The sequence below is a fragment of the Nelumbo nucifera genome, chromosome 3 (assembly GCF_055504915.1).
Source record: "Nelumbo nucifera cultivar China Antique chromosome 3, China Antique-T2T, whole genome shotgun sequence".
Taxonomy (NCBI): domain Eukaryota; kingdom Viridiplantae; phylum Streptophyta; class Magnoliopsida; order Proteales; family Nelumbonaceae; genus Nelumbo; species Nelumbo nucifera.
The window spans coordinates 44,991,979-45,064,067 of record NC_142651.1 but is presented as its reverse complement, the minus strand read 5'-3'; the positions used below and the strand labels follow the sequence as shown (position 1 = coordinate 45,064,067).

At 35.0% G+C, this 72,089-nt stretch overlaps 2 protein-coding genes, 1 long non-coding RNA gene and 1 other non-coding gene across 4 annotated transcripts in view; all 4 read left to right on the top strand.

Moving 5' to 3' along the window:
* The first annotated feature begins 18,085 nt into the window (after positions 1–18,085).
* LOC104611416 (protein EXPORTIN 1A) lies at positions 18,086–56,292 on the top strand. The gene is made up of 32 exons (XM_010278433.3): positions 18,086–18,445; positions 19,198–19,314; positions 29,348–29,440; positions 29,578–29,649; positions 29,906–30,013; positions 30,103–30,185; positions 33,616–33,754; positions 34,099–34,167; positions 34,248–34,325; positions 34,509–34,571; positions 34,672–34,716; positions 34,843–34,950; positions 35,046–35,144; positions 37,588–37,791; positions 38,958–39,017; positions 41,339–41,449; positions 41,958–42,055; positions 42,175–42,283; positions 43,813–43,878; positions 44,194–44,292; positions 44,382–44,462; positions 46,592–46,681; positions 51,091–51,176; positions 51,273–51,353; positions 51,493–51,675; positions 53,701–53,767; positions 53,860–53,970; positions 54,329–54,436; positions 54,516–54,653; positions 54,731–54,868; positions 54,944–55,048; positions 55,637–56,292. Exons 1-32 carry the CDS (start codon positions 18,347–18,349, stop codon positions 55,757–55,759), a joined length of 3,231 nt encoding a protein of 1,076 aa, XP_010276735.1. The 5' UTR covers positions 18,086–18,346; the 3' UTR covers positions 55,760–56,292.
* Positions 56,293–57,180: 888 nt separating this feature from the next.
* On the top strand, positions 57,181–59,311 carry LOC148801183 (uncharacterized). Its single transcript, XR_016083959.1, has 3 exons — positions 57,181–57,319; positions 57,506–57,600; positions 59,173–59,311. It is a non-coding gene; the product is annotated as an uncharacterized LOC148801183 (long non-coding RNA).
* Positions 59,312–61,580: 2,269 nt separating this feature from the next.
* Positions 61,581–61,651, top strand: TRNAG-GCC (transfer RNA glycine (anticodon GCC)). Its single transcript has one exon. It is a non-coding gene; the product is annotated as a tRNA-Gly (tRNA).
* Positions 61,652–71,917: 10,266 nt separating this feature from the next.
* Positions 71,918–72,089, top strand: part of LOC104611414 (small ribosomal subunit protein eS4z) — a 4,531-nt gene continuing 4,359 nt past the window's right edge. The window contains exon 1 of the mRNA XM_010278432.3: positions 71,918–72,036. Coding sequence (XP_010276734.1) covers positions 72,034–72,036 — 3 coding nt within the window. The 5' untranslated portion in view covers positions 71,918–72,033. The remainder of the gene's footprint in view (positions 72,037–72,089) is intronic.

The window sequence follows — 72,089 nt, the reverse complement described above, 5'->3', positions numbered from 1 at the left end:
TGCCATTGCGTTTTTTTGGTTGATCAATACAATTTTGTGAGAAATATGTATTTCCACATCATATATAATTGTTATTTCTACTATAAAACATTTAAAGTAAAAAATTTCATTTTTTATCGATAACTCATGACTTTCATTAAGAAAAAATAAATAATGAAAGAGGGAGATATGAAAACCATGTGATTGTCTACTTTAACCAAGAAACCGATGAACCACTCTCAATTCCATGAAACCCCTTGGGTCACTAAATAATTGAAAATCTAAAACATTAAGTGTAACAAGACTTGAACCCAGGACTTATTGTTTTCATATATTGTTTAATTACCATCAATCCACCTATTTACTTATGTTTAATAACTCTTTATTGTATATACTTTACTATACACATATTTTAAAGACAATGTATATTAAGAGACTTGAACATTGGTCATTTGCTTTAAAAATTAAAGAATTTACCATCCATTCACCATATTTAAGTACTAGCAAAACACTCGTGCTATGCACGAGAATATACATACCAAATAAATATAAAAAATATGTTGTTCCGTCTCAATATCATCATATTATTTCTTAAAATATATTAATATCTTTTATACATGACATACATACAAAGTAAAAAAAATGAAAATATATTAAAGTTAAAACTTGAATCAATGAAATGATAAATGTTCATTTAAACAATTATAATATTATTACAAAAAGAAATACAATTTTTTGAAAACTTAATTAGTTATATATTAATTAAAGGACAATTTAGTTGTTTAAGGTTATAAAATATTTTGATTTATTTAAAAAAACTAAAATAATAAAATCATGTTATTGATCAAACACATGAATAAGAAGTAATCACGGATATACAGTTAAGGTTTTCAAACTCCTTACAAATGAGTCATACTTCTTTTCACCTTCGGTACTTGCATGGTTTGTCAAAGGAGCATGGAACATCTACTATGACTAACACATAGGTATAAGTTTAATGATGTAAATTCAAAGAATTTCCTAACTCCTTCAAACTCTTTGGTGGATTAGTTTCTCAATCTGTGTATATAAGACTTCAATTATCTTGAAATTTCAATGAATATATTACCAACTTTGTGAAATAACAAACAAATTTTACGAACACAAATTTTTTAGATAATTCGCATACCTGAGTCTTATAGCCTTACACTTACATTGGTAGGGAAACTTTATGAATTTGCCCAAAGATGTAATAGAATGATGTTAAGTTTCTTAAAAAACCAATTATATGTTTGTAAGCTCTAAAAAGCCCATGCTATTATTTGCATAGTTTCAAAATATTTTAGGCACATGACTTACCCAAAACATACTATTCTCTCATGCCTCCATATCCAAAACAATAATAGGAACCACCACAACACTAAAAACCATTAAAAATGACAATGGCGCGGGGCGGGTACGAGGATCTTCTCCCCATCCCCGTCCTCGTCCTCGCTAATGGGGACAAGGTTATCCCCATCCCACGGGGATCCCCATTCCCCGTAATTTTTATAATGTTAACCATTTTGTTTTTATTTTTGTTTTTGTTTTTGTTTTATTTAAAAATAAAAATGAAATAATTAAAATTTACAATCCTATTAGAAAAGTTTCAAACATATTAAACCATATTTTAAAAATTATTAATATAAGACATATGTATACATATATACATATATATTAGTGGGGATCCCACGGGGCGGGGAGTGCTCTCCCCGTCCCCACCCCATCCCTGCTAACGGGGATGAAAATTTCCCCATCCCTGTCCCCACGAGCAGAAAATCAACCCCATCCCCGCCCCATTCAGGGCAGATCCCCATAGGGACTAGGGAAATGGGGAAAATTGCCATCCCTAAAAACCATATAGGATCGCACAACCACCCAAAGCATTCATTTCATCGCAATATGCTCATAATCACTAAAGATATAGGTCCAAAAACATGGAACTATGTAAGAGGATTAATCGATTTCAAGAAGAAACCTCACAACCCAACATAGATATATACTTTTAATAGAACTTAGAAGCTAGCACAATAGATAATTATTGCAATTGGCGACACGAGCCACCTCAAAGACCTTAAGGCTCCTGTTTATTTTTCGGTAAGTTACTCATCCAGGTAAATGAAATTACCTGGGTAAGCTTTTCTTGGAAAACGCTTACCCAGATAAGTGCATTTACCCATGTTCTTTTATTTCCCATGCAAATAAGGTAATGACCATTTTAGCCATAAAAATCCATTATTAAAAAGAACATTTATGTTATTAAAAAGGACATTTATGTCCCACTCAAGTGTTAGCAACTTTCCCCCCTATGTGGGAAAGCTATTTACCCACTTAGAAGATGGGTATCACTTACTCAAGTAAATGATGCCCAAGAAAATAAACTTTCCTTGATCCCCACATAAATGCACTCTACATATTTGTGTTTGTACTCCTTCCAAACTGAGCCCAAGGGAATCAAACTTATCTATAGAGGGCATATAACTCACACACTGAGGCAATAAAGTGTCATTTGTTTAAGATGAATCAAATATAGATGGAAAATTTCTACTTGAAACCAATTCCGTTTGCAAAATATAAAAACAAAAAATAAGAAAATAAAGAAAACAAACTTAAAAGGATGTCATAACAAAATGTAAATAAAAACCTACAAATATATATCTAATACAACCTTAATCTACTAATTCACAAATGCAACTACAAGAGTATAACATAGCAAGGGGGAAAATGAATATTAAACAACCCTTTTTAAGAGTAAATTAGGATCCCAAAAACAAAATATATAATTTCATGGATGATAAAAACAATATATATATATATATATATATATATATATATATATATATATATATTTACAAATATGAGAACAACATATGATATCAGTAGAAGCAGAATATTAGATCTCACCTTAGAGTATATCCTTTAGGCATATATTGGGTAATGCAACCAAAAGGGTCGTCTTTGTATCTAGGAAAAATGGGGCTGAATATTGTCATGGGAATTATCCATTGGAAAATCAACGATTGCCCAAGTCCCCTCGTCCATATTTTGTTGGCAATAGTGAAGAACCTATACATTTGCACTAATGGAGATTGAAATTGCAACTCAACATACATCTACGTACATAAAAGAAGAAAGTAGAGAAAAGGTTGAGATCATTATTTAAATAGAAGAAAAAATTTCGTAGAAGAATAAACATGGGGTCCTTACCAAATTAAAGTAACCGTCTGCATGGCCAATAAAACACAAAAAATTATAATCTGAATAGTTATTGCTTTTGATATAGCAAAGGGAAACAATTACATCCATTTATTATACAAAATAAGATCAGAGGGGATCATGTTTAGATAATGGGAGAGAGAGAGAGAGAGAGAGACGTGGTGATCAAAGGTGGTGCAGCTACAAAAAATATTTACATATGCATAAACAAAACCAATACTACCAAAGTTAACTGAAATTTGCTTGAAAAGAAAGAAAATAGATGAAGAAAAATATATAAATAAAAGAAAAAATTACATGATTCCAATATCTTTCTTTGCCTTCCCTATTTCTCATAAACTTAAAAGCATGATTTTGAAGAAGCTTCAAAGTAGAGATCACTTAAAGACCAATTAACAGGTTTTATCATGTAAAAATACAATAGATAATTTGATAATAAAAGCATTTAAAGAAGAAAACGATGAAATAGCTTTTAACTAGCTGAGGGAAGAATTGGTGGGGAACTAAATCCTATTTTAAGCATTCACCTCAATAAGGACAGTAAAAGATGAAAATAACATCTATATAAGTTATAACGCCTGTATAAATTAACTGACCTTATTTAATAAGGGTGTTTTTGTACATTTAAAAAGTATTGATGAAAAATGGTCATTTTACTCAACAGATATTAAAAAGTAGAGATTGCTCTTATCATTTAACTAAAATGGCTCACACGTGTGAAAAATGAGAGGCCAAAGAGTATAATGTGAAGTTTGTGGTGAGAGACCCTTAAAATTTTGCACATCCTTATCATTTACCATTGAAATAATTTGATTTAATTACCTAGATATGTTGTTGGGCGTCTCATTCCATTTAACATGCATGGCATCAAACTCTTTAGTTCAAATTAATGGATTTATAAACTAAAAATAAAGGGTAAAGCTGTAAGTTGATTACTTACATGAAACTTTGCATCTTATAGGATTCCAACATATCTATGAAAGGGATTACAATACTTTTTTGAAAGGTAAAATGAATTATTTATTTTTTACAATATTGCATATTTCCATAAACATAGTGCAAATCAGCCATAGAGCTGATTTAACCCCATTAAGCATATTTGTTTTTAATAATTTATTATCAAAATGGAGAAAATAATTCCTTGAAGCATTGCAGTGAAATATGATTAGGATCTCTTATTTCATCATAAGATCATCAAAATCTTAGATTTTATTAAGGATCAAGCTTGTTGAGCCTCAAATATGAACATCAAAATGATTAGTCAAGCCTAACCTACAAAGTGGATAAATGAATCCCTAATCTAGGCCAGTAGACTCCAAACCCACCCAAATGCTTCTAATTACATATAAGTAATAAATGTTTTCATAGTGTAAATTTTGGTGTCAACATATTATGATCATAAGGAAAAACTGATAGGGATTATAGAATAATTTTTCGGTGTACTTAAACCGAGTGTTATTTTCTTTTCTACCATAAGATGCCAATTAGGTAAATAACAGGGAAATTTTGTTCTCAGGTCTTTACATTAAGTAAGCACACCATACATGGATACCAATGAAAAACCCATAAATGAATATGACACACATTCAAAGGCAGTTGGGGCACAAATCCCTAAATATGCAAACATGATATCATATTAAAACTAGTAACTTCAGGTGTTCCAAAATTTGGTATTTCTAAATATCTTGGATGAAAATAATTGCATGCAAAAGACAAGATTTTGTCAAGTAAATATAATCAAAAGAGAATTACTAAAATCTTACCTACATGTACCAAGAAAATTAATAATGGGAAAATAACGTCATAGATAAAACCAACAAATTGACCACAGATGCTTATACTATAGAATGAACAACAGAGAAGCAATAATTTCTTTATATTAGTTCACCCACTCAGTTTGTAAGAACATGTTGATTTTTGATGTCTCATGGTTCCTTTCAACTTCGAAACACATCTAGAAAACCACTTTGATTGGTTGTGGGGACCAAAATAGAAGGGCTTTGGTTCGAAGTTTAGAAAACAATTTAAGATGCTAAAATTGAGTTTAAAAAAGTATAGATGCATACAAAATGCTTTTCTCAACACGTATTCAAAGAAAATGCTAAAAATACCACTTCAAAAGTACATATGCACACAAAAACCGAGTGTGAAAAAAGATCTATAAAAGTTTTAAATGGAGTTTAGAAAAGTATTTGGAATTATTGGTTTACTCTTTAATCAGGGTAGATGACACTTCTTGAGTAAATTCCAAGAAACATAAACCCAACAACCTACAAGTAATACCAGCTATTTAAGCGAATTAGAAATGTGCTGGTAGAAATTAGTAAGAAGGTGTTTACCAAAAAATATAAAAAAGATGTTGACAAAGGCCCAAAAAATATAAAAGCCTACAAGTAATGGGAAATTTTGATTCTCATAAAAAACTCAAAAAATTAAACATGCATTGAAAAAAACCCATAAACGTAAAATTAAAAATATACCTAAGTTGAGCAAATGACCTTATCTCCTGGTTCCAAGAAACGTAAACCTAATCTGAAAAAAAAAAAAAAAAAAAAAAAAAAAAACAGAAAAGTAGAAATGCGTTGGGAGAAGCCCATAAATACTTTAAGAGAAAAATATACCTTAGTTTAGCGAATGACCTTAGCTCCATAGATGGCTTGAGGGAATGATCTGATGTTAATAATTAAACTAAGTTCCATAACAGTGAATGTAAAGAGGCGTATATGTAGGCAACCATTAACTTCAAATTAACTTAGAGTTTTTAAAACTCAGTAAGAGCATAATGAAATAAAAAAAATGGCATCTTAAAGATTAAAACTCAGTATTCTACCCTTACTAATAGGAGGTGGAATCAATATTTTAGAGATTTCCTAAAGTTACTATGGAACTGTTGGTAATACGAATCGTACCCTGCATTAAAATTGGAAAACTGACCTCAAGAAAAAAGGGCAAAAAAGAAGAGCCTATACCAAAAACGAAAAAGGCGCAAAAGGAAGTGGAATAAATGTGAAAACTTATCAATTAAAGCATTTAAAACCGCGCACGTGCAAGTACTGAGAATGAAGAAGCCTACGTATAAGGCCTACGATGAGAGGGCCCTCACCTTCCCCTCTTTTATCTTTATAATATAGATATTAATACTAATTATATAACCCATAATATATATACATATATGCCACGTTATCACAATTTGACCTCTTGTTCGACCCCAGTTAAATCCCTAACCCATGCCATTCTCCGATTATATAATAAGTCTGGTTCTTTGAACAACGACCCGCCCTTAGACAAATAGAAAACAAAGAGATAAAAATTACAAGTGAGCCTGAAACATAATCCCTAGTCACCCCTTGTTTGGCTAACCCATCAACAAAAGCGTTAATACTTCCTTTTACCCAATTCAATTTCACCTCAATATCCTTATTTATCCACTTGAATTTCCTCTTCTCATTGTTGTAGTTCTAAAAGCTAGCATTATCGTTTTTTAACCATCCCACTACTAGTTCCTCTATAACCAGATTGGTGATGTTCAACTCATTAGCCCTTCGAATTCCTTCTAAGACACCCAAGGAGCATCATCTGTTCCAATTTGTATTGATAACCCAAATGCAACAATTTGGGTTATCAATGGATTGGGTCTAGATAGAACTAGAACCAACCTGACAAGAACTAATAAGGACCTAGAACCGAACTAGACCCAATAGGGTCAGTAATTTTAGACAAAGAATCGAATTGGCTGATTCTCAAGACAATCAATGCGTGTACCTGATGGACCTAGTTATAACAAATCTATTGAAAATATTATATATAATATTAGTTTATTTAACATATTATACTTTGGATTGGGTCTAAATCAGTTCGGGGTTGGGTGAAACGATTCTGACCCAATGAGAATTAAGACAATATACTAGGAATTGGAACCGATGGGTTGGTTCTGGTTCCTATAATTGAAATCGACCCAATCTGTTCTGGTTCGTCGGGTCCAACCCAACCTATTGATAGCCCTACCAATAACAACACAACTCCATTGTACCAAATAGTTCCCAAAGTTGAAATTTTAGGTAGAAATAACAATTTGTATTGATCAACCAAAACATTTTAGTTTTTTTTTCTCATATAATTTTGTATTGATCAACCCACAACACTATAGCAACCAAATAGGTAGCTTTCAATAGTGTTTATGAATCAATAGAGAGAAATAGATAAAAAAAAACTTATTAGTTAATATTGTTGGCCTTAAAATTGATTTCATTGCCTCAAGGTGCAAAGGAAATAAACGGTTGGGCTCCATGACACATCAACTCTCAACTTAAGTGATGTTTGTAATCACAATTTGGAACAACAAACCAATTGTTGTGTATGCGTAAATAGTTAAACCATAGAAGAAACAAAGTTCATAATATTTAAGTGTGATATTTTCCCTAGTTCATTCAATTCCATACTTAGTAAATAAACATATTATCACAATTATTAAAACCTAAAACCCTGTATGTATTTTATGAGTAGGTGATGTGAAAATATATATGTATCATAAAATATGCACCAATGTGTTGTGATACCTTGAATCATGAGATGAATTGAAGAATGTGATGGATGTTCATGTAAAACTCAAAAGATTATGAGTTTAATCAAACTTGATCCAGCTTGGTCCAGCTTGATTGCAGATAGGATTGCAATTGAATTGAGCTTTAATCGAAATTCGATTATGCCCGGTTCAAGTTCGATGCTAACCGAGTTCGAGTCGAGTTCAAATCTCAAAGTAGGCTCAATTAATTACTCGAACTTGAATTTGACTAATGAAATATTTGGCTCAAAGGCTCGCAAGCTAGGATCAATTATTATAAATTATAAAATCTATAACTATACTGACTAGTCGACTACTCTAACCCAAAACTCAAACACAAAACAATAAAACCAAACCTTCATTGTTCCTGTGAGAGGCAACCATTTGTATGTTGCATAAGAGCACCTTTGTATTCACGGTTTAGGCAAGAGGCAACCATTTGTATTTTGCAGCAGAGCACCTTTGTATTCATTGTTCAGGCAAAAGGTGACCATCTATGTTTTGTAGCAAAACTCCTTTTTATTCTATAGTCCTAGGAGTATTGGAGAGACATACGACCATACCATATGTGCTATGTATCACTATGTATCAATAAGTCTCTCTTTAATTATATTTATTTTGAGATACAAATGGTCGAATACCGCAAGCCTTGTCCAACCATTAATTGCCTTTTCTTCTTCAGTATTAAGTTGTTGATGTTACTTATATAATCATTTCCATATCTCCATACGTTATTTAAAATTTTTTTAGGCGCCACATATTATACCACTATTTCACTTAACTTTTACACAACATTTGAAACCAAATTGTAGTTGCAGAAACGGAATGGTTTCAAGTTGTCTTGAAACACAAAAATGATGTGATTGTTACAAAATATTTAGATTGTGACTCATACAATGTGATTGTTACTAAACGGTGCTTTTTTTATTTATAGAAATTTCGATGTTTAATTATTATTTAATTTACGTTGGTTTTGTTGTGAGAAATTTGTTAAGGAATTTGATGTTTAAATTTGATGCTTTATTGTGAAAAAAACTTGGTTGATATGTTAAATATAGGCTCAAATTCAAGATTGCTAGTTTGAAATTGCAAGCTCGTTTAGTTTTTCAAACTTTCAGGTTGAACTTGAACCTATCGAAAACTTAATCGAATCGAACTCGAACAAGAAAAATAGAGTTCAAATTCAAATCAAACTCGAATTTGAACATATGACTATATTTGTTGACAAAGCCAATACATGTCAAAGTTCGGCTCGACTTGATTCCATTGCAGCTCTTATTGCACACCTAATTGAGATATCCATGGTGAAGACAATAAAAAAACTGAAAAAGGAAAAAAAAACATTAAAAATAAAATATGGCAAAGGAGCATACATGACATAACATAGCAAACACAAAAGATGAACACAATAACACATGTGTGTTAACTCAGCCTAACACATGCGTTTCTTGTAGACTATTCTTTCTCTATATGTCCATAAATCATATAATAAGAAGAGACTCTAATAAAGAAGGTCAAAAAGAATTCCCTTCATTGAATCATGGTTCATGTGGGGTTTAGGTATTTTCTAACCCAAATACATTGTAATATGTGAAATGAATGTATTTGCCAAATTAAAAATGCTCTGGTATTTTTGACAACATTGAATTTTTTAGTACAAACAAGATAAGCACATCAAACAAATGCATGAAAAACAACAAAGATTAATTAATTAATTTGAATCACAAACTGACACACACACACAAATCAATAATGGTTAGATGAAAATGGTGAAAAAGAGGGAATAGCATTATAGTCCACGTCACATGCTTGCTCCAAACCCCCTTTCAAAATTTTCTGTTTTTTTTTTTATTTTTTAATTTTTAATTCCACATAATTACCCATTAAACCAATAAGGAAATCACATAGGCTTAACTATTTCTAACAATCATAAAGAAAGGGGGATTTACATTTCTAATGTTTCACCAAATGGCACCACTTTCTCCCACTTTTTCGTCAATTTTCTCTAATTCCTATTTATCTCATAAATTATCTCAAACTCCAACTTATCTCTTAAATTACCTCTAATTTTAGTACAGAGATTGTCTCCTAAACTATCTCTAATTCATATTTATCATTTCACCCACATTTTTATCTATGTCTATCTAAATAAAGTTTCAATTATAAAAATTCAGAATTATTTAAATATTATAACAAAATTATATACTAAGTTTAAAATATTTATTCAAAACACAAAAATTAATTATACTAAATTTAACAATATTCATATTATTGATAATTCTATATTTTTACAAAATTCATCATGAAATTATGTAGTAACGATATAAATTATAATTTTATGAGTTATTCAATTTAAATGTCATTCAAATAATAACAAATCAATAAAAATACAAATTAATATTTTAATTTTTCAATACCTAAATATCTCAAATAACAAGACATTAAAAATAGATAAATAATTATATAAAAATATTTAATATTAAGTAATAACATTAAAATAAATAAAATTCAAATAATGAAAATTTTACATATTATTTAAATATTTAAATGATGAATATTTAACATGACTAAATTTAAAATAGTTAAAATAACGGAATTATTTAATAAATTTAAGAAATTTCTTAAAAATAGAAAAATAATTATCATAGATTTCATAATATTAATATTAATAATAAATTAATATTTTACAAAATTAATAACGAATTATTTAATAATAGTACTAATTATAATTTTAGGGATTATTAAATTCAATAAAAAATGAGTATTAAAAAGATTTAAATAATGATATTATTTAAATAACTAATTTCACAGATATCAATAATAATTATAGAAAATAACTTTCAAAATAATTCAATGTTATTAATAATAATTTTAAAATCTTAATCGATATTTGTTATATATTTATATATATACTAAAATCAATATTTGTTGCATTTCAAGTAACTATTTATTATTTTTTGTGAAAATATATTTTCAATAATTATGTATAAATCTATTTTTGTTTTGTTATTTAACATAAATTTTTCAGTAATTATTAGAGATTAAACTATTATTTGAGATTACACTATTTATTGACTAATTTAATATATTTTTGTATTTATTGTATTTTATAATTATTATATTTTTATTGTATTTTTATTACCAATATGTTTTCAATTATTATTAGATATTAAACTATTTTTATTTATTAGAGATTAGACTATGAATTTAGCTGAAATTAGGAGTGTTCACGAGTTGGTTCAATTCGATTGTAGGCTGTTTGGCCAACCAAATCGAACTGGTTAGGCTCTTTGGCCAACATTAATGTAGAATTTTTCTCTTTTTTTTATTTTTTTTATTTTTTATTCTATGTCATTTTTAAACAACCAATGAGATTTTCTCATTCCTCACAAAAATTACCAAATCTCTCTCTTTCTCTCTCTCTCTCTCTCTCACTCTCTCCTCCATAGTTCCTTATAACCTAAATAATATCCTCTCCTAAAATTTTTCATAAACTACCTCCCCTACTTTCTCCTAAATTATCTTTAATTTACTACAGAGTTTCTCTCCTAAATTATCACAAATTCCTATTTATCATCTACCCCACTTTTCATCTATCTATCTATATATATATATATATATATATATATATATATATATATATATATATATATAAATATTATTTAAATATTTTAACGAAATTATATAATACCTTTAAAATATTTATTAAAAAAATAATTATAATAGTTTTAAAAATATTCATATTATTAATATTTTTACAAAATTCTTCAAGAAATTATGTACTAACAATATAAATTATGGCTTTACGGATTATTCAATTTAAATATTCAAATAATGAAAATTTAGCATTAAAAAATAAAATATTATTTAAAAATTTTCAGTAACTAAATATCTTAAATAAGAAAACATTAAAAATAGCTAAATAATTATATAACAAAATATTTAATATTATGCTAAAATAATGAAATTATGTAATAAATTTAAAAAATCTTAAAACTAGAAAAATAATTATAAAAAATATCAAAATGAATAATAATTTAATATTTTACAAAATGAATAACAAAAGTATGTAATAATAGTATAAATTAAAATTTTATGGATTATTAAACTCAATAAATAATTAATATTGTAAATTTCAAATAATGATATTATTTAAATAAATAAATAGTATTATAAATAACTAATTTCGGTTATATAAAATAATAATTATAGAAAATAACTTTCAAAAACACTAATATTTTTTAAGAATAATTTCAAAATCTTTATTTATATTTTTTATATATTTATATACACTAAAATTAAAATTTATTGAATTTTAATTAATTATTTATTACTTTTTATGAAAAAATAAATTTTTAATAATTATGTATAAATCTCGCTTTGTTTTCTTATTTAATATAAATTTTTCTATAATTATTGAAGATTAAACTACTGTTATTTAACTTTTAAATTTAATTTATTGTTCTTATTGTATTCATGTTGTAATTAATTGATTAAGTTTTATTAGAGAACAAACTTTTATTTGATATTACATTATTTATTGACTACTTTAATATATATTTTTTGTAATTATATTTTTATTAGATATTTATTGTATTTTCATTATCAATATATATTTCCATAATTGTGCATTTTTTATATAAATTTTCAATATTTATTGGAGATTAAACTATCATTATTTATTAGAGATTATACTTTTAATTTAGTTAAACTTAGGAGTATTCACGGGTTGGTTCAATTCGGTTGTATGCTGTTTGGCCAACTAAATCGACTTGGTCAGGGGAGTTGGTCACCCAAAACCAACTAACTATTAGTGAAAACTAGCCAACTTGGGTTGTATCGGTTTGGGTTGATTTTTTGTTTGGCTAGTGAGTTCAAAAGATTTAAACTTAAAAAAGTATAATTTAAAAAATTATATTGTCATTATTAAAAAATACGTTTAAAAAATTAAATTTATGATATACAATATTTTAGACTTAGAAATATTGGAATTTTTCCAATTTCACTTATTAAAAAACTTATATTAAAAATATAAAATATTATTATATCTATGGTCGGGTCATTCGGTTTTGGTCAATTTACAAATGGCCAAAGCTGATCTAACCTGATCAGATTGGAAAATTGTTGAAGTAAAGCAAATAGGAAATACTTGAAAACTTACCAAATTGGGTCAAGTTGGTCGGGTTAGTCAAATTCATCAATTTGATGAACAACCCTAATTGAAATTAATTATTGTTATTTTGTATTGTACAAATTTCTTAAAATAGTATATAAAATATAAAGGAATATCTATGATGTGGGAAAGATATGGTATCGGAAGAATTTTGACCAATCAAAATCCATTCATGAATTTTGATAAATAACACTTAATTGGCTACCACTTTATGATACTAGCTCATTGGTTAAAATTTTTTCAGATATCATATCGTTCCCATGTCATAGTCGAACCTAAAATAATTATTAATTATTTAAAAAGTTAAAAATACAAACACAATCTTATACTATTATGTGTTTCTATTGTTTGGTTTTAGCTTAACAAATATCATGCATTGTTTGGTTTTAGCCAAGTGGCACCACTTTCCCCCACATTCTCCTAAAGTGTCTCCAATTCCTATTTATCTCCTAAATTATCATTAACTCCTATTTATCTCTTAAATTATCTCTAATTGTCAATGATTATTAGAGATTAAACAACTATTATTTAACTTTTGAAATTTAATTTATCGTATTTATTGTATTATTGTTAAAAATTTATTTTTAGTGGTTATTTATTTATATAATTTATTGATTAATGTTTATTGGAGATTAAACTATTATTTGAGATTATACTATTTATTGATTTATTTAATATATTCTTAGTATTTATTGTATTTTTATAATTGCTGTAATTTTATTATAAATTTATTTTCAATAATTGTGTACTTTTGCTATAAATTTTCAATAATTATTAGAGATTAAACTATTAATTTAGATAAAATTATGAGTGTTCAATGATTGGTTCAGTTCAGTTGTAGGTTGTTTTGCCTACCAAATCGACTTGGTCAAGTTGGGAGTTTGTCACACAAAACTAACTAACCATTTGTGAAAACCCGCCAACTCGAATTCTATTGGATTGGTTCTATTTTCGGTTTGGTTGGTTTGTTCAAAAGATTTAAGATAAAAAATTAAATTTAAATTTTATAAATTATAATGGTATTATTACAAAATAAATTATAAAATAATTACATTTATGATATAAAATATTTTAGATTATGAAATATGGGAATTTTCCCACTTTCATATATTAAAAAAATAATATTTAAAATATAAAATATTAATATTAATATATATGGTCGGGTCAGTTCAGTTTTGGTTAGTTTACAAATGGCGAAACCAAAATTGACCTAACTTGATCGAGTTGGATAATTGTTGAACCCAATGCCAATCAGAAATATTAGAACACCGACCAACTCCGGTGTTCTATCAAATTGGTTATTAAAAAGTTAAAATATAAAACAACTATATAGTATATGTTTGGTTTTGTGTATGTTTATTGAAAATACACCAACACATTAGCGCTACGTATGAATTGGTGTTTATTGCATATGAAACCACTAGTTGGTTTCATTGTTTATCAAATAAACACTAATAAATTGAAACATTTTGATTGTATGTGTATGGTGCATTTGGGGAAACGTCAAATTCATATTTCCCCCGATGCATGGGCATTTCTTGAAATGAAATGTTGTTTTGACAAACTTTATTTGAGGTGGAAAGCAATTTTATGGAGTGTTACTTGAAACACCCATAAAACGTCAAACCAAACAAAAAAAAAGCAAAAAACATTTTAAGTAATGTTATTTAGATAAACATTTATCTTAAAAAGCGCCTATCAAAAACTCCCACAAAACCAAACATACACATACTCTTATATAGTTCTTGATGAGGGCGGATTTGGCCCTCCGATGACATTGTGACACATGGCACCTCAAAACAACTAGGTGACACCCGGAACCACTCAGGCAACAACTTGCCAAGTTGATGGTGTCCAACCTGGCGGCCTAGCCCAACACGACCTAGCGGCATGGCCCGGGCGTAGTCTGGCCCAGGCGCCAACCTGGTGACCTGCGAAACGTGCTCGCCGACAAATTCAGCATGCATACCCCACGATCCTTGGAGGTTGGCCCTCGTTCCGGAATATGGTCAACGTGCATGACAGTTACCTCCGAGGATCTCGGACCAGTTAGACACAACCTCCCGGAGGTCTCGGGGGCGGTACGTGAGCAAGGTCTATATAAAGGCACCAACCCTAATGACAGGGGGGCAAGTAAGCAAGTTTTAACTCTCAGATTTTGTGGTTTTTAGCTCACAGTCTACTATGAGAGTACTGGTTTAAGCATCGAAGTGACCTCACCGGGTTAGCCACCTTGGGTCATCTGACATTTGGTTCCTTGCAAGTCTCTAAAGAGCAACGAAGCTCATCATAGTCAGCTCGTCACCAGGCAGCTCGACACCTCACAGGCTGCCCTGCACGCAACACCTGGTCAATCTGGCGTTTCATAGGCTGCCCTGCACCTGGTTAGTCCAGTGCCTCACAGGCAGCTCGGCAACAAAAGTTCTCCACTTCGACTTTTGAGTCATCAACCACTTGGAAGCAAACCAAATGACGAGGTACTTAGCACAAAAAATTGGCCATCACCAAAAATTGGTCCATCAATTGGCGCCGTCTGTGGGAAATGCTACAAAAAACTAAGTTTTCATCATCTAAAAGGCTAAGTCCTCTTCTTATAGAAAGCTAAGTCCTTACTTTTTATAAACTAAAACTCTCGCTTTATACATTCCATTTTTTACGAACTCAAAGACTATGCAGGAAGTTGATAGTTAACAAACTAAAAAGTTCTACCAACTTTATTTCAACTCGAATAAAACCTCATTAGTCCTCTTCACGAGGTCCCCTTTACAAAGATGAGCTCTTCATTGTTTCCGCGGGAGTTGGCAGCCAACAGACTGCATGGACGCCCTTGCTGGTCGAGCTCCTAGTAGCTTCTTGTCGGAGTGGGTGAACGGCGTCACGAGGCTGATGTAGTGCAGCCATAGCACTAAAGTACCAAACTGGTGAAGACCTTGATACCACATAAGACCCAGTCGCCTCTTCAGCATGGGAAAAATCAAGGAGGGTGGACTACGAGTCGCTCCTAGAGCCTAAGGGCTAAAATACCACATAAGACCCAGTCGCCTCTTCAGCATTGGCAAGATCAATGAGAGTGGACTACGAGTCGCTCCCAGAGCCTAAGGGTCAAAATACCGAACTAACGAAAACCTCCTCACCATATAAGACCCAGTCGCCTCTTCGGCATGGGCAAAATCACGGAGCAGACTGCAAGTCGCTCCCAGAAGCCTAAGGAATTGAATTGACGCTTACAGCTCATCAAATTATTCATTGCGGGCCAAAAGGAGAAATATACTCCCTTCGTCGAGTTACTTTCAGCTCGGGAGTGGGGGGCAAATGATGAAGGCGGATTTGGCCCTCCAATGACATTGTGACACATGGCACCTCAGAACAACTAGGTGACACGCAAAACCACTCAGGCAACAACTTTCCATGTTGATGGTGTCCAACTTGGCGGCCTAGCACAGGCGCCAACCTGGCGACCTGCGAGACGTGCTCGCCAACAAATTCGGCATGCATACCCCACGATCCTTGGAGGTTGGCCCTCTTTCCGGAAGATGGTCAATGTTCATGGCAGTTACCTCCGAGGATTTCGGACCAGTTAGACACGACCTTCCGAAGATCTCGGGAGCGGTACGTGAGCAAGGCCTATATAAAGGCACCAACCCCAATGATAGGGGGGGCAAGTAAGTAAGTTTTAGATCTCAAACTTTGTGATTTTTAGCTCGCAGTCTACTGTGAGAGTATTGACTTAAGCATCAGAGCAACCTCTTTGGGTTAGCCACCCCGGGTCCTCTGACATTTGGTTCCTTGTAAGTCTCTAAAGAGCAACGAAACTCATCATAGTTAGCTCATCACCTCACATGCAGCCCTGTACCTGGTCAGCCCGGCGCCTCACAGGCAGCCCTGCACCTGGTCAGCTTGGCGCCTCACAGGTAGCTTGCCACCTGGTCAACCCAACACCTCACAGGCAGCTCGACACCTAGGTAGCTCGGCATCTCACAAGCAGCTCGACACCTCATAGTCAGCTCGCCACCTAGTTAACCCAACACCTCACAGGTAGCTCGACACCTAGGTAGCTCAGCATCTCACAGACAGCTTGACACCTCACAGGTAATTCAACACCTGGTTTGCCCAACTCGAATCAGCTCAGCTGCAAAAATTCTCCACTTCGGCATCTGAGTCATCAGCCATTTAGAAGCAGACCAAATGATGAGGTACTTAACACAAAAAATCGATCCATCGGTTATATTGTCTAACTTTAACTTAACAAAGCTTATGCATCACACGGGTTCCTACTAGTTCTTCAAATGTAGGAAAATCAATAAAGAGAAGTAGGAAATCTAATCTAATTCGGAGTTCCCACCATCCTCTTTCCATTGCCAAAAGCCCAAAAGGAAAAGCAACATATACCCTATCTTTTCCATTTAACTTTGCTCAAAGTCATATTGGTTTTTGTTATCTCTATTTTTTTTGTTACCTTTTAAGGAAAAATATTCATTCTCTTTGCCAACTGTAATATGACGTTATTCTTTCAGTCTATATTCTTCATATTGCGATTCTTTCGGTATCTACATCAGCCATTATCATCCACCACCTATGACCTCAATATTGCCTACCATTTGATAAGAGAGAATAGCCATGGGCCGATAATAGATGGTCTGGATGGTTCAACCATTCGGTTCGATTAAAAGGCAAATAAGAAATTAGGAATTGCCTTGACTCATGATTGGATCGGCTGCCCACAGAATACGATCCAGAGCCATCCCATCCGTGCACTGGGAACATTTATCGTGTTTGTCATGGAGAGATATTACCAATGCACGGAGGGGATGGGCTGGGGAGCACGTCCCACAGACTCCCCACAGTCCATCTCCCGTGCATTGTGGGGAGCCCATAACCCCACGAGGGTATCGAACGTTCAATCAGAATTTTTTTTTTTTCAACCAAGGGCATCACTATCAAACGACGAGCGTCACAACACAAAACATCCTGCGAATCCGCGATTCTCCTCCAAGGCTCCAAAGGAATTAAAGAAAGTATAATATTTCGTATTCATTTCCCCCCAAAAGTTTCTTCTAGAAATTCTCTGGCAATTCCGAAATTCCGCTACAAACCGGTGGCATTTTACTTCCGCGTAGCTTACTTTTCCCCTAATCTCATACATTCGAGGAGCCCAGGATTTCAACTAGGGACTGTGATTTTGGGAGACACCAAGGCAGAGTTTACTGGCTGAAAACATATAAAAGAGAAGGGGGGAAAACCCATTTCAAAGTCGTTTCTTCTCTCTGCTTCATTTTGAAGCTCGGTTCGGCCTTGACTCTTGAAGCCGAGGATTTAGGGTTTACGAGGGTTTCTAGGGTTTTTAAGCTCTATTCGGTTTTGTTCGGGACTGTGTTGGAGTTTGAGGTTCGTATTCAGTCATGGCCGCGGAGAAACTTAGGGATTTGAGCCAGCCGATCGATGTACCATTGTTGGACGCCACAGTTGCGGCGTTCTATGGGACGGGATCCGAGAAGGAGGTAAGCAGTCTAATTTGGCTCGGCGTTTTGATCGCTGTTTGATGGAGTTCGTTATTTCTATTCGTTTTTGTGATGTTAGTTTCGTGGTAATGACGAAGTGGAACGAGGAATTGTGTGCGTGTGTGTGTTTTAAATGTTTGTATTAGGGTGATTTTTGTCGCTTGGGTTCTACCGTTAGCTGGAAAAATTTAATTTTTACTCACTGAAAACATCTGGAATGTTTATTGTGTCGTCCCGTTCTTCGAGTTTCTGGAGTTTTTCCGGACCATCTATTACTTTGGGCTTTTTTTTTGAATTTTTGGTGGATTTGATTCTAGTTTGGAACGAAAGAATAAAGAAGAAAAGAAAATAGGTTCTTTAGTTGATGTTATGGGCATACATTTTCTACTATTTTCTTGTTATAGTTCTATTGCCTACACTAGAGTGAGTTAAAGTCATGGCATAATGCCAAAGTCTGTTACCATAAGCTCACGCATTTTTTCCCTGTTTAGTCATACAGGATTTGATTGGTATTAAATTTCCCCCTTTTAACTCATGGTCAATTTGGAGTGAGTTTCAGTTGTTGTATTAACCTTTCCACATCATTCCATTTCTCATTCTGTTCCCCTTGTTACGTGTTACTAGTGTTCCTAACTAGTGCCTAGCATGGAGGCGTCTTTGGTGGCATTTTCCCGCTTTCCCTCCAATGTGATTTTTTTTTCCATTTCCCTTACCATCTGCTTTTTATCTCACCCTCTTCTTTGGTGATGTAGAGAACGGCTGCGGATCAGATATTGCGGGATTTACAGAAGAACCCAGATATGTGGCTGCAAGTAGTTCACATTCTACAGAAGTCACAGAACTTGAACACCAAGTTCTTTGCTCTTCAGGTTAGTTTATTACGTCCAGTATTTGTTATATGGATTTTTTCATGTTTGAGACATCTGCTGGAACTGAAAAACTTCCATAGATTAAGGGGGAGTGATGGTGGTGGTATCTATGTAAAGGAATATTTTCTGAGTCCGAAGCACATTTTACTGGAACAATTTTTTTTTTTTGAAAAGTAAAATAAAAAATTCATTAAAAGGAAAAAGAGTATTCCACATTAACATCACCACACTAACATCAACAAGAACAAAAACTACCCAACTTTATCCACGTTACAAAATTGAAAACCCAACCCCTCCCATAAAACTTTCTGGAACTATGATAAGATATGCCCCTTCTAAAACATTGGAATTGGGTCAGTAAATTGTTTAGAGAAACATATTGCTTACTAGCACTGTCTGTTCTTAATTGGATGAGGAAATCTATTCTATCTTCCTTAGAATAATGCTTTATGTATTAGGATTGTGGTGAAATTTGGATGGCCTTTAGAGTATTCCATGCAAAATTAGATGATATCAGCATCATCATAAGTCTTATAATGAACATTCCGGAAAGATAAAAGAGTCATTGAATAAAGTTGTGTACCTCATCTTATATCTATGAATGAAGAACACATCTCCTTGATTGGCGATCTTTCCAAAAAAAAAGAACTCCTTGATTGACGAACATGATTTTGTTGGTTAAGTGTTGGTGGGCTTATTTTATCTTTTATGTTCAAGTTCTTTAGTCTGTTATGGGCCTTTAGTTATTGGCCCTAAACCTGTTTTATTTTATTTTATTATGCCTAGGTGTCCCATCACTAATCAGGGGCATTCTAGTATTTCCAGTAACATCTTATTGTGAATATATATTATAGCTTCTAGGGCCAGTTGAGAACACATTGCCACCCACTCTCAAGCTTCTTCTCTTCTTCTTCCTCTTCTACTGCTGTACTTCAGCAAACATGGTATCGGAGTCACTTTGACTAAGTGGTCTACTGTTCAATCCTCGTTACCCCCATTATAATTAATTAAGTTTCAGCACAAGGTATGGGTGGGCTTGTGCTTGTTCACGCTTCAAGCCCAATGGGCTTTTGTGTGAGGGGGTGTGTTAGAGAATATCAATCTATTTAAGGACCTCACCTAACAACTTAAGCTTTGTTCCCTTATTCTCTCCCTCATCTATCTTCTATTTTTTCTTTTTTCTTATCTCTGTTACCATGAAGAAGCCCTAGGACTGAACGTAGACAACAGAAAAGTCTGTGTCTAGGGTTCTCTTGGGTGTAGGGCCCTAGGAGAGGTTTTTCTTAGCAGTTTATGCCCTACTAGTGGTTATGCAGCAGTTAGTAGCCATTCTGTTACTAGACAAACATGAGTAGAGCAGATCTAGGAAGAAGGACTGAGTGGATAGTCCTAGTTGTTGTCTGGGAGTTAGGATAGATCGCAGGGGGTGGTCACAACCCAAGTTTGACATCCAGAAGTGGTGTTTTCTGACCATATAAGCTGCTCTCAACCCAGAACTAGTTACAAAGAGTGCTTTAGGCCAGTTACAGAGGGTGTTTTCAGCCTAGTAACAACTCTAGTAAGTCTGAAATCTTGTTCCTCTCGTTGAGATTACAGTTGTGGTTACTGTAAGAGGAAAAATATGTCTTCAATATCAGGAGAAGTGACCTTTAAGGACAATAGGACTGGTGGGAGGTCTTCGAACCTGGAAAACCCAAATCTGCGTAACTTGTAGATCACTAGTGTGTTAGATGAATACAATTTCAGAGAATGGTCTGTTTCAGCCAAGCTTTTCATTACTTCCCGGCGACATGGGTTATCTAGATGGACAAAAGCAGGAGCTTATGCAACTTTAGAAGGACTATGGGAAGAACTAGACCGCCACGTTGTACTTGATTGGGAAAATACAAGAGATAAGGAGAGGCATGATAAACAAATTGAAGAAGGCTGAGCTTTTAAGTTCTTGGCTGGCCTAGACCCGATGTATGAGAGCATAAGATCCCAAATTTTGGGAAGGGATGAACTACTAAATTTACATCATGTCTACTATCTTGTAAGGAATGAAGAGGTTAGAAGGAAAGAGGTGCAAGTTGACATCCAAGTATAGCTTGTTGAGCATCCAACCTTGATTTCCTCAACCCAAAAGGGGGGCAAACATTCAGACAAGAGGCATCTCAAGTGCTGTCATTGTGGAGGTGACAGGCATTTGAAAGAGATTTGCTGGATTCTTTATCCTCACATGAAATCGGATGCATTAAGGAAAGACAAGAATCCTCAGAAGAGTCAAAATGCTTGTGGAAATGTTGTCATAAGTAATAATGGTGAAAGCCCAAAGAACACACCTACAGTTGCATCTCTAATGGGACAGATCGCTAATTCCCACACATCAAGGTTTTTTGATTTCATTGTTGATGAGGTAGAAATCCTTAGCTGAGCCATGGTTCGTTTAAGGAACAATTCCTTTGCTTCCACCTCTCTTGCTAAATCAGGTATCGTCTTTTCTCATAGTGTGACTAGCCTTATAGTGTCTAATTCTTGAATTATTGATTCTGGTGCTATTGACCACATGGCACACATGACTCTGGAGGTCTCTATCATTTTGATGCAGACATCGGTTCAGCTTTACAATCATATGCTTTTAGTGGTCGAGATAATGAGGAGTTAGTAGCTAGGTTACATTTGTGGCATGCTAGACTAGGTCATTTACCTTTTTCTTCAATGCAAAGATTGTTTCCTGAGTTGTTCAAGTGTGTTTTGAGTCAGTTTTATTTGTGAAGTGTGTTAATTATCAAAACAATGTAGAACTCTTTATCCAATTTCTAGTAATGAATTTCAAGATCATTTTGATTTAGTTCATTTTGATGTATAGAACCCTTCACCTCTTATTTCTATAGATGGCTTTTGTTACTTCATTAGTTTTATTGATCACTATTCATGATACACATGGATCTGCTTGTTAAAAGGGCGTGATGAAGTACCACAGATAACCATGGCATTTTGTAAAATGATTGAAACTTAATTTGGTAAAAAATTAAGCAATTCCGTTTAGATAATGTTGCTGAATATTTTGAAAGCTCCTTGAATCTGTTCATGGAGGATGCAAGCATGTTACATCAGTCATCTTGTGCTAGTACCCCTCAACAGAATGGGGTTGCTTAGCGCAAAAATAGACATTTATTGGAGACAGTTTGAGCCTTACTATTTTAGCACATTGTTCCCAATCACTATTGGTCTCAAGCAGTTCTTACAACATCGTATCTGATAAATCGAATGCCATCTAGGGTGTTGGGTATGAGAGCTCATTTCTCTGTCCTTTGTCATAACCTTCCAGATTTCTCTCTTCCTTCTAGAGTCTTTGGCTACGTGTGTTTTGTTCATGTCAAGGATCCTAAGAAGACTAAGTTGGATCTTAGGGCTACAAAAGGGGTTTTTCTAGGGTATTCTCCCACACAAAAAGGTTATAAGTGCTATGATCCTGTTACCAAGAAAAAATGTCATCAAGGATTTGGTGTTTTTTGAGTCTCACTCCTATTTTTTGTTCTCCATGAATCCTCTTCAAGGGGAAACTAGTAGGATGGAAGATGATTCTTCTTCTCTCTCCTTTGTGCCTCTTTCAGCTTCGGGTCTTTCATCTTCTCATGACCCTCACAGTTTTAGCTGTTTGGGTGAATCTAGTGAGGCTCCTATTGAACTTGTTACTTCTCCTGATTGCGCAGGTGAATCCGGTGGGACTCCCATTGAACCTGTTACTGCTCCTGACTGCGCAGGTGAATCTAGTGGGACTCCCACTGAACCTGTTACTGCTTCTGATGTTGAGGGTGTGACTAATAACACTAATAGACAACAAAAAGATATGAGAATTCCCTATAGAAGAAGGAAAAAAGATCCTCCAACTTATGACAACAACCAATCGGACTCAGATCAATATGTTTCAATGGTTCCAGGCAATGTTTTAAAATGCGGAGGCGTGACGCGAGATGTTCCACTACCTAGAGGCGTGAGGTGTAGTTTAGAACGCAAGAGGCATAAGCCTCCCCAACACAAGGAGGCGTAAGTCTCCTTAAGAGGAGGGGGGTTAGGAGGAGGATGAAGAGGAAGGGGGATCTCATTTTTTCTTTATTTTTAATAAAAATCTTTTATATTAAGAATAACAAAAATACATAACATTAGTTGAAAGGGGGATGGAGGTGAAGATAAGGCATGATGTGAGTCCACCTAGACAATTTCGAATTGGTACACTTTAGGAAGTAATAAGAATCCCAGTAGCGGGATACTAGGAACTTTAAGTTCCTCTTAGGAACCAAAGCTTAATGATCTACAATAGAGAGGAATATTCCATGTAAGAAAATTATGGCTAAAATCCTGGCCACAAGATTAGGGAATGTTATGGACTCTCCTGTTTTGGTTTATCAAGGAGCTTTTGTCCACAATAAACACATTCAGAATCAGGATGGAGTTCTAATAGCCAATTAGCTCATTGATCCAAGGAGGAAAAGTGGAAGAAGTGGTCTGGTGCGCAAAATAGACCTAGAGAAAGCCTATGATCATGTCAATTGGGCTTTCCTAGATTATATGTTTGCAAGGATGCATTTTGGGTCTAAACGGAGAAACTGGACAAAGGTTTGTATCGCTACACCAAGATTCTTGATCCTAATAAATGGGCGTGCTAGAGGCAACTTCAAGAGTCCTAGAGGTTTATGGCAAGGTGGCCTTTGTCACCTTTGCCTTTTTCTCTTAGTTTTGGAGGGGCTAAGCAAGCTGATAGAAAGAGCTTGTGATCTGGGTTTTCTGGAAGGTTTTGAAGTCAGCAGCAATGACACTAAAATTCCAATCTTGCAATATGCAGATGACACTTTTTTTTGATGAGTAGCAGATGATACTCTGTTCTTCTACAATGCTTTTTCGAATCAGGTACTTAAAATATCCTCTTTTTTGTTTGAAATAGTTTCTGGATTGAAAGTCAATCTCTCCAAAAGCGAAATGATGGCATTTGGGGAGGTAAGTAATACTCATGAGTGGGCTGATTTTCCGGGATGCAAAGTTGGCAGCCTTATTTTGAAGCATTTGGGTCTGCCCCTTGGTGCAAAATGTACTTCAAAAGCCATATGGGACCCAATACTAGAGAGGATGGATAAGAAGTTGGCAGCTTGGAAAGCCAAGTACCTTTCAAAAGGGGGAAAAGTGACACTTATCAAAAGTGTATTGGCAACCCTCTTTGCGTATTCCATGTCTATGTACCATATCCCAGCAGAAGTAGTGGGAAGAGTAGAAAAGAAGATGAGAGATTTTTTATTGCTTGGGTGGAAAGATTTTTCAAACTACTTGGTAAATTGGGATCAGGTTTGTAAGCCTCTATCGCATGGGGAACTTGGAATATGAATAGTAAGATTTTAATGCTGCCCTTATGGGTAGGTGGTGTTCGAGGTTTTCAGAGGAGCCCGACAACTTATGGAGGAAGGTTATAGGCTTATAGCACAGAGCAGTACGAGGTCAGAAGCAACAGTTGGGATGCAGAAGCTTCCATTTTGTCATATGACTGTGGGGTGTGGAGGGGAATTTCCAAAATCTTCACTCAGTTCTGTAAAGGTCTAAGATACAAGTTGGGAGATGGTAGATGGATGCAGTTCTGGATCGATCCCTGGTGTGGTGACAGAACTCAGACTCATTTTTTAGCCCTATTTAGTTTGGCAGAAAATAAAGACGTGGTGATGGCTGGGTCCTTTGTGGTGGATGACTGGATGGTAATAGTTTCTACTGGTGTCCTTTCAGAGGAGTTTGACTGGGAACTTGAAGTGGTTTTAGATTTGCTGGCCTGGCTTCAGAACCAACACCCAAATCTGGAGTCTCATAATTCAATAGTCTGGAGTTTGAACTCATCAGGTGTTTTCACTGTTAGGTCCTTCTGTTTGACCTGGTGTCTGAACCCTAGGAGTTTTTTCCTATCCAAGCAATTTGAGGGTCTGCCGCTTCATCAAAAGTTTTTTGCTTAGGACCTTGGGTAACATCCTTGAAAAAGTGCCTTGCTAAAGATATGCTTTGGAAGAAGGGTTTCAACATTACAGACCTTTTGTGTTCTTTTTGTAATTGAGAGGTATAAACCTCTAACCATCTTTTCTTGTACTGTAACTTCAGTGGAGCTGTGTCAAGGCAGTAGATCTGAATTGGTGCTTTCCCAAATCAGTGAAATCAGTTTTTGAAGAATGGCATGTTGCTGGTATGACAAAGAAAGGGAGTTTTCTGGTCGACCATTCCCTCACCAATCTTTTGGGCTATTTGGTATGAGAGAAATTGCAGATTTTTTGAGCAGAAAGCTTCAACGGAAGCAGTAGTCATTAACATGGCTGTTGGACTTCGTAGAGATTGGCTGTCTATTCGTAATCAATGTTTTGAAAATTGTAATTGTATAATTAATTGTGAAGAAAGTTGAATCGAAGCGAATCATGAATTGTGTCTTAAATTGTAAGATTATTTCTATCTTTACAAACTTGCCAAAAAAATAAATATAGATATTAAAAGGCTAAAAATATATAGGAAAGCAACTTTACCCTATTTTTAATCTATGTCTACCATATATTTACCTAAAAGAATAGAATTTACCACTTATAATATAGAACCTAAGATGACATAATCAAGTTTGACTTGAAAGTTAAACAAATCCACATACAATGGCTCTTTAACCTACATATGATGGAAAATAAATTCATTTCTAGTCTTAAATAACATAATAAATCATTTTCTAGTAAGGTCTAAAACTCGCTAAGCAAGCAAACCTTCAAAATTTGGAGGTTGAAGGGGATTCAAAACTGTTTTTCTCTTGGACTGCCACAAGGTGTATTCCCTGGACTTATAGACATACCCTGAGAGAAATAGTAAGCCTGGCAAGGGAACTCAATGTTTCTTTCACTTGGATCAGAAGGGCAGCAAATGGAATGGCTGACTCATTAGCCAAGCAGGGGGTCCATAGGCAGAGGTTGTTTTGGGCACTATTGTGATTTGTGTTTTTGTTGTTATCTTGATTGCATTGTAATTCAGTACCTGTTTTCACTCATTAATAAAATCGATCATTCTTTGCTGATAAAAAAATCATTTTCTAGTAAGGGATCGAAAAAGGTCTCCCTTGGTAAAACTAAATATAAACAAAAAAATGACAAAGTAGAGAACTAGTTCTTAATTGAATTTATTTGAAACACAGTGGATTGTAGAAACCACAAGATTCATGAATCAAATCATAGGAAGGATTCACACATAAGATTCGAATCAAAGCCCTTGGGATTTGGGATTCATGATTCAAATCGTTAATCGTATCATAAATTGTAAGATTTTGACAACACTGTTCATAATACTTTAAAGGATGATTCTTTGGATGTTTCTTTTTTTGCTGTTGTAGCTCTTTTGAGGTCCTTTTTCTTGGCATGTACTTTTTCAGCAATTCATTGTACAATGGACCATATACTTTTTGAGTTAATACGTTATAATTTACCTTTCTTCAAAAAAAAACCCTCTTGTAAGAAAACTCCAAATTGAAACTAGAGTTCACCTTCCATTTACTGGATATACTACCTTTAAAGCTCATGCCGCCATTATGAATGCCTTAATCAAGTTCTTAGCTGGATGCTGTTGCTCTTGTGTGCCAGATATCTGAGCCACATGATAATCACAAAAGGATTTTGATTCAAGAATTTCTCAGTGTTTTATAAGGCGTGGGAGGCCTTGCGTGTCTCCACGTGAGGTACTTCCATAACACACGGAGGCACAGTAGAGAAGTGTTGGAGCACATGGGGCATATGCCTCTTGTATAAAGACATTTATAGAGGTGTATGCCTCGGTTGAGGTGCATGCCTCGGTTGAGGTGCATGCCTCGGTTGAGGTGCATATCCTTGTAACACTTTATGCAGAAGGTACATGCGTCAGATGCTTATGATTTTACAATACTTATTTGGATCTGTTTTTGGTTTTTAATTTATAATTAGTGGGGGCACAATTATATCATGGTCCCTGCGATATGTTATTATGTTTTTCATTTGTAAGGGAGGGGAATAACCCTCCATTTGATTATTCGCAAGAGCCTGGAAGAGAAAACGAAAGAGTGACTCAAGTTAGGGCTACAATGCACAAGTTGTTAATTATTATTATTTTTTTATTTTTTCCTTTTCTTCTATAGTCGAATCTGTTCTTGGACAACGACATGGCAGTGCCTTGAACGGTTTGGCTGACCTCCTCCTCCTCCCCCCTCCCCCCTCCCCCCTCCCCCCTAATTTTCGAAGACCAAAGACTACTCCCTGCTGTCCACTGCTTTGCTGTCTTTGAAATCTAAAGTTCCAAACAGAAAACCAGCAGCTACAGATATGTGGCTTTGGGCTTCAGCCTTCAGATGCTTCTAGCATATTCTTTACTGTTAGTTTTTTTTTTTTTAAATAAATAATGTTATTCGTTTTAATTTACCAATTTAGTTACTTTAGTACCAGTTTGTTTATTTGCTTCCTGTTAGTATCTATTGTGAATTTGTAGATTGCTATTAGTATCACTTGTTAATTTAAAGCTTTAAAACTTTCTGTTAATTTGAAGTTTAAATTAAACTTTGAAATTTAGTATCAGTTTTATTTGTTGCTATTTGTTACTATTTCAAATTTTCAAGCTTGCTGAATTGTTAATTTGTTATTTGTTAAATTGAACTCAAGTATCGATTCTATTGAGTAGTGAGAAAAAGAGGCACAAGAGAAGATACCCTTAGGGTGTGGGGCCCAAACTCTTCTATCCGGTCTAGACTCTCGAAGGTTCCAAGTGTACTTTGTCCAGGCTTTGTGAAAGGTTAACCATAGACTCAAAGTCATCATCTCTTAAAGTTTTGTGAAAGCTAATCTTCCAATTGTGACCTGGAGGAACTACAGGAGGGGTATAAAGTTTGACTGTAACACCTTTTTAATTTTTAATCAAGGAAGTGGTGTACAATGAAGGAAAGGGATCTTTGACGGGAAAGTTGCCTAGCCAAGTATCTTCCTAGAACCGGATAATGTCTGCTGAGCACATTATAAAGCTGAGCAATTGGGGAAGGATACTATGAATCACCTTCCAAGGTGAGGCCAAATGAGCCCAGTTAGGTAGACCTGTGTTCCAACCATTGCTCGACCTGTTGTGATTACCAGTCACTACTTCATGCTATAACCCCACTCTCTCTCTAAGGGCTATCTCCAGAACCACTTCTCTAGATGTGCTATATTCTTCTTATCCACATCTCACCCTCTTTTTCACTCCTACACAACCTCCCATTTGATCAAATAGTTTTTCTTTCCTTTCATAGTTCTCATAAGAAATCCAACGTAACTTCTCTATCTTCTTTGTCTCCTTTTGCGATATTCTAAAAACTGAAAGATAATACTCTGTTAAGTTAGCAAGCATGGATTTTATGAAAGTGATTCGATCTACCAATGAAATATAGTTCCTTTTCCACACTACTAACCTCTTTGTAGTTTCCACACCTTTGTAGGTAGGGTTCCAAAACCTGCTATCCTTAGGGTTTGCACCTTGAGGGAGACCCGAGTAGGTCAAAGGCCAAATAATGGCATTATTTATCCTTATTGGCAGGCAGCAATTGACTCTAACTCCTCTTCCTCCAAATTTATCCCTGCAAAGCAACATTTTCTCCCAATTGATTTTTAAGTTTGAAACCCTTTTGAATCTCTTAACCAACCCTTTCAAGTTTCTCACCTCCCTAAGATCATTTCTTTCACGAAAGATTATTAAGTCATGTGCAAATTGAAGGCGTGTAACTGTAATGCTATTCTTTTAGATTAAGCTTTGTATGTTCTTTTGTTTTCTTATCAAAGGTAGCATCTAACTTCATTCAGGTGTGTGTCTTGTACCTGAGTCTCTAGGAACCCATTGTACTTCTCACTTTGACTCTGGATTTATCATGCTTCATCCACATTTCCATGATGGATACTAGACTGTCCTTTCAGAAAGTACTTCCGGCTACAACATTGAGAAAACACGTGTGATTATTGTTCATGTAAAGGTGTTTCTGGTTTTGAACAGTTGACATGCTTGTATGTTACAGGTTCTAGAAGGTGTTATCAAGTACCGGTGGAATGTTTTGCCTGCAGAACAACGAGATGGAATGAAAAATTATATATCAGAAGTCATTGTACAGGTATATGTTACATCATTATGGTTTTATAAATCTATAAAATCTGCAGTTATTATTTATATATATATATATATATATATATATGATATGCTATTCTAATTTCTTTGTGTTGCTGCTGTTGTTTTGTTTGTTTTATATAGCTTTCAAGTAATGAAGCATCTTTTCGGCAGGAAAGGCTTTATGTCAATAAACTCAATATTATATTGGTCCAGGTAATACCTAATCCATGTATTACTTTTAAATCTTTACAAAATTTTGCTCATTTTCCTGTCTTAATTTTTTAATGTTTTCCAATAGGTTGAGTTGTGCAATAGGGTTTAAGGATGCCTAGCAGTTTATAATTCTGTATCTTCATAACATGTTGTCAATGTCAATGACTTTGTTAGGCCTTCAAAATTGATGACAACTTTTATATGGATTGCTAAGAATTAGTCACTGTTTTTTTATATCTGCCATTTGCAAACACAGATTCTGAAGCATGAGTGGCCAGCCAGATGGAGAAGTTTTATTCCTGATCTTGTTGCAGCGGCAAAAACTAGTGAAACAATATGTGAGAACTGCATGGCTATATTGAAGGTAATTTCCATTTCCCCATCCCTTCCCTCTTCTTGTATCAATATGTAGTTTAATGCATATGGAAGGTAACTGAAACCATTACTTGACAGCTTCTCAGTGAAGAGGTATTTGATTTTTCAAGAGGGGAAATGACTCAGCAGAAGATTAAGGAGCTTAAGCAGTCATTAAATAGGTAAATATTTGATGTGCTGATGCTTGCTTTATAGTAGGTTCTGTTGAGGCCTTGCCTCTACTGTTGGTGGAAAGAGGCTAGGAGGTGTAATTGGAAGTAATCTTCTGATCTTTTTTGTTTACTTGAAAATGCTTATTCCATATCCTTGTACAAGCTTAGTTTGGAAATGGAAAACTTTGTCACTCCAGAAGCAGGATGCCATGATTCTGGTCCTATTTGTTAATTTGGTATTTTGGTGATTGCTTTACATGAAGCTTGTGGAAATTATCATTTTGACATTTTGTTTTCTTGGAAAAGGTTCTTTATTAAGTAGAAGATACAAGAGCCATCATATTTCACCTTAGTGGGTTCATAAGTTGTCAAATCCTTGAGGCTAGTACACTCACGTATTGTTGGCTCTATGAAAACTAACTGTTATAAAATAATAAAAGTTCACCTAAGGATAAAGAAGTAATGAAAGCCTTACCTTTCCGCATTCAGCTACAGTGCTAAGATCATACCCTCTTCCCCCTCTTCCGCCAAAAGCAAGGACTCATGACAATAACAAGTATTTTTTTTGGGGGGGGGGGTTGGTTTTCAACCATATTATAGTCTTGAGTGGAATATTCCCAACTTCTATAATTGAGTGAGAACACTAATCACCCTATAAGTTTTCATGATTTACAGTTGAATCTTCTCCCTAATTTCTTTATAATTTGAAATTGGTATTATGAAAACTTTAGCATCCATGGGATCTGCTCATGGCAGGTGGACACCTCCCCCAGATGTGGTAAGCCTTTTTGACCCAAGCTTTTTTAGGCAACCATAGAGGCATGGAAGACCTATATGGAGAGCCACAAGAGCAACTATACGGCTATACCCTGGTCAATCTAGGAAGAAAGAAATAATAGGGTCTTTAAAGGAGTGGAGGAATCCAAGGAGGAAATTATAGAAAGAATAACCATTATGACTATCCACTGGTTGTAAACTTTGGACTTGTTTAAAAAATTCTCAACTGAGGGCATATTTAGGAATTGGGAGTGGTGGCGGTTACAACATCCACAAAACCTATTGTGCAGGAACTGTGGTCCCCACTAACACAACAAAGAATAAAGTTGAACTTTGATGGGATCTCTAGAGGTAACCTGGGCCCTTCAGGTATAAGGGGAGTATTTAGAGATGGAGATGGGAGAATTGTCATTGTGTTTTTTGGGCCAATAGGGGTGGGGGACTCATTGAGAGTGGAGGTGATGACTTTGCTTCAAGGTGTAAGATATGCCAAACATTTGGGGTTACACCAAGTTGAGATAGAAGGAGACTCTAAATTGTTAATTGATTGGCTGCAACCAGGCAAGTTGGGAGCATGGATTTTTGGACAGCCCATAAGGGAAATCCTCAATATAACAAGGGACATTGGTGCTTGCATCAAGTGGACAAGAAGATCAGCTATTGGTCTAGCTCATACTTTAGCCAAACAAGGGACTGTGAGGGAAAGCTTGTTCTGGGGAGTTTTGTAATTCAGATTACTTGGGCTCAACACTAGGGCTGTACATGGGTCGATTTGGTTCAGCTGCATACAATTTGTTCAACCGAAACGGACTGCTCGGTTGACATCTTTACCACCTGAAACCGACCTAGAAAACTTGAAAACCGAGCTAAACATGATTTATTGGTTTGGTCAGATGACCATTCCATTGCCCTCGTCAAGTGTCAAATCCCTTCACAAAATCAAACCCACTATCCTCCATGAATTTGAAGCTCTGCATCTCATCGAAGACTTACAAAGTTACATCTACTAAACTAGTATTATTAAAAGATAAATCGATAGTAACAATAAGTCTTAAAAACTAGTATTATTAAAAAATAGTTTGATGGTAGCAATGATTGCAGTAATTCTTCCTGATTTCGTGTAACTTGAGCTGGAGGGTGGTGGTGAAAGGGGGCATTTGTTGTGCATAGGCAAATTAGTTACCTCAGCATTATGAGGAGGTGGCGAGGGATGTGAATAGTGAGAAGGGGATTTGTTCAATTCAGTTGCAGAGGTTTAGAAAGAGGGTTCTACCAATACCTATGTCTCAGTAAATCGACGAAAATCAACACCAATGTCTCAGAAAGATTGAACATAACAGAACTGAGCAACTGCAACTCTACAAGAGCATAGATGAATCTATTCTGCTCCTTGTAGAGATGAAATGCTTCGGCCTTTTCAACTCTGAAAGCTCACTTCAAGAAACGAACTCCATTGTCACCGAGTTGGAAACAATCACCTTCATGCGTTTCCATTCTCAAACCCTAGTTTTTTCTCTCTAGAAAGAACAATGCAACCCATTGTTCTATTCCATGAAAACCCAGTTAGAGCGTTGTGTTGATAGAAATTAGAATAGTAGGTGGGGATTGACAAAATCTTTCCCTCAAATAGAAACCTGACTTCGATGAGTAAAATGAAATATATTTTCTTTTTACATTGGAAATAGAGGTATACAGAGTGAGAAGAAATGAAATGATGGAAGAGAAGTTGTAAAGAGAAAAAAGCCAAATGGGGGAAGAGTTTGAGAAAAAAACTTATGGTGGATTGAGCTGGCCTCATAAATTGTAATGTCTGACAGGTATCAGAACTCCACCCTATGACCCTCAAAAGTAACATTTTATAATTTGTATGAAAAAAAATAGATATGAGCTTATAACTGGTTGGTCGGGTTATTTTTGTTTTATAAATTTATAAACCAAAACCAACCCAACTGGTTGGGTTGTATATTTTAATGGTCAAAAACTGACCTACAGCATTAGTAAACCAGACATATTGGGTCAAGTCTGGCCGGTTTGGTTGGTTTGGCCTTCTTTGTGAACAGCCCTCTCAACACCCTACTTAGGGGTTGACAGTTGTATCTAAATTTGTTTTATTGAAGTTACCATTTCCAATTAAAAGGGGATCTGCTTATGGCAGGATGGCTTCCTGGGGATAGTCTTACCATCCCTTTGACGTAACCTGAGCAAACAAGTAAGGACATTAACATACATGTGCTTTGGTGTTGAAAATAGGAAGTTGTATCTCAAGGATCTTGCAATGTTTTTTCATGAATAGGCACAGGATAAATAGTTCACCTGGGGATCAGCTTACTCATAAAGTTTTGTCTTTGTTTATCTTGATTCTGTTGTTTCTCTTTTTACACACTGCTTCCAGATTTTTTTTTGATAAGCATTTGCTTCCAGAAAGTTCAAATTGCTACTTTCTTAATTGTTTCCTATTGGCATTAACATACTTATCCATTTGTTTGTAATGGTTTCTCTCCTGAGGTAGTTTGATTTTATATATACCACTCATGCTTTCTGATTGGTATTTTTTATACCACTAATTTTACCATTTACCTCTGCAATCAATGGTTATGTTTGTATTTGTTTGGTTAATACTTTTACTACTAGCTTATCAAGAAGTTTGTTTGCTTATTTACAGTGAGTTTCAACTCATTCATGAGTTATGCTTATATGTACTATCGGCATCACAAAGGACTGAACTTATACGAGCAACGCTTGCGACGTTGCATGCTTTCCTTTCATGGATTCCTCTGGGCTATATTTTTGAATCTCCACTGGTATTCACATTCGTCACAGTTTATTTGGTTGCATTTTAATCTTCTCTCATGGGGCTTTGTACATGTTTTTTTTTTTTTTATATTCATTCTGTTATTTTTGATCAGTAACTCAACATTTTATTAATTAAGAAGAAGGAAGGTACAATACATTAAATACAGACAGGCTGTGAGAGATAAAACCTTCTCTCTCCTCTAATACGTCCAGATCCCTTACAATTCATTCTTTAAACACCTTAGTTGTGATCAGAAGTATTTTAATTTTATTTTATTTTTCTGTTTTAATGATATACCTGTTTCAAATTCTACACTAGTCTTATATGTTCTTCATTGCTTCTTTGTGATAGCTTGAAATACTGCTTAACTTCTTTCCAGTGGCATCATATAGAAATCTTACAATCCAGTGTTTGACAGAGGTATTCACTTTTTCTTATATTGAGATCCATATTTTATTAATCTTTCTTTAAGATGATGATTACATTTCATTATGTCACAGGTTGCAGCTCTTCAATTTGGTGACTACTATGATGCACAATATGTTAAAATGTATAACATTTTTATGGTGCAAGTACAGGTAACTGGTTAACTGGTATTGGATGCAATCAAAATTCCATCTGAACTTAATAAATTAAATTTTGCGTCTTCATAAGTTTTATTTGAAAGAAAGCTTCTTTTCTGTTCCATTGTCTCATCATCTATGGTTTCATTTGGTTCTGTTACCTTTTGTTAAATTCTGTGCTATTTTTGATGTTCTCAGACAATTCTTCCACCTGCAACAAACATACCTGATGCTTATGCCCATGGTTCCAGTGAGGAGCAGGTGAACCTCTTGACTTGTGGAATTTCTTCTAAAATTGAAGTTTATTGCTTTTCCACCCACCTATTTCTAACAGCATCTTTTATGTTGGTTTTCCCTACAGGCGTTTATTCAGAACCTGGCATTGTTCTTTACTTCATTGTACAAGGCAAGCTTCTCTGTGTAATTTTATGTCTTAACATTATGCTGGAATTTCCAGCTGTACTTATCTGGTTGTTGTTTGTCTATGCAGGAAAATTTAAATGTCTTGCTGATGGCACTTTTTCTTTTGCAGGCACATATTAGAGTACTTGAATCCACTCCAGAAAGTATATCTGCACTACTTATGGGTCTTGAATATCTGATTGGCATTTCGTATGTTGATGATACCGAGGTTTTTAAGGTGTGTTTATTGTTATGTACTTCACTTTCTTGACCACTAACTTACCATAACTGTAATGTGATTGACCTATACTTATTTGTGACATGGCTCTACAGGTCTGTTTGGACTATTGGAATTCTTTAGTTTTGGAGTTGTTTGATGCACACCATAATGTGGATAACATTGCAGCTGCTGCAAGCATGATGGGGCATCAGGTATTAATAAATATGATACATATTCATTATAAACATGATGTGTGTGTGTGTGTAGTCAACTTACTCAACCAAGCCTTGTACCGACTATCTGGGGTCAAGCTTTTTTGCAATGCTCTTAGCAAGAATCAAATGGACAGATCTGATGCTGCTGGGTTTGGGAAATCCAACACCCCCTAGGGTTGAGGCATTTTCTTGATTGTTGGCATTTGAAGTATTGTGGTGACAAGGTGGTGGAATCGACCATAGACTCAGAGCTTGACAAGAATGAAGGTGTTGATTGAGTAGGAAGAACATTGTCATAAAAAATTGGTTTGATTAAGTAGGAGAAGCTGTTTTGAGAACCCATCTTTAGATGCCCACAGTTGGATAGAGAATTTGCGGAATGGATTATTTTTTTTAAAGAATGGAGGTGGAGGTTAATTCAAATCAAGTGGATGCTAGATTTTGGAACTTGTGCAAAAATGGGGTGTTCAATGTCTAACAATCTTATGAAAGGTTAATCAGAAGTCAAAGTGGGCATGTGGATATTAAGAATATCTGTGGCAATTCAATACCTTCAAGAAGTGTTCACATTGGCTTTTACTTCCATCTTTAGACAACATATTCACATTGGACAATATCAAGAGTAGGGGTTTTTACTTGTACAACCAGTGTTGTATGAGTGGGTGTCAAGAATAATTGGTTCTGCATATTTTCAGCAAGTGTGCTATTGCAGATTTTTTATGGAGTTTTTTACATGTCTTCTTGGAAGATCCATTCATGACCAAGTATTCCCAAGAGAGACCTTTTTAAAGCGGTCTTCTTTACAGGGAAGTAAGAAATCAAAAAAAATATTTTGGAGAGCAGTTCCTTTTGCTATATGTTGGTGCAAGAAAGAAGTAGTAGATGCTTTGTAGAAAATAGTGGAGGACTAGGGAGAAATGTTGCTGACACCGGCTCTATGAGTATGAGTTGGTTATTGGTGCTTCCTGAATTTAGAGAGTGTTCAGGGCTTCTTTTGGTTTGGATTTATGGTTGTCTCTTTGAAGTTTAATCTAGTTTGTTTGTTGTAACAATGAGTATGCTTGCATTTGTTTTGGAACTGAATTAGATCTTAGGTCTTTGGTGTAATTTTGTCATTACTTGATAATATTTCTTTTTTTGTCTTGCTTATTAGAAAAAAAGGTTATACCTATAAGTAGCAGAGTTGGTTGTATAACAGTTTGCGTACTTATTTTTATCCTTACACTGTTACTCTTTTCCTTGCTGCTAATAATGAATATTTATAAGCATTAATTTGTTTAGCTGTTTTTCTTTTTTATTTAGTCTCTTATAAGCATGATATGTTAATTATTTTCTTTCATTATGCCTTCTAATTACATATACGACCAAAAATAAAAGATGATTAGACACCTCCAAATAGAGGGTGGTTGAAGCTGAACTTTGATGGCAGCAATATGTGGGGAGAAGGTGATTCAGTATATGGAGTGCAGAAAAGAAATGGAAGTGAAGAAGTTAATGGTTGAAGGTGATTCGAAAGTGGTATGTGGCTGGTTAATGAAGGAAAAGAATGTGGTGTGGAATTCCAGAAATGAATTATGACAGTTCTAATGGTGTTTAAAAAACATGTAGATACCAATCAGATGGGCACAAAGGCCTGCAAACTCTTTGGCTGATTGTTTGGCTAAACATGGGGTTAATAAACAAATGTTTTAAAAAGGGTGGTGGGGTGAGATTGTATGTCTATGCTCTTTTTATTGTTTTCGCAACCTCTATTTGTATCTGTTTTAATTATTTAATGAATGGTTTCCTTTCTTTGCTTATAAAAAGCCTACAAATTCCATAAACTTGTTAAAGATCCTATCAATGTTTTAAAACATGGAGATCGGAAGCATGATACTTGGACCTTTAAATGCATGGGGCACAGGCCTTGTGGCATGATGCTTAAGCTTCTTGGATTACCATTTTTTTTTAAGGAAAAGCACGAAGCTGAAATTAGGAAAGTGTATAAGCCTATTCAAGAGGAGCAAATTTTTTTGTATGAATAGCCTGTCACATGCACAAGAACTATAGGAATGTTTGGAGCTTTATATAAAAGCAGTGCATTCTTCCATACAATTTATAACTACTAAATAGCTTTAAATGTAAATTAATACCTATTTAAATGTGTTGAAACATAGATGCAAGCACAAGTACACACAGAGATATATATACACATGCACACAAACAAACACATATACATTTATAAACAATATTTCTAAGCTTCAACTTATAAAAAAAAATTCTAAGCTTCAATGTGGAAGGTCTTTGTCAGTATTTCATGTTCTTAGCCGATCAAAAAAAAGTATTTCCTGTTCTTAATAAACGGCACTTCTGTGCTCCAATGTAGAGATATTGGCATGATCTGGAATCTGTGTCTGAAATCTTTAGTCCTTTGTCTGTTGATTTCTTACTGGATCTACAGATGCCATTTGGTTCTGGTATGGTTGATGGTCTAGGATCACAACTTTTCCAAAGACGACAGCTCTATGCCACTCCAATGTCAAAGTTGAGGATGCTGATGATATGTCGTATGGCCAAGCCTGAAGAGGTTTTGATTGTTGAGGATGAAAATGGGAATATTGTGCGTGAGACTATGAAAGACAATGATGTTCTTGTTCAATACAAGGTGTGTACTTTGTAACTCCAACAGTTAAGTTGTCACTTCATATAAAGCCTGAAAAATCAAAACCAATGATACGTAGACATAAAGGCATGGAATCATAAGGTGTCAAACATGGAATTTTGCCTTTTTGTCTGGTCACAGTTCACTTGAGCACTATTTTATCAGTAGAGATGTCAATGGGTTTGGTTTGGTTTGGGATATGGTGTACCAGTCCCAAATCGATTATTATTTGGTTCTATAAGATTGAGCATTAGACCCCATTATACTTGACATTTCCAATGATAATAACAACTTAGAACTTCATCTTTGATATATAGCCTTGATAAAAATTACAGTAAAATAGTGAACTGTTTATATGTTGATAAAACAAGTGTTTTCAATCAAAATTATCTTATATATTGTATATAGGATTTGCCCTTTTAGACATAAAATATAACAAAAAATACAAAAAAGAATCTTTATATATAGAAGAAAAACAGTCCCAAAAAAAAGAAAACTGATTAAAAGAAAGGGAAAAACAAAGGAGATAGCAGCAGCAAGAAGAAGAAGAGTTCGATTGTGAGAAAGGGTGAGGAGAAATCTTGTTCGTACTGCACCTCCTTTCCCTAATCTTTTCACTAAGAATTAATCACTAATTTCTGGAATTACAAGTAGGCCCTTAATTGGGCGGCCGGCTAATTAAACAAAACAAAAAGAGATTAACAGGCCCATAAGAGAAGGCCCATTAACAAAAAAAGAACAGAAATATAAAGACAAGTAACAACTTTGGGCTCTGGGCCATTCGACCCATCTTCTCTACATATATTATTAACTATATAATCTATATGGGTTTTAATTGGTTCATAACAGCAATAACCGCTCTCAACCCAATTATTAATAACTGGTTTGGTTGATTGAGTTGGTTTGGTTTTGTTGGGTAGACCTGACTCATTGACAGCTATATATTATCAGAGATGTATTACATCTTGGTTACAATTCAAAAGCTTCTAGTTCACTAAGTGGGATGATTTCTTTCAAAGTTCAGATGCTACTAATGGTAAATTTTTGTGGCTCATTGGCTTCTTCATTGATGCTCTGATGTCTCCTTCATATGTTTGTTGCTGGTGTCTATTTTTTAATTTTTTTTTTTTCTGTTTGCCGCCTATGTTGACAGTATCCTGATGTTACAGATCATGAGGGAAACACTGATCTATTTGTCACATCTTGATCATGATGACACTGAGCAGCAGGTATGTGCTTAAAAATAGTAGTCATAATGCTTCTATTTCCTTTTTTCTCTTTTATAATGCTTCTATTTCTGTTTTTAAGTAAATAGAAAGGAAATTTAATTATAATGAAATAATATACAAAGAAAAGGAAGGGTGTTGATATGACGCCCTATAAAAGAGATACGCCTGAAAATACAACAACCAAATATCCTAAAAAGTTTTACATCTGTTGATAACCATAAATAGACCAAAAACCAGAGCCAAAAGAAATTGCCTTCTAAACAAAGAAAAGAAAAGACCCCAAATAAATATTGCTGCTTTGCACTCAATGAAAAAGTGTCTTACAACTTTATTGTGGCTTTTGCACGTATAGCACCAACCCATCAGCTGAAAGCTTTATCCTTCTAAGTTGTATTCTGGCCATTTCTACAGTCTTTCCACCATCTTGCATCAGCCGCAAGAGGTGATGTATTCTCCTTATCAAGCTTGCCAAGCAAAATAATAGATTTCTCTCTCTCTCTCTCTCTCTCACCCTCTCTTCCTCTCTCCCTCTCCTAAAATTTGGACACCAGATCATTCTCTTGTCCCTTATTTCATACATTGATTGATTGTGATGCTTTTCCCCAGTCTCCACTCAATTTATGCAACCTGAGGCAGAATTCACTAGGCCTCTGAACTCTGTCAATAAGATCTGGATAGCAATTCTGTTTGTTTAGCAAATAAAAAATTAAATTCATCAAAGAAAATGGTCATCTATTAGAAAATATCCTGGAATTCCTTTCTTTCTAAATATTCCATTGGAAGGAAGCTGTGTGCATCCGTATAACCTAAACTAGTATCTAGTTGCTTTCAATCCCTTCTTCTTGGAGGTTGCCATCGAGTACCAAATAAGTGCATAATTTGATTATTCATCATGGTAGAAAGTAATATGATGTGAAGACATATGAACCATCTCGTCACTCAAATTGAACGAGTTAGTTTCTATAAGGATATCTTCATATATTTTACATCTTATTACTGCATCATTGCTAGTATTTTAAAATGCACACCACAGGCATGCCTAGGTGCATTTGAGAAGTGTGTTTTAAGGTATGTGCCTTGCCTGAAACTAGGAATACTCCCTTTCAAAAGGTTCATACCTTTCATCTACGTCTACATCTACAACTACAAACTACAACTACAACTACATATACATATTGGTGGATTCTTATGTGGTTTAGACCGAAGGTTCAAAAAATCAACACGTATTGGTCCATATCGGCTGATACACATTGTATCGGGAGCACCCCGATATGCCCCTACAGAGGGTGTATCGGGGTTCTGACTGGTTCAGGAGGTGGAGGAACCTTAAACCGCTCCCCTGAACCGGTTTTGAAAAAAATAAAAAAAGTAAAAAAAAGTACCGATACTGCCTGATACGCCCCTACTGGCGTATCGGGCGTATCGATATTTAGAACCTTTTTTACACCTTTGTAATGGTTTATCAGCTTCGAAATGACCTTTTATTGCTGTTTGTACACTAGTAATGGTCTATTGACTTATAAATATACAAATACAAAGATCTTTTAAATACGTGAGGCCTTTGTTCTTGAAAATACTATCTCAAATAACAAACTTTGTCACTAAAGAAGCAATAACAAGGGGCCTTTATTGAGGTGGAGGGCTGATATCCTAGGAATTGGAATGCAAAATGTTTAACATTACATTGATAAAAAAAATGTTTAACATTACATTATCTACTTGATACAAAGACTTTTTAAATACGTGAGGCCTTTGTTCTTGAAAATACTATCTCAAATAACAAACTTGTCACTAAAGAAGCAATAACAAGGGCCCTTTAATGAGGTGGAGGGCTGATCTCCTAGGAGTTGGAATGCAAAATGTTTAACATTACATTAGCTACTTGAAGCAATGGAACTAGGAGATAAATAAATGCATTGAAATCTTCACATGTTTGGATTGTTGAGTGCTTGAAGAACTTTGTTATAATCCACATATGTTTGGCTTCACTTTCATTTTTACACTTTGAATATTGTTTATATGTTATGCTTAAGTTTTTTCGAAATTCAGGTTTTCTTTTTATTTGTTTTGATTTTTTTTTTCAAGAATTTGCTCCCTTGCTTCAAATGGGTGTTCACCTAACCTTGTGCCTTGTGTTTTGGGTGCAAGAAGGCCTATGTGCTTTTCTTGCACATAGCACTTTTAAGACATTGATTGTCGGATTATTCCTTAATTTGATGCTTGCTTGATTCCTGCGTTTTTCTTGGCATGGGAGGTATTAGTCACTACTAGTCTTTTGGTTTATATCAGTTTTTGATTGAAATTCTTATTGGTATTTGCAGATGCTGAAGAAGTTAAATAAACAATTAAATGGTGAGGATTGGACATGGAATACTTTAAACACATTGTGCTGGGCAATAGGATCTATCTCTGGGTCCATGATGGAGGATCAGGTATATATTTTGTTGCATCCAGTTTGTATTCTCATATCCATCTAAATGGAGGGCTTCTGCATTTATGAATTAGGTCATAGGTGTCTTTTTGTCTGATCCTCATGCCCCTATAGTCGATCCAGTGCTGATGTTTTAGGATGGTTTGGTTTGGTTTTTTGGTCTGTCATCCCTTGAAACTTTATCTTTGCATGCATACAGCTGTTGATGTTGAAGTTTTTTTAGATATCATTATTCTCAATGTAAAAGGAATGGAAATACATGTAGCATTTATTTTTCTCCTTGCTCTCTTGGAAGATGATCTTTCTTTTCTTGGATGAGGAACTCCTATCTAATCTGATTACAGAACTTTCTTTTCATGCTTGTATGAAATCATGGATGTTGCATGTGTGCGCCCGTGTTTCTAAAATTTATTTGTTTTTACATGTACTTATATGTATGAAACATGCATGTTGGGTTTGAGCTCAATATGCTTTTCACTATTTAACTATCTTTGCTTTGTGCTTGACAGGAAAACAGATTTCTTGTTATGGTCATTCGTGATCTTCTGAACTTATGTGAAGTTACGAAGGGAAAAGATAACAAAGCTGTTATTGCTAGTAACATTATGTAAGAATTGCTGATGTAGAAGTGCTAGTAGTGCAGCTGTGATGTCACTGTTTTATTTACTATTATAGTATAAAAAATGTTTTCTTTATATGATCATTGTTATTGGCTTGGATTGGCAGGTATGTAGTTGGGCAATATCCTAGGTTTTTAAGAGCACACTGGAAGTTTCTGAAAACTGTTGTGAACAAGTTGTTTGAATTCATGCATGAAACACATCCGGGAGTTCAGGTACTTTGCCCCTTGACCAACAGACGGAATTGACAGTAAAAGTAGAATTACTAAGGGGGTATTCTTTTTGTGGTTTGAGTAAAGGCTAGTTGTATTTCAGAACAATAGAACTTAATTGTGTGTCAAAAATCAACGGTCAAGAAATGCTTAATGGATGTGACTGTTTTTCAAGGACCACAAAAACTTGATAATTGAAGCAATAACTAGATGACAAAGAAATAATAAGATAGAAAACGGCAGCTGCAGTGTCAATTAAGGAATGAACGAAGAAAGATCAACAAGAAAAGCAAATGTCATAGTAACAAAAAATGAATAAGATAATATTCAATCAATAAATGTACTACCTGTCATAAACTAAATATAGATCCTAATGGAGTAAGTAACCCTAGTTTTCTCTATGAGTTAGCACTTAGAGATGGAGTCAAATCATCCATAAGTTCAGAGTTAACACTAAAACCCATTAATGAATAAAATTCTTCACTTTCCCATTCCATATATGCTCAGATTCAGATTAGTTTTCACGTCTTTTACATAGTGGTTGCAATATATCTCTTTTAAAGTGTACAATATATTTTTTGCTAAATAATGGACGTGAATGATGAAATATTTGTTGGAAAAATGTCCTTCAAGTATCCAATGAATCTCGAGGGTCCAATCAAATCACGAAAACATTTTATATTACAATCTTGCGAAGATCTGATTGGGATTAAATCTTCTAAATATCACATGGAATCCAAACGGGTTGGCAATCAAATTCTTGGCTTGCTAGAACAGTTTCAATTTTTCTAGGCCTTGTGCTGAACTCAATGATTGTGGACCTGTTATTAAAGGGACTAGGATGTCCATGCAGTTTCCAAAGGAGTTAGCTTGGCTTTTCTTTTCTCAGCGTTCAGCCCCACATCAATGTCAATACTATAGATGAACTTACAAATCCTTTTTCTTTTTTCCTGTATCAGTGCCTTGTGTCATCATCACATTAAATGAAACTGGGATGAGTATATTTTAACTAAAATTAGACAAAAAAAGAAGAAATTGAGATAAATATGTGTTCACATAGATTGGGGTAGGCATCTACTTTTTGCCAAGCAATTTTTGGGGGGGATTTTGTCTTGTTGGCAGATTAGGGAGCCATAGTATATATGAGACATGGAACTTTTAGTTTTCCTTCTATTTGGCCTGAGGGGGAGCGTGTGAGGTTGGTGGGGCATTTATGTTATTGCACAGGCCCTTTGTAGTTAGAATGGTTTCACATGGCTTCCAGTTTCCACAACAATCCTGTCCTTGATGGACCATATATTGTTACTCTGCTATACATATCTGCAGCGATGATGTTTGAGCAGGCATTTTAACATTTGCTATTAGTCCTTTCATAAAGGATAGCTGGCTAGTACTTGCTTTTTTCATTTATGGTTTTGTTTACCATGAATGCTCCATTTGCTGTTCCTTTTAAATTACTAATCTCTAGCTTTTTGTACATATTATTTTTTCATTTTCAACCACATAGTAATCATTCGCTCATTGTCTTCCAGGATATGGCTTGCGACACATTTCTGAAAATTGTTCAGAAATGCAAACGTAAATTTGTTATTGTACAGGTAAAAGTATTGATGCTCTTCGCCATATAATACTTTGTCATGGTCACTTGTATTATTTGTTTAAATGGTCTGTGGGATTAGTTTTTCTTGATCCTGCTCCAACTGTTTCAAAAATAAAAAAGGAAACAACAGAAGTTAAATGGAAGAATTGTGTCAACCTGATTATGCCATACTGAATTATGTAGATTTGTTTCTCCCATAAGGTTCCATATGATTTCTATCTTAATGTTATATGAATTCTCCATTGGTACCTTTTTGAATGCCATTTTTGTATCTGATATTGTCCTGTAGTGATGGCTGCTTTTCTGATTGCAGGTTGGGGAAAGTGAACCATTTGTTTCTGAACTTTTGACTGGTCTTCCAGCAACAGTTGCAGATCTTGAACCTCACCAGATCCATACATTTTATGAATCTGTATGTTGTGATGATTGGAACTGTTTCATGGCTTTATACAGGAAAGTTTGGTTCCTGGTAGTAAGGGCTGCTTTTTTTGGTCTTTACAGGTTGGTCATATGATTCAGGCAGAATCTGATCCTCAGACGAGGGATGAGTATCTACAAAGGCTCATGGAACTTCCAAATAGGGTGTGCCTTCTAATTTGCATTATTTTCTGAAGTCATGATTTATCTGAATCCAGTGTTTTGATAGTGAGTAGTTCAACTAAAGTGCAGGGGGTTAGCCTGGGAGACCCTTGTGAGGAAAAAGTGTGAAAAAGCCTAATAAAAAAAAGAAAATCTAAATTCTGAAAGAAATAAAATATTAGAAAATCAATTCTAGTGAATTATATTTTTTTTTGAGAAAAGGTAAATTATGATTATATTACTAATAGGTCCTTTGTCCATTGAGTAGCTGTACAAAAGAGGGACCTCAAAAGAAGGCCCATCCTCAAAAAAGTATAATCAGAAAAACAATCTTTATGAACAGTATGTATGGACATCCAACTTTTCAAAACCTCTATTGACCCGTTAATGACCTCCGCTTCAGTATAATATTTTTTTTTTCAAAAATTCTATTGTTCCTTTCTGACCACACAGCCCACAGCACTGCCAAAGGGTTGGAATTGCAGCATAATTTTCCTGTTTTAGACATCCCCTGAATCTGTCATTCCTCAAACAGAGCTCTAACTGAATGACTTTGGATATTTTTCACATTTTGATTTGTGTTTTTTAGCATTTTTTTTTTCTGTTTCTTGCCATTGCTTTCTGTTGTAGTTGGTGAAGTTTCTTCATCATTCTCTTCTGCTCCTTTTTGGGTGAAATTTTTACTTTACTCATTGGGTGTATCATGTTGTATTTGTAGGTTCTTGAAACCCTAAATAAGGGTTTTTTTTGGAATTTGGCCATGTTCACGGGGTAGGCAAGCCTAAAACCGACCCCCTGAACAATTTTGAAAAAACAAAACTAAAAAAAGTTGTGAAGTATTGAAACACCCAATGCGCCTGCTTGTGATTCGTGAGTATCGGGTGTATTGATACTTTAAGGCCATGCTTGGGAGTGCTTAAAAACAAGTGCTTATTTGGGCCATTAAGCACTTATTGGTATTTGGGAAATAAGCCCGAAATAAGTGCTTATTTAAAAAATAAGGACTTATTTTTCAAGCCCAAAATTCTAGCTTTTTTTAAGAGCTTCAATTTTTTTCTTCCAAAATTATCCCTAGTTGAATTTTAAAATGCTACTTGTAAAATTATCCCTAGTTGAATTTTATAAAAGTACTTTCATAAAAGATTTATGAAAGCACTTTTACGAAAGCACTTTTAAGAAAGTACTTTTATGAAAGCACTTTTATAAAATCACTTTTACAAAAGCATTTTCTGAAAAGCACTTTTATGAAAGTACTTTATGAAAACACTTTAATAAAAGCATTTTTATGAAAGCACTTTATAAAAGTACTTGCTTAAAAGTGCTTTCATAAAAGTACTTTCATAAAAGTGCTTTCGTAAAAGTACTTTTGTAAAAGTGCCTTCATAAAATTACTTTCACAAAAGTGTTTTTTATAAAAGTACTTTCATAAAAGTGTTTTTATAAAAGTAATTTAATAAAAGTGCTTTCAAAGGGTATATTTTGAAAATTTGAAAGAAAATGAAGGACAAAATAGTCACAAATGCTTATTTATGTGCTTATTAGAGAAAAAGACCACCAAACGCCTAATATAAAACAAGTGCTTATTTAAAAAAAAAGGAACTTGAAAAAGTTGGGTGCCAAATGCAAATAAGTGCTTATTTGAATAAGCACTTGTGTTTTTAAGCAATTATTCAATAAGCACTTATTTTTAACTTAAGCACTCCCAAACATGGCCTAAACCATGATAGCAACTTTGTTCCAGGCAACAACTAATTGGTAGTGAACTTAAAGAATGCCCATTATCTTCTTTTTTTTTTAATTTTTTTAATTTAAATACCATAAACTAATCATGTACCATGACAAATACTCAAGGCAACTGGTGTACATATAACAAAATAATGTGTATATCATAATATTTTATCATATCATAATACTGTAAAGAGTGACAGATAAGTAAAAGCAATTAATACTTTTGAACAATTTTATGGTTGACTAGTTGCTTGTGTGTTAACTAACCAACTAGTTAATGTTTAGTTTTGCCAGCTGGTTGTACTTGTATAATGATTTTCAACTTACAAGTTGGTGATGCAATATCGAGAGCTACCTATTTGTATGTTTTAAAAAACTTCTTTTGAGAACACTCTCTTCTGCAGAAATGGGCTGAAATTATTGGACAGGCACGCCAGAGTGTGGATTTTCTCAAGGATCAAGATGTTATCAGAACTGTACTTAACATTTTGCAGGTACTTAACATTTTCTCAAGGATCAAGATGTTATCAGAACTGTACTTATCAGAGTGTTGATTTCACTGAATTTGGTTTCTCAAAAAAATTGATGCTCAACTTAGAGTGTTAGATGGTCGTTTAGTAATCACAGTGTAACCATTTACTGTTTCATTCTCTAGACCTGCATATATACAGACTGCAGGTGCTGTAGGATGACATAGTCACCATAATTTGATATGTATTTCTTGATTAGAGTACTCAGACCCACTGTTTAGAGGGGTCTGTGTCAAGAGATTGACTACAGTGAAAATCAGCTTGAACAGTTTGCTTGTTTTACTTTACTATGTGAACAGCAGGGCAAAAATTATTTACGTTTTGAAAAGATCCTGTTATATTGTATGATGAAGGTGGTTTAAATTTTAAAACTAATTAGGGTGGCATTTGGCACATCCTTCATTGTAGTCTTTTGGGCTTTTGCATTCTTGGAAGACCGAATTTTTGTCTTTTTTTGTTTGGTAACAGAGCTGAGAAGACCGAAAGTCATGTGCCCCAGAAAGATCTGGACGGACCAAAATCAGTAAATGGTCTTTATCTTTAAAGATGAGATCCCAAAAGATCATTACATCTTTTGGCCATCTAAGCTGTAAAAAGATCTTCCTAAAAAGACTTGCCAAACCACACCTACATTTTGCTTATCTTTTTGATCTGTTGCAAGTTGCTAGGGGCTGACTGAAAAATACATGGATTTAAGTGCTTATTATGATTTAGCAATTTCTCTCTGTTGCACACAGCGAATACACAGTTTGTTTTTTCTCATATATTTATTATCAATTCCATTCAGAATAACCAGTTATTGATCAAAATTTAATGTGTACATTAGTAAATATTGTTTTGTAAAGAGTAATAGATCACTAGGTGTCCGTCCGAATGTGGAGGCACAGGATTAAACCCATGTATCTGCAGACTCTCCGTGGTAAGGTCAGTGGACCTTACGTGCACCTTGCTCTGTTCCCACCCCTTAAATCCCCTGTATTGTGGAATCTGTAATACCAAAAAAGTCTCATAGAAGTTACTTTCAAGTCATTTTGTTTGTGATACACAATATCAGTCTCTTTTTAGTTCATCTTATTAATATAATATAATAAGCCAATCATTTTTTTTGATAAGCAACAGTGGTTCAGGGGGGGGATGACTATTCTAATCTGACCCATTTGCTGCACTAACAAGAGGAACAACTGAGAAACCTTCATGAGGAGACATCTACATTAAGAACATAATGAGGAAAAAAAAACAAGCGATACAGCAAGGTTCAAAATTTTGATACGTATCGGGGCCTTCCCGATACGCCCCTACAGGGGGTGTTTCGGGTCAGACAGTGGTTCAGGGGGAGGATGGGTCTGAACCAAATTTGAAAAAAAAAAGAGAGAAAAAAGCACTGATACAGGCCGATACACCGGCCTGTGTCGATATTTTGAACCTTGCATTCATGCTATACAGTCATCAAATATAGTGCTACCTATTGGTAAGAGGTCCCCAAAATAATTCCTACTATCCAGCTAGCTTGGCCAACCCCCATCTGGGATTCATCATTGTGGGATGTTCTCCTTAAATGCTTAATGCTTGGCCTCTTTGATTGGTTAATGGAGAGTCTACGGGCCAGCTGGGGTCTGTTGCCTTGGTGACAACTTGAAAGGAACTCCCCACCTCAAAATATGCCATACTTGAATAGGACATTGACTGAGGGCCCTGAAGCAGTGTGCAAGGTATCCAATGAAGTATGAAGGGGGGGGGGTGCAGAGCTGGTGTGGAGTGAGAGATTTAAATATGGGTAGTCTTGGTTATCTGTCTAATGATTCTTTGGGTTAGCTACATTGTGCATCGACGTGCAAGAAATAGGGATGGGCATGTTGTGAAGCTGCTACGTCACCTAGTTGGCACATCGTGATGTTTTGATTGCATGCTATGACAAAGCCCACTCATTGGGCATCTCATGTCACTGCAGCAGCAAACATGCATGTTAGATTCGTTGTTATGTAGGATTTCATTTATGAATAGTGGCAAACCCTTTCAGTCATTGGACCTCTTGAATGTGCAAACTGACTAGTTATTTCGTGATGGGAAAATTTTTATATTAATGTCATAAAACTCTAGCTTGAACCCATGTTCCACAACCAGAGGGATTGGGGTGACTTTAGGAGTTCTTATGTAATGAATAGGGTAGGAATGGCAACGGGGCGGGGTGTGGACAGGGAGCCTCTCCCCGTCCCCGCAAACAGGAACAAGGTTAAACCCAACCCCGCGGGGATCCCCATTCCCCGTGATTTTTTATAATGTTAACCATTTTGTTTTTGTTTTTTTATTTTATTTAAAAAAATAAAACTAAAATAATTAAAATTTACAATCCTATTAGAAAAGATTCAAACATATTCAACCATATTTTAAAAAATATCAATATATAGATGTATGTGTACATATATACATATATAATGTCATATATATTAGTGGGGATCCCATGGGGTGGGGAGTGCTCTCCTTGTCCCCGTCCTGTCCCATCAGGGGGGAAATCATCCCCATCCCGGCCCCATATGGGGCGGATCCCCACAGGGATCGGGGAAATGGGGAAAATTGCCATCCCTAGAATAGGGTTTCAAGGACAAGCTTATGAATGGAAGAAAAATGACATAGCAGCAATTTTGTGATGTTGTATTTTCGGGTAATGATTTGGATTTTGGAACTTAGAAAGTGGATGATTTATGTAAGATTTTAAATCATGAACCATATACATTATAAACGGAGTACTGGAAAAACACTGTTCACTGTCTTGCCCCTGAACATTAATATTATTAATTTAGGCTGTGTTTCGATGGGTTTGAGGTGGTAACCTACTACATGATCGCTGAAATTATGAGAGTTCAAGTTGAGTGTGTTTGTACTTTGTAGCTATGATTCCATGGTTCATCTTTTTTGTACTGGTGATTGATGAATTATTATAATTTCGTTTTCTTTCTTTTAAAAAAGGTAACTATCTTATTGGAAAGATGTGGAGATGAAAATGGGTGACACATATTTAGAAAAGAGTGATCTCAGTCCCATCCTCATTAGAAACTGAAAAGGCATCATTGCTGTGCACAAGTGTTCTGACGTAGATTAACTATCAATTGCAGCATCAAGGCCATTCAAATCTACTGAAACAGTTCGGAAGGCACTTGTGATATCTTTGTTAATCCCATTAAGTGGCGTAGACTGAGCGTAGATCTTGGTAAATGCTTCAGAATCCTTGACCCAGAAGTACCAAGGAAAAATCATTTAGGTTAAATAAAGCACCCCGTATACCTTAAGGGCATGGATGGCCACGGAACTGTGATCAAATTGCAATGGTATTTGATTATCACTTGATGGAGGTGCTGATTCTTTTGCTGCAAGGTGTGGAGATGAGCAAAAAATTCTTTTCTTAGCAAAGTGGCATGTGATATTCCTTTAAGCCCCTTAGTTTCTAGCATCATGATCTTGCAAACTGAATAACAGTCTCCAAGTATAGTTTCTTTGGCTTCCAAAACCCATCTGGCTTCCATGGATTCTTTGCGTGCTTGACCAATACGCCAAAAGCCTTAAGATTGGTGGAATGTGTCAATCCAAGCACTTTAACATTTTAGAGTCGTAATATACTGTGATGATTCTGCATCCATCTCTTTGGCTTCACTCTAGTCAGCTCTCACTCTAGTGGTAGGTAGCCCTCTTCACGATGGTTCTCATTCTGGCGGTAGGTAGCCCTTTTCACGATGGCTCACCCTCTGGTGGCAGGTAGCCCTTCCCTTGTGTCAGCTCACTCTACTCTAGGTAGCCCTTTCCGTGATAGCTTTCAGTCTACTCTAGGTAGTCCTCCCAGGTATCCCTCTCTGTGATTTCAAATTGAGACGTGGAAGGCTCTGATATGAAATGTTGTGTGCTTGACCAATACACCAAAATCCTTAAGTCTGATCAAGGTTTAAAATGTCAGTGTCAGTGGAAATGCCGGTTGTCCAAATATAAGAAGCATGTCGGAATTGTTGGATATATTGTATGGAAATATTGTAAAAAATCTACACAAGGTGGAGTCATTGTAAAATATGCAAAATATAGAATAACATTTTATGAAATGATAAAAGAAGCATTGGCACACCTGTTTAAATTATAATCTTGTTCCAAATCATTAACAAAAATATTTCGAAATGCTTCTTTTATCATTGGATGACCTCTTTCAGTATGATGCTGTAATTTTCTTACCTTGTTTTACTTTCTATTTAGATTTTTAAGCATGCCTCTTTCTGCAAAAGATGCTGGTGGATGTGGTGGAATTCTACCTTTTATAACTTTTCTTAGCTTTATTGTTGGTTTTGTTATCTGCTGACATTTAAACGGGGGTTAATATGGTTGTTGCTACTTGTCAGACAAATACCAGTGTTGCAAGCTCACTTGGGACATACTTCTTATCTCAAATTTCAATTATCTTTCTGGACATGCTTAATGTGTACAGGTATTATATTCATGATGGAGGTTCCTTAGGAGACACTATTTTATTAATTTCTACAGAGGTAATTTAAGTGTCATTGTTTTTTGATTCGTGGAGCAGAATGTATAGTGAGCTTGTATCAAAAAGCATTGCAGAAGGTGGGCCCTATGCCTCTAAGACATCTATTGTAAAACTCCTGCGGTAAGTTAAAAACTGGGTAGGATTCAGGAACAAAGTTACTGTAGGATAAGAACCAAAGCAGTTACGAAGGATGTGATCTCAACCTTTTTGTATGATCATTAAGATTTGTTGCTATTTAAACTAGTGCTTTCTGAAACAGATCAGTTAAGAGGGAGACTTTGAAGCTCATTGAGACATTTTTGGACAAAGCTGAAGATCAACCACAAATTGGAAAACAATTTGTGCCGCCAATGATGGATCCTGTTCTTGGTGACTATGCTAGAAATTTGCCTGATGCAAGGGAGTCTGAAGTTTTGTCACTTTTTGCCACTATTATAAATAAGTAAGTTTGAAATCTACTTTTTTGCCATTTCAACTATTCCAACTCTTTTGTGTATACAAGTTATGGGAACAAAGATGCATCTATGCATCACATACATGATTTTTATTAGAAATTTTATTGATTGAAAGACTGAAAAGGTGCAGAGAGTAAGAACTACAAAACCCAAGTAATGATAACTAGAGCTATATCCCTTATGCCACTCTCCCATTAACCTAGGTTCTTTTAAATATAAGCCATTATCACCTTGTTGTTGCACTTTGGAGTAGCTCCAATAGGTGACAAAATGAGAGTAAACTAAGATGATTTGTCATGTGCATAATAGTAGACCACCAACAGTACCAGAAGTGATTTGTTACAGGTTGAAGTGGCTAGAAGGGCCAAGAAAAAAAATGGCATGAAGGGCAAGGGGCAAGGAGTAGACCAAAAAGGAAATGGGTAACAGTAGCAAGAAATGGCTTAAGTGCCAATGATTTAACAATGGATATGGCATTAAACAGAATGGACTGGTGAAATAGGAATCAATAGCTTCTCCATATAGTTATGATAAGGTTTTGGATGATGATGACGACGACAAGTTCCTCATCTTATGGAATCAAACGAAAATAAAAGAAGAGAAAAGAACTGTAGAAGAAATGCTGGAATGGTTAGTATGCAAGAAAAGAAATAGTTCAAAACTAGTAAAATTAAGTGTTTGCTTTGTCAGCATAGTTGTCAAGGCGACGCCTTGGCAACTAGGCAGTTTTCAAACTTCACCTCGCCCAAATGCTTTGTAAATTTGAATAAGGTGCACGCCTAGGCCACTAGGCGGGTGCCTAGATGCAACTGCAAGACACATTAATACAGTCCTTAATGATCATTTAATATTTTTTATATTGTTTTTTACTTTTTTTTGCTGCAAATAATTTATATTGGTTTGTTTTTGTTATTATAATAGGACCTATCACACATTATCTCTCTTTTTATTAGAAGAATACTAGCATACCTTTTGTATTTTTAAGCTGTCCGATCAGGTTTGTTTCACACACATTATCACTCAGTTTCAGTCTGCATTGGACCGCTTATTCTTCTTACCCTCTTTGTTTTCAGCCTTTTTTTCTTCCTTTTTGTTGGGTTTTTCCTCTTCTTTTTTTTCTGTCTTTTCCCTATGTTTTTCACCCTTTTGATCTTATTCATTTACCTGCACTTTTTCTTCCTCGAATGTGATCTGGAACAGGGGTTCCGCCTCCTTTTCTTCTTCATTTCTCCGAGTTTTTTCATCATTTTTTCCCTCTTCATTGGTGGTCTGAAACAGGGGATCTGCCCCCTTCTTTTCATTTTCTTCTTTTATGTGTTTCCCCAGTTTCTTGGTCTAAAACAGCAGTGGAGCCCCTTGTTCTTTTTCATTTTTTGGTCTAAATCTGGGCCTCCGCCTCCCTGTTTTCTCCTTAGGAGCTCTTGTCGGAACTTTCATATTGTAGGCTGTTGTTGCAAGGTTGGTGGGGTTTGTCTCTGAGAGAGAAAATGTTGTAAGTTCTCTCATGTTATGTTGGTTCTGTCTTTAAAACCTCCATAAATAATATATGGGGGAGTGCATCATCAATTTTTAGAGGTTCTAATTCTAACAAAAGAACAGAATTAAGCATTTAATTTAACATCAAATATGTTGTCTACTTTATCATGGTCTAAGTGCTAGCAATCGGATTAAGCAACAACACCTACTGTTTTCAGTGAACTTGTTTAGTTTACTATTGATTGATGTTTTGTGGTAACAGTGTTATTCTGTTATCACTGTTTGAGATTTGCATGAGCTTGGAAGTCTGTATTGCTTTCTGCGAAAATTTGATAGTTCTGAATAATTTTTGGAGTCATGAAAGTATAAACCTGTGGTTTGCTAATCATCTTAGACCCATTGATGGAACTTCCAATGATGCGAGCTTTACTCTATTTTATGTCATCCTACCCTCCCTAGGCACTTTCGTGGATCTGCTTCTTTTGATTCATCCTACCTTCTTCTATGTTCTCATTTCCTGAGTATCTTATATGTAGGTACAAGGGAGTAATGACAGAAGATGTTCCTCGCATATTTGAGGCAATTTTTGAGTGCACACTAGAGGTGATAATATCAGCTGTGTTTTTAAGGAATTCTGCTATTTGAGCCTTCCTGTTCTTTCTTATGTTGCTTTTTTATGGTTTTTTAATTTGCAGATGATTACTAAGAACTTTGAAGATTACCCAGAGCATCGCCTAAAATTCTTTTCATTGTTGCGTGCAATTGCAACCCATTGTTTTCCTGCATTGATCCGCCTGTCAAGTCAGGTTTGTGGAATTTTTCCATTCTCCAAATTGGCATCTAAATTTGCATGATTACCAAATTACCCAACTCTGGCTCTTCTTAATCATATTCAAGGTTCAAAGTATTGATATGATATGCCCTGCATCAGGCATTTCAAAGCATATCTCAGGTCTCCTGTCAAATTGTCTTTGCAAAATATGAAGAAATAGCTTTGTTGTCTGTTGAGCCAAAACTAGTAATCGATACTTTGGACCAGGCATACATTTTTTTGTTCCATAAATTGATACATGGCTATCCTTGTATGTTTACATTACATATTGTCACTTGTTCTTCAATTTTGTTTCTGTTCTTGCATCTCATTGTCAACTGTTGGTTCACCAGCAACTCAAGCTTGTCATGGATTCGATCATATGGGCTTTTCGGCATACTGAAAGGAATATTGCCGAAACTGGTCTTAACCTTTTATTGGAGATGTTGAAGAATTTCCAGGTCCAGCTCAATCTTTTTCTCTCAAATGTATTAGTTAATGCCATGTGGGTTGCTTAACCTTTTATTGATTGTTTGACAGGCTTGTGAGTTTTGCAATCAATTCCACCGAACTTACTTTTTGACAATTGAGCAAGAAATTTTTGCAGTCTTAACAGACACATTCCATAAACCTGGTTTCAAGCTGCATGTATTGGTGTTACAGCACCTGTTTTGCCTGGTAAGCAATCTTAATAAATTCTTTGCTGACTTTCATTCATGGACATAGTTGTTACAGTTTGGTGCTAATACGTTCAGGTGGACTCTGGTGCACTGAAAGAGCCTTTGTGGGATGCTTCAACTGTTCCTTATCCATATCCCAACAACATGATATTTGTTCGTGAATGCACCATAAAACTTTTGGGTGAAGCATTTCCTAACATGACCACAGCAGAGGTATTCAGGGGGTTTAAATTAGTTAATGCCTTCTGTTCTCTCTAGTCTGTTATCTGAACATAAGGATACATGCAGGTCACTCATTTTGTAAATGGGTTGTTTGAATCAAGGAACGATCTCTCCACATTTAAGAATCGCATCCGTGACTTCCTTGTGCAGTCGAAAGAGTTCTCAGCTCAGGTAACGTAGTAAACTAGCTCAATCATGTTGCATGCATGATTTCCTGCAAAATCCATTTGGCAACCCTTGCCTGTTATCCTGATATTTGAATAACGGTTTGGGTCTTAGGGTTTGTGTGTTAATAATGACACTGAGTTTTTCTTAAGAGTTCTTCCCAGTTAAGAAAGTGATCAACTGCCCTATCAAGTGGGTAATACCAAAAATAGTTTTCCACATTATCATCCCTCTCTCTCGACTGGTGGACCCTTCTCTTCAACATCCTATCTTAGGTATTTTGTTTGTGAAGAATCAATTCTTGAAATGGATGTTTTAGATAGATTAATGGATTATATAGCATATAAATTGTTTTTTTTTTATATCTATTATCATAGTAGAGGTAGATATATGTATGCATATATTACTTGGGGTTTTTATGTGATTCTTGTTCTAACTTTTATCATTGAATTGCCTTTTGGGTTTTGAATCCTGATTGACTTGTTTGGGTTTGGACACTCCTTTTCTATAAGCAATTTCAATGAAGCTTGTGCTTGTAGCCACTTCTAAATTGTGGGTCAGGTAAATGAGTTGTAATTCTCAAGTCTCCTACAGGATAACAAAGATCTCTATGCTGAAGAAGCAGCAGCTCAGAGAGAGAGAGAGCGTCAGAGGATGCTTACTATTCCAGGGCTTATTGCTCCTAATGAGCTGCAAGATGAGATGGTAGACTCATAGCTGACAGGGTGATCTATCATAGTGCTAATCCATTGTGCCTTCCTCCAAAATTTCAGAGGGGTGCTTTGTATCGATTACCAGGTTTTCTTTGGAGGTGAGCAGATCGACATCCTTCAATTTTATTTTTCTTTTCCCCAAATTTTCTTGGTAGATTGGTGGATCGTGAAGGCACTCCCCACTGGAAGGGCCGTCTGCGTTGCTGTTGATACATGCAGGACAATAGTGTTGAAGTTGTAAGTAGTGGGTAGCTCTTCTTGGAATATATGCTAATGTAGAGATAAGCAAGCCATTTTCTGGCTGTCTTTGAATCCGGTCTGATGTTTTGTGTTTGTTACTGGAGCCTGGAGGCATTACAAAGCTAGTGATGTCTCAGCTGTTTGAAATGCCTCTTTAGATCGATTGGTGATTCAACATAGTTTTACTGTATACTAACTCAGCGGGGGATTGCAGAAATGATTCTGTTTCTGCTAAAAACTATATTGTATTTTGTTACTTTTGTTAATGGTTGAAGAAGCTTCATTTTTTTCTCCGTATCCCTGAAATTATTTATTGGTGGGACCATGAGAGCGCTTGAATTAATCAAGGTTTTTATTGGTTCGGCGTGGATTTATTGTATCCTTTGAGGTTTTGATTTTAAGCCACTGCAATAGGTTCAGAAATAGCTTTAGAATATGGGCGTGTTTGTATTTGCATTACCGAATAAGGTTTCTTGTGGCCTATCAAAAAGGAATAATGTTTCATGTTGCAGGAAGTGTCTTCTTAGGGAATGCAAGGTTGCGTTTGGAAGGAAAGGAATAGAAAAAAAAATACCCTTCTCCCTCCCCTTCTTTTCGTTTAAACTGAACACAACTTTAATGGTTAGTATACTTTGTGAATACACTAGCAAAGTTCATAAAAATCCCACTATGGTAATGATATAAAAATTAAGGTGTAATATGTCTGATAAAAACTAGTAATTTATTAAACAAAATGAAAAGTAAAGCGGATCAATATGGATGAAATTTGTATGAAATGGCAAGTCTAGTGATGTATCGAGATTAAATATATTTACTGATGTTTTATGATCAAATATTCAATTAAAAATAAAACCAGAAATCAGATCATGTCCAAAAACTGAACGAAAAAAAGGGGTAAATTACAAAGACCCCTCCTGTACTATAGGGTATGTCACAGACCCCCCTGTACTTTTTTTTTTGCGACAAAGACCCCCTTGTATTATGATCATGAAACAAAAACCCCCTTCCGTTAGTCTTCCATTAAAAAATGGGATTAAAATATTTTCTAATTCCCATATTATCCTTATAATTATTCTCAGAATGAGGAGAAAAACACTGTTTATCTTTCCCAACCTCACGATACACGAACAACTGCGGAAATTCCTTCTAGGCCTTGAAGTTCTATGTTCTGCATTCTTACTGTTCATTGGATTCGTTGGAGTCGATTGTGAATCCTGTGCAACCTTCTTTAGTAACGGAAGCCATGGGTGCTAAGACATTCACATTGAATATTACTAGGGTTAATGGGTCGGTGGCGATTCGTACGGGGATCGTTCAGGCGTCGGTAACCCAGACAGTTTTTTATCAAAACCCAGTTTCCGTCTTTGTAGTTTCGAAGGTTTTATTGTTGAGAGCGATTTTTGGGAAGGAAGCCCTTGGGGCGATGAGGAGTGGCAATGAAGGTTTTCATTTTCGCCAGAGAATTCACCTTCTCTAGAGATCCCACTAACCCATCTCTCCTCTCCTCCAGGTTTCCGCGAAGAGATCCGATGGGGTGCAGCTGTTACTGGCGTACAAAGAACCACCCTTGCTGTTGTGCTCTGCTGTATAGCATTTGTACTAGTGGTATGAGATTTTGTTTCAAAATTTCTTTTCGTTTTCTTTTACTTTTTTAATTTCGTTCTGTTTTGATGTTTTTTTAATATTTTTAATTTTTTTCTTACACGAAAAATTGTATGTAACTGCAAAGCAGCATTCTTTTCTTGGGGGTGGGCTTTACTGCTTTAGTTTAGCAGGGAAGATTTTTGTCAGAATAATTTGAGAACAAAAATACCAAATTTTCCCTTGGGTAGTGATCTGATCGATGTGTCACTGTAAAATGCTAGGAATCAGTTCTTTCTACATATTTCTTTTGGCTTGTATGAGTTGTTTAAAAAGAAAAAGAATGATTTTGTCTAAATTTCTTTGCTCTGTTCTTGTGTCCTGGACCTTAGATATATCTTGCATGCTTTGATTCGTAAGAAAAGAGTTTGTGGTACACATTCCTTTACTTTTAGGTTTTAGTCTTGCCTGCTCGCAAGACGAGCTTGCAATCCTCTCACCCCCAGCGAGCCACACGGGAAACGACATGAAGAAAGCCTGACCAAGAAGGCCACTGCCATTGATGAATGACTGCATCATCGACACAAGAACCACTCGGTGTCTGTAACCTCTTCATCAACGGGATTGTATGTAGACACTGGAATCTCGGAAATCAACGAATTAAGCCATTTGACCTTTACAGAAATGTGAAAGAATTTGAGGTAGAAGGGATTACCCTGTTGCTGTTCGTTTATGGTGAAGATGAACAGTATTTTTTTCTCAATTGTTAGATTAGTTATTATAAGGGTAGTATGGGGATTAAAAAATATTGCAATGGCGTTTTTTGACAGAAAGCTAACGGAAGGGTCTCTACCCCCAAAAAAATGATATGGATAATTAAGGGAGTATTCGCCAATATTTATGGTTTTGTTTTTTCAAGGCGACATCCACGGTCTACGTCAACAAAATCATACTGTTTGGTGCGAGTGTAGTTATTGGTTATTTTAAAGAATAAATTTGATTTGTCTTGAAAAACTAAGAGATGTTCAAAACCAATTGTAGAATTTGAAAAAGAAAGGCAAATATAGATTTTATGATTTTGTCTTATAAAGTGATAAAAATTAAACTAAAATGTTTAATTTTGCACTCTACGTACAAATGCATACCAAATAATACAGAATACTACGTATTTTTATTTGTATTTTTTTCAAACTGAGTTTAAGGATGTCTTTGGTTGCAGTGCAATTTTATTTGTACTAGCACAAATGCTAAAATGCATAAAAGTACAAATGAAAAAAATAACGCAAACTCTCATTTAACTTTTTTTTTTTGTGTTTTACATTATTCTGTTTTATGTCTTAATTTACTTCATTTGTGTTGCAACTAAACAAAATAAGTTAAAACTTAAAACAAAAATGGGTAAGAATTTACACTTAAATCACTTGTACTGCCATAGTTTTGCATCATTGCAAGTAAACACAGAATAAGGAATTCAAATGCTCTTAACAGCAAATCAAGTTAGATTGTATTGTGCTTTGAGGAAAAGTAGTTATCAAGTACACTGAATGAAAAGCAAATGGAGTAGTTCCGTTTTAAAGGATGTTTCTCTGCTTGCAGCTTGCGTAGTTGCGTGTGAGGTTGGCCGTCCTCTCTCCTTGGCTGTTGAGTGTTGACACTTAGGCCAAGTTACGCAACAACTCCCGGATGCAGAAACTGGAGCAATATTTCTCCCCAGGTTGTATACTTGGTACATCTTAATAACTTTAGGATCTTCTCCTTTTTGTTTTACCATATTGCATTTCAGTGTCTGTAGACTTTGTTTGAACGCCAAAGTAATTGAAACCGACGAAGGTGCGAGCTGATGATTTGCTTGTTCGGTCCGCCACTCTACCGCTTGATTGAAGTACTTCCACAAGAGCGATGAATGATAATGTAAAATGCACGAATGAACAAAGAGCAATGCATACAAGATTTTAATAGAAAAAAAAAAAAAAAAAACCCTTCAAAATGTGAAGGAAAAAACCTACGGGACATTGGCCCAATTCCAATAAAACTTCTTCCACTCTGTCTAACATTGTGGACTGCGTTTAACCCACCCAATTGCACCCGCCGTATACATTAATGACCCTCACCCTTGGAATAACAAAGGTCACCAGGTGGTGAGCATCAATAGTGAAATCCATAGCGAGATCCGCGAGATTGAGGTATTGTGAACAGGATCTCGCACCTTGTGAAAATCCTTCTGACTTGGGTTACGATTCCAATATGCTTATAAGAGAGTGTGAGATCGCAAATAAGTCCAAACAATCTCAATATATGAATGGGCCGATCATATTGAATTGGACCAGTCCAGACTTAAATGGTCCAAAATATTTATAAGATTAGATTGGACCCGGTTCATGCACAGCAGATTTATATTGGATTGACCCAATATCTGGTCGACTGATGGAAGATAAGAATGCATGCAGGTGTTAGTGGACTAGGGTTGGGCTGGAATCAATTTAAATTAAAACCAATTTGAATAGAATATTGTGAAGTTCAGACATTGAATTGAACTGGATCCAAAGTATTTATCGGATTTGATTGGACCTGGTCCATCTATATAGATTCATATTGGACCAAATCTGGTTCAATTGACACCTCTACCAGTATTATCAGGTTCCTCAAGTTATCAGGTATGGGCAGAATAAAAGGGAAACGAAGTTCTCAAGGCTTTAGAGTACCAGGAATACCACTTGCTACTTTCACCAAACAATTTATTAACAGCTATACTCGTGCTATGAAACCATTAGGAAGTTTTTTTTTTTTGGATCCCGATGTACTAGGCATGTTGGGTAAGCACGTAATAGCTGTCAAAATAATTAAAATAATGAATAATTTCTATCTAACGGAGCAAAAGCATTTGGATGAAAGGACATCCTGACCCTTTCTTTTTGGGTATTGAATCATCACCTTTTCCCCATAGGGGCCGTATTTCATTTTGTTCTTTTGCATAATACAACACTTTTCCAGCAACAATCTAACAACTCTTATCAAAGGTGTAATGGTGGGAATCAATAGCGGGGCTCGAAACTACATCACTTTTGGGACTATTCAGTGTATGCACCAACTGAGCCACCACTCGGTTGGATGGCAATCGAAGTTTAGGCGTCTTGTATCAGTAATTTGAATTTTTCGTTTGATTAAAAAAAAAAAAAATCAGTAACTTGAATTGTTTAGCCCTCATTCCTAACTAATGAATAATGTAGCTGAAGAAATTTAGAACTATAAGTAGGGTGCTTATGGTTTAATTAACCAAACTATGGGCTTATTTTTAAAATCGAATCGGTCCTATCAGTTTTTAGAAAACTAGTAATCAAAACTGAATGGAAGCCAATCGGTTAATCGGTCTTTATAAGATTGACAATGTATTTATTACATAGCTGAACAAATCAAATAGTTGACATTTATTTTTAAGAAGTTTAGGATTCAGTCCACCTAAGATAGCTTTATTATTTTTTCAGTTTTATTTATCAACACCGCCACTTATAATTCACTATACACTTGAATTTCGATTCATTCTTCCGTTTGATAGCAGATTTTTTTTTTCACTCGAAATCCACATTCCACGCTTTACCAAATCACTCATAGCTGTAGATGAGTTTCAATAAATTTTGTCTTACTCCCTGAGATGTCGAACCGTAAATTCTACAAGATGATGCTAGAAAATGTTGACCAAGTTAAAATCAGCTGCCAGCACCCGTCAGCCATTCAGCAGTGTGTGACTGTGTGCTACAACATAATGTAAAATGAAACTCACCGACAAAACTTCCCATTATAGAGGAAAGATTGGCAATTTTGAACAGTAATTTTTTCTTTGAAAGTTCGAAATTTTTGAGTTTTGACCAAACAACTATTTGCCATTTATTGTCGTTGTTTCTTGTTTGGAGTGGCTTTTCCAAAGATTGGCCACGAATCATGATGGAAGAACTTAGGGAACATTTAATACCTTACTTTGTAAATGCAAATTTAAATGGAATAACTAAGCACCAGTGGTCTAGTGGTAGAATAGTACCCTGCCACGGTACAGACCCGGGTTCGATTCCCGGCTGGTGCAATTACTTTTATAAAAAATGAGGTCAAAATGACTGTGATAAGAATCATTCAACCTAAAAGTTCAATCTGTTTGGTGAATTCCTTACCATCTCTAGCATAGTAACACCAGCATCACTTCACCACCCAAAGAAACCCATTGTTGAACAACACAAATCTTATGTTCTGTTTTGTTTTTTTCTATTTTCTTGCCTTCCACCCCATTAGAAGAAAGACAGAGCCTTAATTGATACTGGGCTATCATCTCGTAACCATGGAAGCTGTTGCCGTAAAGGGTTAGAGTTTTGAGTGCAGTAATGTTTGGTAGGGTTGTGTTTTTGGCTGGGGACAGGGCAAAATCGAAGGGGTTTGATGTGTTACAATTACAAAGAGGACTGTCAGGGGATTTATTTATTTGTTTGTTTTAAAGATGGTTTTTTGGATTCTCAATTAGGTGAAAGATTTAGATTGGTTTTCGTTTCTTTCCTTTGGGGTCTTGGTCTTGCAAATATCTTAATGGGAGCCGAGTATCCTTTCGGAAGGTTGTATGCAGATTTTAAACTTAGAAATTGATGATGATCTTAATGGGACCCTGCCTATGATGACCCTTACCTTCCTTCTTATAAGTTCATTTATTTCTGTTAAATATATACTGACCCCATATATTTGCCAATCAGATAATGATGATTTCAGTTGCTCGATTAGGAGGGAATCACCTTCTTTCTCCCAACTGAGACACTGTCCATGAAGGTGTCAATGGGAAGACACTGCCCATGCACCTACACTCTATAAGTTGGTTAAGGCTTTAGGACCTTTGGGGTTGCACTTCCCCCCATCTTTGTTAGGAGGAAATATTACCTTGCAGAATAACCCAGAGTCCCTCAGTGAAATGCAAACACGCCGGTTTTTGAAAAAAAAAAAAATCAATTAATATAATGTTTTGAATTTATTGCAAATGCTGAAGTGTTTGCATTTCATTTTTTTGAATTTAAATCCCACTTAAAATTGTTAAATGGGGAGTTAATTTGCCATTCGAAAAGAAATGGGGGGTGGGGTTTAAAAAATCTCAAATGCCAAACTGGGTTGGGAACTTCTTACCCAACTTGAAAACTTATGGGTCCAAATTATGAAAAAATAAATATATAAAAAATGGGAATTTCTGGCTAATTAAGGCAAAAAAGTCGGTTTTCTTGGACTTGGAGAAGCATCTTCCATTTCCGAGATATTTTAAAGAAAGGGATGAAGTGGCAATTAGGAAATGGACAAGTGGTTTTGGAGAAAGAGCTTTAGTGAATGAGGATCCAAACTCTCATTCTAACCTTCTTAATATAGTGAATGAATTTATCTCCAATTCAAATTCATGGAACAAGGAGAAAATCTTGAGTAAGGTAAGCCTCAAGCAATGAGGCCAAATCAGAGCAATCCCAATTCCATCAAGAGATACTGGGGATAGGATAATTTGGAAATTTAGTCCAAATGGTGAGTATTCTATAAAATCCGCCTACAATCTCCTAGAGGGCACCCTATGTGATAATGCAGATGTTAAGAGATTAAGCAAAATCTGGAAACTGTACTTAGGTTTAAAAAATAAAATGTTAATAAAATCGTAGTTAAAAAATTAGATCTTGTTGATAATGTTGATTGCTCTTTTTGTGGAAATGAGGAAGACCTAAAATACTTCCTTCACAGTTGTGAAGAGGTCAAGCTGTTGTGGCAAAGATGTAGCGACTTTAAGCTTGTGCCCAATCCAGAATGTTGGTGGGATAAGATTTCAAGTGCTGGTCCAAAACATAACTCAAAACTTTCTCTAGAAAAAGCTGTGGAACTTATGGAGAAGGCAAAATAAACAAGGTTTATAATAACAAAAACTATCCCATGGATCAGGTATTTAGTAAAGTCAAAAGAGATTTTGATGAATACTTAGTTGCTTGTCAACCGTTGCCCTTAACCAATACAGTGGGGAAGAGGGATAATTTAATTAGATGGACTTCGCCAGATAATGGTCGTCGGGCCAAGCTCAATTTTGACGCCTCTAGAAATCAAGATGGCATCTCAGCTGTTGGAGTTATCATGAGGGATGAATGGGGTCAGATTATATGGGTGACTTGTAGAACCATTGGAGAATGCTCGATAAATGAGGCAGAAGCATGGGTAGAGCTCTTGTAGCCTACCATATTGCATCCAAATTTCCTGAGAACAAATATATCATAGAAGGGGATTTTAGTCTTATCATTGACTGCCTTCGTGAACATTTGGTGCCTCCATGACACTTATGCAATCTCATCAATGAATGTCAACATCTCAAACTCAGTTTTGAGCTAAACATCTCCTATTCTCATGCATTTAGGGAAGCAAATTTTGTAGCAGATCGAGATCGCTTGACAAGCATGGGTCAAAGATCATCTCTTCAACTACATTTGTTTTTCTGATGCCTGGGGTCATTTTACTGCTTCTTTTTAGTGTCTGTATGCCTTTTTTTAGTTCTTTGTTTACTCCAATTGTATAAAAAACAAAAAGATTATAATTGTATACTAAATAGTATAATTGAATTAGACTAAAAATAACCAAAATATTACATATTATTAATAAAATATTAAAATGAACTAAAAATGATTATTAATTATAGGGTAAAATACTTAAACTACCTTTATGGATGTTTTTCAAATTTAAAAATTCAGCCATCTGCATGTTTTTCAACAAAATGCAATTAAAGACAATGAACCATGTGGAGCATCCTCACGGGGGAGGTAAACCACATACACATTGGGTAGGCCAGTACTGTCCGTCGTGACGCATCATGGAGGACCAGTCATCTCTGAGGCCAAGTTGATGCTACAGCTGCTAAAGCGCCAACTTGTAGAGAAGCTTTTGTAGCTTCCATTATAACGATTTCATAACCCGAGAGTTAGAAATCGACGTCAGAGCTGCAATTTTCTAAAGGAGTTGCCCCTCTTCCGATGATGGCGCAATGGATCGTGGGTCTGACTCATATTAGTAGTAGTGACTAATTACAAGCAATAACTAATTGTAAAAGAAAATATCAATAACAGGAATCGATGAAGTTGATCGTTGCAGCAGCGTCTATAGGGCAAACGAATCGCACAGACTTGATTAGAATGGGTGAATCCGAAACGGCAACAGCCTTACATATTGCCTTCGATCAACTATTGCCTCTTGATAAAGCCCACAAATCGACAATTAATGCTGGATAAGGCCACAGTGTTGATCGTTTGACCCAATTAGTTGAACGAGAAATAACTAACTGGATTAGCAGTTGCAGCAAGTATGGTTGTTGTCGGTGGTGAAAAACGACGATGTGCAGTTCTAATGACGGAGGCCTGATCGCAGAAGTTTTGTTTAGTAGGGGACTATTTTGCTTTCTCTCTCAGTGCAAGGGTTGACATGGCAGAGAGCTTTGAAGATGAGGAAGTAAGATGATCCACTGGGGCTCTTTCTTCCGAGGATTCTCGTATAGCGGTAAAATAGGGGATCGACCTTTGAGCCCAACAATGGTGAACATGTGCTTTTTGGTGAAGATGTACAACGAAGTCTGACTACTACCGCAGGAATGAGTAGTGTGGTGGCGTTGGACTGTGAGTGTGGATCTTTGCAACTTGCAACGAAAGGGAAAAAAACAGGGGTTCTCTTCAAAATTCCCCAAATTTTTAGCCAAAATTGAACCCCAAATTTCGGGCTGGGACCGACAATGGTGTTCCCACCGGCCACCGCTGTGTTCCAGTGACCAAAATCATGTACGAATGGTAATCCAATCTGACAATGGTCCCACCGCTGTGTTCCAGGGACTAATAGTGGTCACAACCGACAACGGTTTTTCTTGGGTCTAGACAGACTTAGTTCATTCTTCTTCTATTTCTTCTTCCTCCACCTTCGGCCAACTCTGTTCATCTTTTTCAAGCTTGCGAAACCAAAATTTGCTCTGATCCCCCCCCCCCCCCCCCCCCCCCTCTCTCTCTCTCCTTTCTTCCCTCGTCATCGGTGACTTTTTACAGACCGTTCTTGACCTCTGTTATCCGGTCATGAAGAAACGGTGCTACAGAACTGACTGTTCCCACATCGTCATTAACACCCTCAACATTTTGCAGCTGAGGGTTCCAAGAGTAAAAGATGGAGTGGAGGGACAATGAAGGGTAAATTTGATATTTTATTTTTTCTAGTAACATTTAATCACGATATTAATTGTTAGAAATAATAATGACGGTGAAAGACAGTAGTTAAATAATAAGGTATAATTAATCAATTAATTAAACAATAGGAATAGTTTAAGAAAATTGTCTTTTAAGTAAAAAATTATATAAATCAAGAGCATTACATATGAACGAATTGTAATGACACTAATAAGGGAGTATTTTGTCAATTATTAAAAAACCTAAAAGTATTTTAAACGACTTTTTAAACACTTGTATAAGATTTAATGTATTTGCCAAAACATATAGGTAGTTTTAAGTATTTTACCCTTAATCATATGTTACAAATATAACTTATATGAATGAAACTTGAAGAACTATGATATTTATTGATAATATAACATTTTATCTCTACTTTTTAGGTATTTATAGGATTGCATAGCGGCATATTCAATCTAATTATAAATTAGATATAGAGTGCAATTGTTTGGACACATGAGCACTAGTGGTGCAAAATTTTTTCAAGCCTTTCGGTTTGATCGGTTCTACGAGCTTCAACCTGCTCTCTGATCCCTTTTCCTGATTGTGGAACGTTTCCATCTCTTTCTTTTGCTCTGTGAAAGTGAAACATTGCGTAAATTCAAAGCTTTGCACCTCAAACATTGCGTAGTCAATTGACAACTGGTTTCGCCATTCTCTTTTAACTTATCCTCTCAACTGTCTCAGACACACATAACCTCCTCAAAATCGGCCACCTGATAATTTTCTAAGCCATACATCATCACTTCATCACCCAAGAGGCCTCAAAGCCAAAACCCATTCTTGAACAACATAACCCTTCTTTGGATTCTTTATTTTCTTGCCTCCACCCCTCACCCATTAGAAAAAAAAAAAAAAAAGAAAAGAAAAAACCGAGACTTGATTGGTACTGTGCTATTATCTCGTAACCATGGGAGCTTTTGGCGTCAAGGGTTAGAGCTTTGAGTGCAGTAAGGTTTGGTGGGGTTGTGTTTTTGGCTGTGGACAGGGCAAAATTGAATGGAGTTGGTGCATTACAATTACAAAGAGGACTGCCATCAGGGGATTTATTTATTTATTTGTTTTAGAGAAGGTTTTTGGACTCTCAATTGGGTGGAAGATTTGGATGGGTCTTGATAATTTTAAGACCTGTCAGGCGCGATTCACTCTCTGTGGGGAAAGTGAGGATTATTCTCACATCTTCCTGAGGTCCCATCTTGCTAAACAAGTCTGGTTGATTATGAGAGATTCAGTTGTGCCTAAAACCACCGATCAGCCTAACCTGTACTTACATGGTGGAACAGAATATTTAATTTGGAAAAACATGGAAATAGTATTCCAAAAGAGCTTACTGGCTATATACTTTGGCGTTTTATAGAAAAATGAAAATGAAAGAAAAGCCAGGGAGGAGTGTCGAGAGTTCAATTTGATGAACCAATATGGATCTGCTTAGTGCCTCCAGCTTCAAAATTAATTTTGATGCTTCGAGTCAAAGTGATGGAGCCGCTGCAATTGGGTACATTGTAAGAAATGATGATCAGGAACGAATCTTACACACGAGTAGCAAATATATTGGATTTTGTTCAATTAGTGTTTAGTGTTGGGGAAGCGTGGTTGCCTCTGAAACCCCATTGTATGGCTATATATTGAGTTTACAGGTTTGAATCTGATTATTGAAAGCGATTCAAAGCTTGTGATTGATTGCCTAAAGGGTTTTGATATTCCAGTAGTGTGGAATATTAAAAACATTATAGAAAGAATGCTATCATCTTTATGAAAGGAATAGGTTAAATGTGAAATATTCCTATGCATTCAGAAAAGCAAATTTCGCGGTGGGAATCTGGATTTTGAGGGTAGAGAGGAGGCGTCCTTGAGGCCAAACTGTTTTCTAAGTCTTATTCTTTTGTTTGATGCTCGAGGGAGGGGTTACCCCTCGTGTTGTGTAGCACATTTTATGTCCTTTAAGCTATGCTTGATTTGAAGGAAAATGTAGGGAAAGGTAGAAAAATCTATACAATGTTTATAAAGATTTCTCTGCCTTTCCCTTCCTTTTGCCACTTTTTTCTTCAAACCAAACACAACCTTAATATATAAAAAAAAAACAAAAAAAAAAAAAAAGCAATTAGTGAATCATGAACTAACTCATGAACTTTGAGATAAAGAAATCTAATCGAATGAGGTTTTATATATAAGTAAAAACTCTCTTTTAGAATTCAAATCAAATTTGGGATAATGTGAATTCAGGATAATGATAGAAACCTACTCTAAAAGAGATGCAAATGCAAGCTTTAATGCATTATAGTTTAGGATATATTCTCATGGGTTTTACCAATTCAAAGAGTCAAGGCTTAGAACAATGTAATGATAAATTTCAGGTTATAAACTATGATCAACCGAAGAGTTATATAATAGTTGTAAAATTATGAGTAGAGTAGTATTGTTAACAACAGACTATCTCTCCATGGAGTCGCTTTTTTGGGAGCTCTAGGGGTGATTGGCGCTACTCACAGCCTATTTACAATACATTATAGCCACTCTAGGGGTGATTGGCTTTACATATGTGATTTTGGCTATAGCCCGGAACAATGATTGGTTCTAGGCCTAAGGCAAGTATCCTTATAATATAGTGTAGATTATATTATGTACATACAATATTATATAATATGTATTTTAGGTGCCATAGTATAATATATATATATATATATATATATATATATATATATATATATATATAAGTGTGGATGTAATGTGAAACTTTTTTTGGATTAAAATTATCTTCTATTTTTTTTGTTCTATAAAGGGTATAAAAATCATTTTATTATAGATTTATTGCTAGATTTAATGGCTATTAAAATACTCATATTTGTGTATTTAGTCTATCTCGAATTATAAGGGTTAAAATGTAACTTCAATTATTACTTTCCACCTCATTTAATTCCCTCTCATTAAGTTTTATACTTAAGGTATTAAATCCCAATTTTCTCTTATTAAATCTTATATTTATTTAATTTATTTTTTATTTAATAATTTTTTTTCTAATTAAATCTATGTCAATATTTTTAACAATATAAACTCATATATTTTAAAATTGACTAAAAAACGAAACCATTCTTTATCCAAGTGGTGGGTAAGAAATTCAACCATTAAAATCAAATTGATCAACCTATGAGATCATAGTTAAGTAATAAAAATTTTAAAATATAAATAAATATATAAAATTAAAAAAAAATCTATAAGAAAAGGTAGACACATTTATTATATTTTTATTAATCAAATTAAAAAAATAATAAGTGTAATAAAAAAGAATTATTTTATTGATAATGAAAGTGAAATACATAATTTAGAACTAACAAAAAATGAAATATAAAAATTAATAAACAGTTCAACTTTTGGGTTAAATGTGTAACCTTTAATGTCATAAATAAATAATAAAATAAAAAAAATGAAAAATACATAAATTTTGCAAAAAAAAACATTCAGGCGCATGTATAAGTTTGTCATATTAGAATTATTTTTACACACAAAAATACAACAATAACTATAAAAAAATTAAACACATCTATAACTCTATATTTACACTACTATTAACAATATGAATAAGATTGTGATACTTTTTTTTTACTAAAATACTCAATTTTGAATTTAGCCCATATTTAATTGTATTGTGTCGGGTTCGGGCTTTGTGCTGGGCCCATTAAAATTTTAGCAAAAGTCAAGCCCGAGCTCGATCCATGAACATGTCTAGTTGTAAGGTTTAAATTGTAAATTGAACTACTAATTTTCACCTCATTCAATTTTCTCTATTTAAATCTTACATTTTTGATAAATGAATAAAAGAAAAAAGATACATAAACAAAATAAAACATTACAAAAAGAATAGTCTAGCCAAATAGGTAGGCCTATCAATGATACTTGAAACTTCACAATTTTATTCGATTATCACATATTTGAATGAGCTGTTTATGTAATTAGATTTGGATTTTACAATCTACATCTGATTAATAAGAAAAAATATAAAATATAAAAACAAACAAAATAAAATATACATAAAGTTTATAGAAAATTTTGGATATATTATTACTATCATTATCATAATGTAGAACTGTCACGTGCACACCTACTAGTTTATATACATGGGTGACGACAAGTATAAAGTTGAGGTCCTTGGCCCCCCAAACATTTTGTTAAAACTAGTATTATTTGTATAGTTAGTAGTTGGAGGTAGTGACAGATGGTTAAGCCCCACTCATTTACAAATTTCTCACTTATTTGGATAAGTGCACTTACGTAGGTAAATGCTTCCTGGGCATTACTTAGACAGGTAAATTTACTTACCCATGTTCTTTTGATTCTAAGTAATATAATGATTTTTTATTCATAAAAAGTTAATATTAAAATAGACAAACTTGTCGCATTATGTTTTATAAACTTCCCCCCCCCCTAGAGTAAAAATTATTTACCCACCTAGGACATGAGTAAGTTTTACCCAGGTAAATGCAGCTCTCTTTACCATGGGGCCAATACTTATTGCAAAAAGAACATTATAAAATTGGTGATCGGGAAAATGATACCAATTGACCAACTTCCCCATCTTATTTACCGCTAAATGAATGGGACCTAGAGTGAATCCCTCCCCCCACCCAAAAAAAAAAAAGGCAAAAACAAAAACAAATGCAAAGAATCCCACTAAAACGTTATGGACTATTTTGTAACTCCTTGATGCCCCTCCACTTAAATCCAAGATAAAAAAAAGTAAATTTTGTCTTTTTTTTTCTTCCATAAAAAGGCCATAATAGACCCAAACCCTCTTGCCCTATTTCTCTCCAAATCCTACCTCTTTCACTCCCTATCTTATTTTCTTGTTTTTCGCCAAGGAGAAAATAAGTCAATTACGTTGAGAATTAAGTAGCACTTATGGGATATGGGAGTTGCCATGAAGTGTATAACCAAAAGATATGGTAGTCCTGTCACCTCTGGTATCATTTATGCATTTTTTACTTTTGTAACAATATGTTGTTAAGGCTTAGTTTGGATGGAGTACAAATACAAATATGTAGAGTGCAAAACCTTACATTTTGTATTATTTTGTATGTATTTGTACTGTACATATTTATATTTGCACTCCTTCCAAACTGAGCCTAAAAGTTTTGTTGAGATTCCAAAGTGGATCAATATACTTCTAGAGGTTTTTAAATTATTGGGCCGGGTGATTGGAAAGATTATTGGCTTCTCCCATCTCTTTTTCTCGCTCTTCTCTTCTCTCCTAGAAATCTTTTCATTTATTTCTATTATAAATCAAATTATTTATCTTAGTTTTCTAATTTTAAAATCGATAAATTTAATATTTAATATTTATACATATTTATTATACATATATGTTTTAAAACTAATCAGTTTTTTTTTTTACTTTTTTAATATTTTGGTTATTTTAAACACAATATAATGATTGTAATATTATTATAGATTAAATCTCAATCCGATCTGAAACATGACATAATAATCGAATGCTAATGCGGATCTATAGATTTTATATTCTGATTCTGATGTAGATGTGGATGCAGCTGGATCCAATCTGAATCATATCCATTTACAGTCCTATTCACTAGGCTTGCTCTGAGAGGGTGCCTTGAGACCACATTGACATACTCAAGGGCTCCCATGGACTTCGGAAATCTGAAATCTGATATGACATTTGATCTAATGGATTCGATTTGGATGATATGCTTATATAACTAGATTGGATTAAGATTTAAAGCCATCCGATCTTATTAAAATTCAAAATTTCAAATACGATTATATTATAATATATGTTGATTTTAATATTAAAAATATATAGTTATATATAAAATATAAAAATGTAATTTTATATAAATTATAAAAATTCAATATATTATATTTATATTAATGTATTATACAAGTCAAAAAATAATTACCTTTTTTAATTTCGGATCAAATCAGAATTTGATCCGAGATTTCGGATTTCGGTTTTCATTAATCGGATGCCGAATCCGATCCGTTTACGGTAATCAGTTCCATTAACCGGACGAGTCGGTCTATGGTCAACTTACATTGGTTCGGGTTCAATCGAACCAGTAAACATGCGGAAACATCGCCTTGTTCTGTAGCGATCGTATATATTTCATCGTTCAGAACCCTAAAGCCGTCTCTTCTGCGTCGCCGTCGCTCTCCTCCCCCCACCCCCCATCCCACCCCAAGCTCTGATCGCTGCACCCCAGGCAGAAGAATGGTAAGTTGCCCTCTTCCTTCCTTTTCTCCTGAAAAATAAAATTTTTATCTAGT

Bases quoted from the DNA above. Each gene is read 5' to 3' on its own strand.
- LOC104611416 (XM_010278433.3), top strand. From the start codon at position 18,347: ATGGCCGCGGAGAAACTTAGGGATTTGAGCCAGCCGATCGATGTACCA. The intron at 34,168-34,247 runs GTATTCACTTTT...ATTATGTCACAG, and splicing joins CAATCCAGTGTTTGACAGAG to GTTGCAGCTCTTCAATTTGG. The intron at 46,682-51,090 runs GTACTTAACATT...GCTACTTGTCAG, and splicing joins CTGTACTTAACATTTTGCAG to ACAAATACCAGTGTTGCAAG.